The 72089-nt window shown below is 33.3% G+C and overlaps 5 protein-coding genes and 1 non-coding gene across 6 annotated transcripts; 3 read left to right on the plus strand and 3 right to left on the minus strand.

Annotated features, from left to right (window-relative positions):
• Positions 1-8751: 8751 nt before the first annotated feature.
• LOC110657795 (AAA-ATPase At2g46620-like) lies at positions 8752-10506 on the minus strand. The gene has a single exon (XM_021815164.2). It carries the CDS (start codon positions 10336-10338, stop codon positions 8887-8889), a length of 1452 nt encoding a protein of 483 aa, XP_021670856.2. The 5' UTR covers positions 10339-10506; the 3' UTR covers positions 8752-8886.
• A 3946-nt stretch (positions 10507-14452) lies between these two features.
• LOC110657796 (uncharacterized) lies at positions 14453-23290 on the minus strand. The gene is made up of 5 exons (XM_021815165.2): positions 22998-23290; positions 17787-18087; positions 17033-17191; positions 16581-16876; positions 14453-14849 (listed from the first exon to the last, which is right to left on the minus strand). The coding sequence occupies exons 1-5, from the start codon at positions 23184-23186 to the stop codon at positions 14634-14636; spliced, it is 1161 nt and encodes a 386-aa protein (XP_021670857.1). The 5' UTR covers positions 23187-23290; the 3' UTR covers positions 14453-14633.
• Positions 23291-24972: 1682 nt separating this feature from the next.
• Positions 24973-29493, plus strand: LOC110657794 (metal-nicotianamine transporter YSL3). The gene is made up of 8 exons (XM_058154069.1): positions 24973-25913; positions 26003-26394; positions 26502-26674; positions 26881-26978; positions 27072-27206; positions 27299-27488; positions 27607-27721; positions 27975-29493. Exons 2-8 carry the CDS (start codon positions 26016-26018, stop codon positions 28886-28888), a joined length of 2004 nt encoding a protein of 667 aa, XP_058010052.1. The 5' UTR covers positions 24973-25913; positions 26003-26015; the 3' UTR covers positions 28889-29493.
• Positions 29494-34755: 5262 nt separating this feature from the next.
• Positions 34756-36923, plus strand: LOC110657798 (cytochrome b5). The gene is made up of 4 exons (XM_058154070.1): positions 34756-34900; positions 35159-35261; positions 36268-36334; positions 36430-36923. Exons 2-4 carry the CDS (start codon positions 35175-35177, stop codon positions 36678-36680), a joined length of 405 nt encoding a protein of 134 aa, XP_058010053.1. The 5' UTR covers positions 34756-34900; positions 35159-35174; the 3' UTR covers positions 36681-36923.
• A 669-nt stretch (positions 36924-37592) lies between these two features.
• Positions 37593-41212, minus strand: LOC110657799 (rab GTPase-activating protein 22). The gene is made up of 5 exons (XM_021815168.2): positions 40732-41212; positions 39768-39900; positions 39636-39685; positions 39105-39158; positions 37593-38965 (listed from the first exon to the last, which is right to left on the minus strand). Exons 1-5 carry the CDS (start codon positions 40896-40898, stop codon positions 37912-37914), a joined length of 1458 nt encoding a protein of 485 aa, XP_021670860.1. The 5' UTR covers positions 40899-41212; the 3' UTR covers positions 37593-37911.
• A 25974-nt stretch (positions 41213-67186) lies between these two features.
• LOC131183689 (small nucleolar RNA R71) lies at positions 67187-67294 on the plus strand. The gene has a single exon (XR_009151727.1). It is a non-coding gene; the product is annotated as a small nucleolar RNA R71 (small nucleolar RNA).
• Positions 67295-72089: the final 4795 nt, after the last annotated feature.

Here is a 72089-nt window from a genome sequence, read left to right on the forward strand (position 1 = left end):
CTTTATCCCTTTTAGAAGACCAAAAATCCAATTTAATAAATAATTTAATTAATTTGTTTATGACATCATGCATGAGGTCATGCATGATGTCATCACCTTTTTACTTTTTCATTTTCCTCTTTTTTTTTTTTCTATTTTTCTATTAGTTCTTTAATTTAATTCTTGATTCCAAAATTTTCTTTTCTCCGATTTAATTTGACAGTTAGGTCAGGAGTCAGCTCTCGGGGTCAATTGACCAATTTGCCCCTCGCCGGTTCATCCCGGTTTGCAAATAATTCCATATTTCTTCCGGCTCCCTGACCTAATTATTTGGTAGCTTAACAGATTCTTTTCGTGATTTTCTCTTTTCCACTGTGTTATAAGGGTCCTAAGGACCGCAGCGTCACATTTTACGGTTCGAAATTTGAGTTTAAATCGACTTCACAGTCGTTCCCGAGGAGGTCACTCATCGCTGTGACTCTCGGCTCGTTTAACCTCTTATGTTCTGTTTTTCTTATTTATAGTTAACTAATTAAACATTACTAATTATTTGTGTTTATGGCTTCTCAAGTTGTCTTAAGTGTGGCTCTAATCTCCTTAATTTTCCGGACCGACACCGGTCACCGGAACAGTGAAATCTACCGGGCTATGCAAACGGGGGTGTTACAGGCTATATAATAAACGGGTAAGGGGCGTCACAGATCATGTCATACCTGCGGTGAGTATGGTCATAATAGTCGCAGCTGTAAAAAAAATAAAAATTCTGCAGTTTCTTCCCAAGATGACTAACCATAAAATCTGTCTTTATTATCATGTGTATTTATGATATCAAGTTTCTCTACTTTATGGTCTCTTGAAAATGACCATAGTATGTTTTGTTTTACAATGTACTGTCTAGTTGTTGCCTTTTGAATTAGCTTTATAATGTGGGAGGAAAATTTATGTTTATCATCTACATGTACTTTTTGTTGATTTGGACCTTTTGCTGTCATTGTTCTTGATACTACTTTAACAAAAGTTAACTTGCAATATGTACTACTGTCATCCTGCTATAATGACAATAATGGTTTTACACAAAGAAAAATTCTCAAATTACTAAGGAAAAATTTGCCACAATGAAACCTATTTAATTGGTAGAAGATGTATAAATTTGCCCTCTTATTTCTTATATTCATGTGTTCTACATGATTTCTCAAATATTGGTTCCTTTTAGGTAGATTCCTTGGGGTTTGATTTGGACCCACCAGGTATTGTATGTCCTAAAGGTAATGCAATTTAAGTGATTGAAAGTAGTTCTTCTGCATCATTATCTTTTTTTTTATTTTATTTTTTGTAGAGGGATTGAGTACAATATTATAATTTATGTTTCAACTTAGGCTGGTAAAATTTTCCAACATAAGAGTTGACCCATCTAATAGAGGAAATATCTAAATTTATTTATATAAATAAAAGTATAAAATAATGGAGAAATTAATGAATAAATCTAAAATAAATAGAGAAATTAACAAATAAATGGAGAAATTTACCTATCTAAATTTTAGATTTACGAATAAATCTAATAAAATTACAATAATTTTTTTAATTGAAATTTTAAACATTCAAAATTTGATAAAAAAAAGAGATAAAAGGAATTTTCCACTGTAAGTTTAATTTATTATAGCAAGTGTGCATGTGCTTAAATCTGTTGCCATCACAAGGGAGTATTAACATTTTTTGTAATTAGAGATAAGTGTAATTAATGATGTTGTAAATAGCAGAGAGAAAATATATGTAACACCCCTATTTGTATAACTTGGTATATTTCACTGTTTCGGTAATCGAAGTCGGTCCGGACAATTAAGGGGATTAGAACCACTCTTAAGACAACTATATAAGCTATAAACATAAATAATTAATAATTACAAATTAGTTAAGTATAAATAAGAAAAACAGAACATAAAAAGTTAAACGAGCCGAGAGTCACAGCGATGGGTGACCTTCTCGGGAAGGGTTACGAAGTCAATTTAAACTCAAATTTCGAACCGTAAAATGTGACGCCGCGGTCCTTAAGACCATTACAAACACAGTGGAAAAGAAAAAATCACGGAAAAAGGTTGTTAAGCCAGTCAAATAATTAGGTCAGGGAGCCGAAAGAAATATTGAATTATTTGCAAACCGGCTTGAACTGGCGAGGGACAATTTGGTCAATTGACCCCTGGAGCTGACTCCTGACCTGACTATCAAATAAAATTAGAGAAAAGAAAATTTCGTAATTGAGAATTAAATTAAAAGAACTAAAGAAAAAAAAAACGAAAATGAAAAAAGACAGTTAAAGCAATTGATGACATCATCATGATGATGCAACTATGACTTCATAATTAATTTTAATTTAATTAACTAATTGACTAAGTCAAATTAAAGAATAAAAACAAAATTGAAAAGCCAAATTTTATCTTCTTCTTCTTCTTTTTTTTCCGTAGCTTCTCATCTCTCTCCCTTTTCTCACTAAATCCTCCATAGCTACTTAATTTCAAGCTTTTAAAGCTTGAATCAACCCCATAATTTTCCTAAATAAAACTTGTTCTTGGATCTTGGCAAGTCTATTGAGAAGGAAATTTGAAAGAAAATTGAAGCATTGGGAAACTTCACAAGAGGTTAGTGACAAATTCTTCAAATTATCTATTGAATTCTTGATTAAGTAATTGATGTAAGTTAGAAATTAACTTTAAATGAAAAGAAAACAATTATTGAGGGACTATATATGAATTCAACCAGCTAGGGTTTATGTTTGAAATGGGTGATTTGATGCAAATTAGAAAGTAGTTAAGTGAGAATAAGTGAATGAGAACTAAATATGCATTTATAATTCAACAAATGAACTAAACATGGAAGTTAGGGTTTTGCACTTAGGGTTTAGGAGACAAAATTTGGAGAAATGGTGAAATGATGTGTTTGACCTAGTTTGAAGTGAGAAATGGTCATTTGTGACCAAATGAAGTGTGTTGGAAGTGTTTGAATTGAGGTTAAATTCGGATTCAATGTGGTCATGCTGCAGGCAGCAGGACCAAGGTCCCTTTGAGGGACCAAAAATGAAAATTTACAAGTCCAATTGGTATGAGACCAATTGGGAATGAAAATAGACACTAAATGACACAATTTTCATTTAGGAATCATGCCTAAAAAATGACCAAAACCTAGTGAACAAATTGACCAAATCCGAAAATTCTCAGTCTGCCCTGTACAAACTGACCAAATGAACAGTATTTGTTCATTTGGCCATAACTTGAGCTAGGCAGGTCTAAATGACCTGAAATTTTACCAGTGGACAGATGAGATATAGACCTAAAACTTTCATGAAGAACACAAACCCAAATTATGCCATTAACCAAGTCATTTGGCCACCCAAAATTGGTGACCTAAAACTGCCAGAACCAAAATTTGCCCAGAAATCTGGGTTAAGTCCAATCCGGCAGCCATGGTTCAAATGGCTATAACTTGAGCTACAAAACTCCAATTGGAGTGATTTAAAAAGGAGAATAAAGTTAAGACAATAGGAAACATTTTCTATGAAGAAAGTTTTGCCAAATTCTAACAGAAAAATGACCAATGGAACAGTGCAATTTAAGACACCAAAACTGAAAATTTGCAAATTTGCCTAAAAGACTTAGAATTTGAGTAAATAACCAAAACCAATAAATTTAGTGACCAAAATGTGGTATGTGGGTGAAGTTGGAATTCCCATACCTATTAAGCCTTAGAAAGTCAACAAATTGACTTGAATAGTATAGTGAATAGTAACCCCAAAATATAAAATTTAAAGAACGTCAAGTTTAGCACATTAGAGCTAGGTAAAAGTGAATTTAAATTTATTTTTGGATTTATGCTACGTTATGGTACTGAAACACTGTGAAACTGTGTATTTCAGTGGAAAAGAACACCGGAAAAAAACCCGAGGAATCGAGTAAAAGCCAAGAGGCGACTCGCTTAAGGTTTGTGCACAACGTATAATTTTTGTAAATTATCTTCTGCATATTGTTTTGAGTAATTTGAAATATCGAATTGTGACATTATTATGATGAAGTATTTATGATGCTTTTGATTTAAATTGTTGGAAGTTATTTGTGTATATTTGAAATGGCATAAATATTTAGTAAATTGTTAAGATAAGTTTTGAAACCACAGTATCATGACCATATATTTGAACACCTCACTAGCATGACTAGTGGGGGTAATCAGTTTCGAATTTTAATTCTTTTTCTGGCTGAAGTGTTGAGGTGTGTGCCAGTAGAAGAAGAAATTGAATGGATATCCATATATTTGAGCTAGCTAGCCTTGTGATGTGACTTCTCCTTAGCCTCTGGCTATTGAGATTATATTTATTTCGAATGGCATGATATAACTGTGGATTTTATAAAATGTGTTTTGATACTTCGAAATGAAATTGTTTGGATTAAAATCTCATAATTCACGTTTTGTATTTAATTCTCATGTTCAGTTTAATTTTTGAATAAATATGATTTACACTCTGCATAAAGATTATTTTAGTATGTTGTGCACCACTGAGTCCTAGTACTCAGCGATGGCTGTTATTGTTGTCGCATATATAGACACTAGAAGAGCAGCAGAGTGAGCTGCTGAGGACAGAGGAACTATCTGCTTTGAAGTTATCAGGTATAATTTATACTCTGACTATAAATATTTATTTTGATGTATCTATTGCACGTAAATGTATGGACATGTAAAATTGGTCTTGAGCAGCTTGTACAAAGTTGTATAAAGTTGTAATAAATTTTAGTTTGGATTTTCCTAATGTAAATTTTTAGTATGTTGTATATAAATTATTTTATCTTTAATGAAATATGAATGAAAATATTTTATTTTAATTTGAATGAAATTGATTGATAGTATTTTGATGATTACTGAATTTTTGGAAATTGAGAAATGATGATTGTTGAATTTTGAAACTTGAGAAATTGGTTGGGATTGTTGTGAAGTTGTTGAAATTGTTGAGATAAATTATTAGAAGTGCTTTTTACAGGTATTTGAAGAACTGTTTTCTCAAAATATATACGGTACTCTGCCGAAATTTTTATAAAATTTACGGAAAAATAAAATGGGCCAAAAATTTTAACTAGTTTTCAACTTTAATTAAATGATTTTAATACCTATTAGAAAATGCTCACCACTTATAAAAGTAAGAAAATTGTTTTAAAATCCCTTGTATAGTACTTAATGAGTTATCGGTAGGTGAATTTCGGTAGTTCATTAAATATTCTACGGGATCATGTTATGCCTTACAGAGGGGTAAGGTGTGACAATATATTAGTGTATATATTAATTCTTCATATAAACTATTAGATATGATTTAGATCAATGGCTGAATAAATGTGTAAAACTTTTAGTTTTACACATGTGTAATTGGATCCTATCTCTTAAAAATTTAAGTAAAAAAAATCAATAATAACAATAATCATCATTTTACTAAATAATAATAATAATAATAATTAACATATATATATATATATAGTCAGTGGGAGGAGAGAGAGGGGGGAGAGGACAGAGGTTAGAGAGGTAGATGTGGGGATATTTTTTAGAGAAAGAGGTAGGTGGAGAGGTTTATATATATTATTATATTATTAGATGAGAGAGAGAGAGAGAGAGAGAGAGAGAGAGAGAGAGAGTGGTGGGTATAGAAATATTTTTCAGAAAGAGGCATGGGTGAAGAAATATTTTTAATTTTAAATAAATAAAAATTTATTTATTTTCACAAATAAATTTTATAAATGCCGGCAAAAGAATATTAAGGGGAGGAAAGAAATTTCTTTTATTATACTATAAATATTCAATTTTTACAATTATATATGTAATAAAATATTGATTTTTTATTAAATTAAATCAAAATTAATTAATTAACTATAAATAAAATAAATTTATAAAATTATTTGTAATTGATAAAAATTAAAAAAATTTAACTTTTTAATTATTAAAGCTACGCTAAATCAGTGACAACAGGCAAAAAAAATTTTGCTACGTTAACACCAATAATATAATAAAAAAAAATTAAAATTAACATCACATCAACTGCCGCAACCACCATATCAGCATCTAAATAGTCAAAATTAATCAATGGTCCACAATTAACTCTAAAATTTTAAATTAATTTAAAATTGACAAAATTAAAAAAAAAAAAACTTAACTATAATTAACAAAAACACGTAAAGTTTTAACTTTTTTTACAATTTGGCCAAAATTATAATATTTATGACTATTTTTACTCTTCACGTTTCCTTCTTCATTATATTTAATTATATTGTATCTTATACATTTCTTTCCTCATTTTCTATTGATATTCCATTCTTATATTATATTTTATCAATCATATTTATTTTAATTTGTATTCAATTAATGTGTTAAAGAATATGTACATATTATATGATACTGAACATATTTTAATATTAATTTTTTGATAATTATATTCTAATATTAATGTTATATGTTTTCTTTAAAACATTTTAGTTATTATTTTATGATATAACATTGTATATTTCTATAAGTTATATAAGTATTATTTTAATTTTAATTAATTATATTACTATTATATAATATGTAACATTAAAATACCAAATTTGTGAAAATTATTTAGGCTTATCCTTTAAAATAAAAGTAATTTAAATTTGTAATTTGAGAAAAAAATATTAGAAAACATGAATATAATGTCAAAATTTAAAAATTCATTTTAATCTTAATAAATTTTATATTATTACATTAAGGAGTGAAATTAATAAATGATATAAAATTATCATATTATAAATTATATGCCAATAAAAAAAAACATTTATAGGGTTTTATTTTTAATCTTAAAAAGAATAACTATTGATGGAATTGAATTTAATTAAAATGATCAAACCCTAATAATTAAAATTAATATATAGATAATTAATTTGTGAATAATTGATTAGATGCAACCTGTACTAAATTGAACCTCAATTAGGATTCCTTAATAAAAAATATTAATTAAACTAATATCTTCTTTCAATCAACTTAATTATGATTAATGATTAAACACAATTCAAGTATTCAACCCATATAAAAAAAAAATTCAAGAAAATATGTGATTGAACTGTATGACTTTAATTGAATTATACAGTTATTTATTAATTGAATTATTTTAATTTTTAATTATATAATTCATTAAAAATTAGTGATTCAACTTTGGAAGTAATGATTAAACCCAACCATAATTTACTAGTGGTCTTTCATTTGGGTTTGAGTTTACCTGCATTTCAAGTATAAATTGTACAAGCATTGAATGAGAGAAATATCATGATAATTTTTGACTAATTATGATTAACCATATGGTTATCACTTAATAATTAATTAATACTAAGTCAATGTGGTACAATTTATATAGTTTTTTGAAACTTACAACTCAAATTGGGCTCTGATACTGTGTTAAATTTAGAGATAGTATTGGATAAATTATGTATTAACTCATTTTAACATAGGCTTATATAAGTGCTTAAGTTACTTTATATTTTAAAATGACTAATCAAGTCAATATTATAATCCAATCACTTATGGTCACATTTTCATTTATATTTATTTCCAATGCGAGATATATATTCCCAACAATTTTCAAGTTGACTTATTTTTTTTATTTTTATAGAGAGATTAAGAGAGTATTCGGACCTGACATATAATGGGTGTATGATACGACTTCATCCACTATATCAAATCAATCTAGATAAGTTTAATTTCTTATATTGATTTAATATATTTAAAATTTTTAGAAAATATAATGTATTTCACTATTACTAAGGAAATGTTTTAATTATGTTGATTAAATATCAAGATTTTGTAATCATAATTAATTAAGTGTGGTTATGAAAAACTCGATCTCATTATATTTGCATTACATTCTTATATTTATTATATATATTTTAATTAATTTTATATAAATATTTATTCAATAAAGTCAAGCTTATATTAAAATTACATTAAAAAATTAATTTAATAGCAAAATTAACAATTAATTGATTATGCAGAAAACTTCCAAGTCATAAACTGCCATCAAAATCAACGGTTGAGTTGAAAATTTTGCAATCAATGACGCAATTATGCAGTGGACCTCTCTGCTTCCAGCAGCTTAATAGCTGGCCAACTCTACCAACCAACAAATTTCCATATACCACTTTTCAATTCTTTTTTAATTGGGATCACAATGTCAAATTCTCACTAGCTCTGGCAACGGTTCGATTTACATTCAGAATCAAAATCAGCTGAAAATCATATACCATTTATCTTTCTTTTTAAATTGGATCATAATTAAACCGAATTGATTTATTTGATTTCAGATTAAACCCTTTTTTTTCTTTTAAAAGAAGAAAAATTAATCATAGGATTTAATTAAAATCAGACCAAATTGAAACTAAATCGGGATTGAAACTGGAAAACCCTATAATCCGACCACAAATATGTGATTCTAGGAACCGAAACCAAACCGGTGGGCACCATAATTCTCACAATGCTCAATTCCTAAGATATAACCGGTTCATCGTAAACTCAAAACACAAAATGTATGTTGGGACATGAATCTTATATATTTATATTTTGAGTTCATAATAAACAGAGTTTAAGTCAGAATTTTTATGTAATGTATCATTTTCTTTCTGGTATTGCAGCAGATGATGTCAGGAGCTGCTTTTTTTGGGCAAAATCGATCAATTAAGAGGAAAGAAATTTATTTTAAAAAAAATAAATATATCATTGGGTATTTTGATGTTACAACAAAAATAGGAGAAAAAGATCAAATTAAAAGCTTTTGCAGTGTGAGATATTTTTACAGAAATATTAAGCTTTTGCTGTGTTAAATTTGCAGACTAATTTCCGACATCTTCTGATAAAACTATGTATAATCTGAATTGAACTTCAAGCTCCATGTCTAGATCCTTCCTTATCTACTGAACCCAAATCTAATGAGTGCTCCTCTTTTCTTCTACTTCCCATCCTGAAAAGTCCATACAATTTTCTGAATTCTCTCACTGTATGAACACTTTCTCTGCAGAACACACCTCCTTCAGCTTCACCACTTTCATCTCTGGACCTTACAGATCTACTCTCACTCAATCTTTGAGCAACTATACTATTGTTTTGTAGAGCTGAAATGACTGATTTCAAAGCCCTGGTTGGTGAATTTCTGTTTGAGATCATGATCTCACCAATTTCAGCAGGACTTATACTTGCTCCTCCTGTTTGGAAAATTTCTTCAACCTGAGGAAAAAGCTTGTGTTCCTTGACTCCTAGGTAACTGTTAGCCAAGCTCTTGAATGCTGAGAAATCACATAAGGGAAAATTTATATGAAAATCAATCCTTCCAGGCCTCATTATTGCTTGCTCAACAACTTGATCTTTGCTGTTCATTGTGAAAACCATCAATCTTTCCTCTCCACAGCAGGAGACTATACCATCCATGAAATTTAACATTCCTGATAAGCTCACAACCTTTGATTTCTCAATCAAGAACCTGTCAAGATCCTCTATTACAATCATTGAACGACTTGTAGTTTGCAACAGAAGCATTTTCAGGTCAGAATCATCAGAAACCTTGGTGATATCAATATCATACACATCAAAATTGAGGAACTTAGCCATGGCTGCAATAAAACTTGATTTCCCAGTTCCTGAATCACCAAGCAGAAGGTAACTGCGTTTCCAAACACGCCCTAATCTGTGATAATACTGCTTAGACTTCAAGAACGATTCAAGATCAGCTTTTACTTTGTTCTTCAAGTCACCATCCATAACCACCGTATCCATGGTGGCCGGATGTGTGAAGGGAACCCATCTCCACCTTCCATTTTCATGAGGCTCACTCTCCACATTCATATATAGTTTGATCTCTTTTTTGCTCTGTTCGATCTCATCTGCTACTGAAAGAATGTGCTGCAAGTAAGGGCGAAGAATTCTGCGTTTATCTTTCTTCCTCAGCTTCAACAAGAACGTTCTTTTCCCATTAGTTTCAGATTTCTCGTTGCTCCACCAAACTCTGGCACTCAAGAAATTATCTTCAATAACTTGATTGGCATCGAGATGGAGGATGATATCATTGGACTTGGGACCTGAAAACAAGTTGGTGAAATCAGAATCTTCCATGGCAGGCAAGGAGCTGAGATAAGTGGAGATCTTTCGATAGAGCCGATTTTCTTGGAAATGTTCATTATACTGAGGAACTTTGTAGAATTGGTAGACATGAAAATGGTCTTCAAATGATCTCCAACAGCGTACAAGAATTTGCAGAACAGAGGTTCCTGATAAAAATCTAAGGAGACAAAACCCACTAAAGATAGCTAAAAAAGCAAGAATTACGGTGCTAGAGATCATGATCTATGCAGAAAAAGCTGAAGATTCTTGTTGGTTAATGGAAAGAGGAGGAAGAAGAAGGGTGTGTTCTTTAATGGTTAAGAGCTGCCAGAGCCGGTGAATTTAATAGGTCAAAGATCAAAGGCAGCAGAAGGAAGGAAATGGCGTAGGCTATTGGCCTTTGCTGAGAAAGTATGACCAATAGCATGTGGACAATTATTATGAAGGGCTGGGTTTGGTTTGATTATTGAATAATTCAACATGTTTACTTCTTTTATTCAATTCTCTTGACTAAAATGGTTGGCTTTGATTTAGAATTTTAGTATTTTTTTTATCATATGGGTTTTTTTTTATTATTATTCTTTATTTACCTTGTTTTTTCTATCTTAAATATGATTATGGTTCAATTCAAAATAAAAATTAGATCAAAATTAAATCAATCCAATTTAAAATCAAAATCAAAATCAAAATCAAAATCGGTTAAATTTTTACTAATTAAAATTTTAAATTGATTAGTCCTATTTCGGATCCAAACCGAAATCTTTTTCTTTTACAAAATTTTGAAAATAATATAACCTTAAACTTAAATAGAATCAAATTAGATTAGATCAAACTAAAAGTAAGAGATTTTCTGGTCTGATTTTGGTCCAATTGACCTTGGAACCAAAATCGGCCACCTCCAATCTATCCCATATGTAATAGTTCCTTTTTAGGGGAATGTCAAATTTGGAATTCACACGGTCAAGAGGGGGGAGGGGGGAATACAACTAGCCTAGCGCCCAATGTATACACGTTTGGTAGGCAGGATAATATTAGAAAATGACAAAATGGCTAATTTCCCTGCAATTTACAAAGTGAGTTCATAAATTTTCAAATGCAGAAAATGATTTAACAGTTTTTTAATTAAAAAAATTATTTTACCTGGTCTTATTTAATTTAATAATTACAATTAATTAACATTTTTACAGTAAAAACAAAATTTCTATAATCTTAAATTTATTAATAATAAACTTTAACTCAATAATATTAATTTTCTCGTGCCTAACTTAGTTTGATTCTTGAAGACATATCACTCGTATGACAATTCAGGTTTGAGTTTCAACTCTCTCCGATATTTACTAGAAAAATAATATTAATTTTCTCTAAATTTATGAAATTTTAAATTTAAATTTAAATTTTAATCCAAATTAAATAAATCAAGCAAACACCCTAAGCCAGCCATAAAGCTTTTGGTAGTTTTCCACCAAAAAGGAAGGACTTTGATTCCATTGTCTCAAATCCTGCCTAACTATAGTATCCCACCCCAAAAGCAGACAAATGCACGCCATTTGCCTACTAATTCGGTTTGATTTGAAATTGAAATTGATTAAATCAGATTAATCAAAATTAGTCTTGCTTTATTTATTTCATGAAAAATATTTTCTTACAAAATATTTTCAATATTTTCTAGTGTTCGAAACACTTAAGAAAATGGTTTAACGAAAAGTCAGATAGAAAATTTAATTATTTTTTATTTTGTAAACTTTGAAAATTTTATTAAAATGTTCGGAACATTCAAGAAAATGGTTAAATTGAAAATGTTTTCTTAATTAAATAGAAAATTAAATTATTTTTTATTTCTTAAACTTTGATAAATTTATTAAAATGTGAAAATACTTATATAGTCGACCAGTTCCCTTTTTGAACCTAAATCCTTTTTTACGTGTCAACATCTCACACACTCACCAAATCCTAATGTTATCAAAGACTATAATCCCTTTTAAACGTAGTTCATGCCCTTTTTCGATCTAGTTTTAATGGTTATTTTGGAAAATAGATCTGCTGGTCTGTTTTTCCTAATGAATAGGTTGAACTCACCATTTTATAAATTCACCTTAGTATATGTAATCTCCATCATCTCAGATATGTCAGTCATTATTACTCTAAAATAATATGATTAGACCCTGCATGTAAATTTTTACTAGTAAATATATATTATTAATTTAATATTATAATTAAATAATAAAAAATATTTATATAAAAAATGATTTTTTATATATAATTTATTTTTCACGAAACAAATGGAGATCAGATTACGATCGCTCGGTAAAAAAGCAGACCAAATAAAAGAGGAGAATAGAGCAAACAAGTCCAACATTGCGTACGTAATGTCGCGTTCAATGTTGAGTTTAGTTAGTTTGTAGTTTGAACATTAAAGCAGTTTGATTTGAATGATTAATTCAAATGCAGCCAACTTGGATGCGATGTGCTGGTCAAGTTTTACAATCTCCAAAACAAGAAATTTCATAGGCATTTCTTTAACAGCTCAGTTTGGTCAATGAATACATGTCTCTTTGTGTTCCATTTTTATGATAAGTTCCTGATTGATGGCTTTATTCCTATGTTTTTGGAGCTGCTGCGAAAAGGGTTTCTGCCACCTGGACGTCTTGTTTATTTATTTATTTTTTAATTATTAAAAACAGGGTGATATTTAAAAATTATTTCCTAGAAATTAATAATTGAATTCAAAATGACAAATTAGGAACCATTCAGGCCAACCCCCTGATTTTAATTTCTTTTATAGTCTTGTTTGAGAATTAGTTAATAACCATTGATTAAATATTTATATTTAAATTTTTATATTCTTTATAAATTTTAATTAATTCTATATACATTTCAATACAAATATTTAATCGTTATTAAGTTTATTCTTATATGAGTTCGAGTTTTTAATAGATACACAATATTTAAAAACTACTTTATTAATTTCATTTCACTTCGATATGTATATATATATATATCATACTAATTGCTAATTATATAATCAGTAACGAACACAACATTTAAACTTAAGATAGATTAGTAATGAATGTAAGATGTCTTACATTTAAATCTAAGAGACTTATTACACACATAACATTAAATTTATGTATTTTTTAACATGTCACTTATAATTTAAGCCGTTTTAAATTTATTTTTTTTGTTATTTAAAAATAAATTTAAAAAATATTAACCACTAATTTTTATTTTAATTGGAAAAAAATGAAACTATTAAAATTTTTTTTAATTAATCAATAAATAAATATCAATATTTTAAATTTTTACTAGAAAAATTTTTTAAGCAACATTGACCTGTTCATATTCAGTATACTCACAATTAAAAATTTAACGCCCCCATTTTATGTAATATTTGTTTCTTCTACTCTAGAATAAGTACTTCAACAAAAGTGTTTATTTTGTGATTAAAATATTAAAGATTACCCCTTTTTTTTCCCCATAAAATACTCACATATTGACAATCATGAGATGAACATCATTCAAGTGAGATATACTTCATGGCTCGATAGATACCATCCCATGGCTATGACTTGTGAGCACTCATGAATTGATGGAACCTCGCTAAAAGGCAACCTACAAGAACAAAAAGGCTTGCAACTTTCAAGGTATCAGATAAGCCTTTGCTTAAAGGCTTGTACCTGCCTGCTTTATCCAAGAGCACATTAGAATTGACACCAAACTCCAGCTCTTACCATGACCTACTTTTATCATTTGTGGTGGTTGTCAATCATATACAAAGTCCACGAATGTAACATCAAATCATGAGTGATGAATGTGCTTAAATTATTGCCACACCTGTAACAGGGCCCCAGCTTCTATCAAAAATCAAAATAGCTAAACGAAGAAACAAATTACATAATCCACATGGATCACCAATCTTGCTTATAAAACTTATACAAGATTGTTCAAGAGTGAAAGCAAAGAATTGGTTCAGACGTTTACTACTTGCCTACCAGATCCAAGTCAATCATTTTTAAACTATTTTTTATTACTCACATTAATAATGTGTGCATAGCAGAGCAGAAGAAGCACTTGCAAAAGTGTGCATACATGTGTCTTGAGCATATTCAGAAGATCTGACAATAAAGCTCTGTTTATTTTATGGAAAATAACAAACGGAGCCTAAATCAACATTTACTAGCAGTGTTCCCGTCTGCAATAACAAAATGTTCAAATTCTAGGGGACTCTAATAACAATCAGCAAAATCAGAATGAATCGTTACTGTTCTTGCAAGTGAACAAAAGGAAAGCTCTGTAGGTGTTGTAACCGTGTTGCAGCAAGCAAGCATTCTGCTAAGTCAAAATCTGGAATCCTAAAGACGTTCAAGAGCATGTCAAGCGCCCAAAAAATTAATAGCTTAACAAGTAAGTTGATTACAAAGATAGCATTTTCTGCAAGGGATCCATAATCAAAGCACTAAATAAATATAATAAAATTACTATGGGATGATCTTACAAAACAACAGATCATTTGGATAGAACTAGTGAAGACAAGAATTTCAAGGGTCCTGGGTATCTGATTGAAGATTCAATAATTGGGAAACTACAAGCTTAGAGAGCTCATTGATTGTGGCTTGAACATGGTAATCATCTGATTGCCTAGAACATCCAGGTAGTTGTGAGTTTGACCTAGTGTACTCATTTGCAGCTACCCTTGTCTTAGTTGATGTGGTAAGAACTTTCTCCAAATCTGACTGAAACAAAGGCCTTGATGACTGAGAAAAAATAACATTGAAAAATCAGTAAAGCTTCATGCACGAAAAAGGCTAGTCATAAAGCCCTTAATTTCACTTCATCTAATCATTTATGAGAAATAACATTACTTCAACCAAAATATGAAGATGAATTGCATGCTGATCTCAAGAGTATTAACACAATTCTAATATTTGGAATGCTTATGGAAATCAATCAATAGAAAATGAACTACACGAGGAATGGATACATTAGTAGCAAGAAGCATAGTTATTAAAGGCTCAAGGCGCACTAAAGCGCCAAGGGGTCCTGAAGCCTAGGCCCAAGGCGAAGGCGCACGCTTGAGTGAGATGAGGGGCAAAAAAAAAAAAATAATAATAATAATAATAAAATAAATGTGAATATTCCATCAAACTTCAAATAACATAAAACTAAAAATAATAATAACAAATAAGCATTCAAGTACTAAATTATTAAAAATTTAATAGTCTTTTAATCTTTCATAACTAAAGTTAAGAAATTATAAAGTAACTATATCTTCTTCATCTTTTTCTACACCTTCATCCTCTTAATATTCATCTTCAAAATCAATATCTTCATCATTTTCCTCACCTTTAAGAACTAAAGGAGTATTAACTTTTTTTTTTTTAAAAAGATAATGAGTGGAAGTATTGAAAATGAAAATATGAGAGGTTTGTAATCCTGAGTATGTTAGTTTGATGAGATTTTGGTGATTAGTTATCACCAACGATACTAATTTTAAAAACTTCTAGATCAACAAATTTCAAGTTGGGTGGTAGTGCTTTTTGTCAAGGGAAGTACTCACTGAATATAGAAATAAAAAAGGGGCGCCTTTCTAGCCCTGTGCCTGAAACAAGGCGCACGCCTAGGCGCATAAGGCGAGGCTCTGGTGAATGTTGCCCGCCTTTCTCCTGTAGAGGCACTAAGACTGGAGCCTGGAGCCTGAGGCGCGCCTTAATAACTATGGCAAGAAGTGGCATTTGTTAAGCAAAGATTGGAGAGAGAGAGAGAGAGAGAGAGAGAGAGAGGGGAGGGAGGGGGGTGATTAAGATGATTTGGACATGTGCATCATAGACCAGTAAATGCACTGGTACAGAATGTTGTGCACTTTAAAATTATAGAAGATATGAATTAAGAGGCAAACCTTGGTTGATGTAGGAAGTAATGTGCAGAGATTTAGTGGGCCTAAAATTTTCCAGAAGTGTAACCCTAAACCAGATGAGATGGAGTTACAGGATCCATATGACTAACTCCAATTAGTTTGGGATTAATACTTAGTTGAGTTCAGTCGAGCAAAGGGGTCCACACTGACATTAAATAATTTTATCCATGAACTTGTAACTCCAGAAAAAGAAATCACAAAGTATAAAATCAGAAAAGGAAAATCATTGCTGGAGACAAATCAGAAAACTAAGAATACGGAAATAGATACAAATGCGAGGCATAGAACCTAGTTGAGGTTCACTAGGACCACTACTACAAATGTGAAAAGTTTAACTAGTCCAGTACTTTTTACACACAAGCAAGCAAAAGTATGGCTGCAACATGTTCAAGTTCAAGCTTATGTCTGTCAAAATGAATCTTATAAATTCAGATGTGCACGTACAAAGCATATTCCACCATCAAAATAGATCTATTACCCTTTTTGCAATAAGTTTTGCATGTCCCATATTGTAAAAACAATTGAAATAGCAAACTAAATACTAGAATAAATAGAAGATCAATATACTTACACCACATTGTTTCCCCTTCTTCTCCTCATCCAGTAGGTCCCTAATAGGAAAGTAAGCCGCTTTCTTGCAAAGTTCAAGAAGATCAGAACCTGTGTAACCCTCGCACAAGCCCGCTATGTAGTCATAGTCAATGCTTTCATCCACTCTCTCCCCCTTCAAAATAACCTTCAATATTTCAGCCCTCTCCCTGCAATCAGGCATCCCAATCTCAAAGGCCTGAGGGAGACGCCGAAGTATTGCTTCATCAAGTTCTGATGGGCGATTTGTTGCAGCAAGAACCATCACTTGCGCATTCTCTATAAATATATGAAATCCATAAAACAGCTTAGGCTAGGTATAACTATATCCTGAGAATCTGAGTTTCATAAATTTTAGATACGTCATACATTAGACAGTTAATTTGACAACAGAAAACATAAAATATCACCACTGTTTCAAATACAAGAACTCACGGTCTGTCGTAAACCCATCCCACAAAGCCATGAACTCAGTCTTCATATTTGTTAATGCCTCGTGATCTGTAGTTCGGCGCTGCCCCAAGAAACTGTCAACCTCATCAATAAATATAATAGCAGGCTGAAGTTTATAAGCCAGGCTAAAAACTGCAGCCACTGCAACAGGATAGCAAAAAATCAACAGTGAATCAGATTAGTACACTCTCCTTGGCAGAAGGATTGCAAAAGAAACCTTTACTTGCTTCACCTATTTCTAGTTAACAGAACTAATAATTTTGTAGGGAACAAACCCAGTAAGAAATAACATGCATTCAAAGGAAAGAAAAGAAAGGTAGAACCAAATAAAAAACCTCTGACAACCTCAATCCCCATATTAAAATAATAAAGCAAATAAGTGAACCAACTTAATTTGAAATTAATGACATAGAGAGAAAGAGAGAGCTTAAAGTCTCAAGCCGCCTTTAGAAACATACTCCCTTAGAACTTTAACCTAAAGAAGTATACTGGTTCTACTGACATCATTCCGATTCTTTCCCTAGAGTTTTTAGCAAAATTAACCATACAACATAGCTGGGTCCAATATTAACTGTAAATAGAGGTTTCACAAAGATTATCTCTCACTGTGAGAGTGAGACTAAATTCACTCCATAAAATTAAGGGAATCATGACAAGAAACCATATAAAATTAAACTGCAACAGAAAGAAAAGACACCTGAAATCTAAGAAAATTAACACAACTAGAATTACTCACCAAGCTTCTGTGCATCACCAAACCACTTGCTCATCAGATTGGAGATCCTTACATTAATGAAAACAGCTCCAGACTCTTTTGCAATAGCTTTGGCAAGCATAGTCTTACCAGTACCTGGTGGTCCATATAACAGAACCCCTTTTTGGGGCCCAAGAAGCTTCCCATGAGAAAAGAGCTCAGGTCTCCGTAGTGGAAGAATCACCAGTTCATACAAAGCTTCCTTGATTGCTTCCAGTCCTCCAATTGAATCAAATTCCACATCAATGCGATCTGGATTTATGACATCACAGGCTATTACATCCTGTTAAAAATGAAACAGAAAATATCAAGGACATTTACAACAAGTTAATAGTCTTCAATTGTGAAGTTGATCATAAGCCTCAGAGATCCTTTATCACAATCAATCAGATTGCCGAACATGCAATATTTATAAACCTTTAGACCATCAGTCAGTTGCTGAAAAGTTGTTAAATCTTCCATATACCTATCACAGAAGAAAGTTTTCTCTATAGCAACATTTTCCCCCACTGATATTGAAATGTAAAATTCAACATGTATGGACCAAACCAAAAGGCGGATTTACCTGTTACAACTCACATAGTGATTCAAAACCAAGTCTTTGCCCAATTAGATAGCTTACCTAAGAACCTCTATCCTGTCAATAAAGGGCGCACTTTTGGTAACCCAAAGGAATTACCTCCTGTAATTTATTTACATTTTTCCTAAATTATTAATCAGTATTGAGGCCATTACTGATGATGTCAAACATCATCATTGAGGTATTAGTATTTTGAAATCTGATGGAACCACAAAATCCTGGGCCAATCAATACTATTTCAACTGATGGTGAAGACTCCAATCCCTCATTGTCTGAAATAATTGTGAAGTGAAATGCATGAAACACACTGCAGCCCTTCTATAACATTGGAAAGTAATAAACAAAACCCAATCCCTGTTCTACAGAAAATGATTTAGTATATTGTTGATTGCTCTCCCAAGAAACGTGCTTCAGAAACAAATCATAACATGCTTAGACTGTTTTTATTTCCACGTTGGGAAGACCAGTTTCAACTTCGCCTAAGTAGTTTGCGCTTAGCCGGTCCCAAGCCCGGATAAAGGAGGAGGGTTGCAGTAGGTGACAACCAGCGTAAAAATTTCGTCACACCTTATGATATGGATTCAAATGATATAAACGTTGGGGCGTCCTCTACTAACGACGCGCTACATCGGAGCCCGGGTGTAGTGAGAAATATGCAAGGGTGTAAGGCGTTCACCGAAAGCGATGCACCATGCCGGTGCCCGGGTGTGGTGTTAAGTGCGCAAGGGTTTCCACATCATGGACGAGTGTGGGTAAAAAAGTTAGTCCATAGGACAGATAGTAGAACAGATAGTGGAACAGAACACAAGATAGACATAGAAAACAATAGAAGATATCATAGAAGGAGATCAATTAGGAAGGAGCAGGATAGGAGGAGGATCAGGGTTGGTACTTGGAATGTTGGATCACTTACAGGAAAATTAATGAAGTTTGTGGATACCTTGGAAAGGAGAAGGGTCAATATTGCTTGCATTCAGGAGACTAAATGGATAGGAGAGAAAAGTAAGGAAGTAGATAATTCAGGATACAAACTGTGGTTTACCGGAAAGGAGAGAAACAAGAACGGAGTGAGCATAATCATAGACAGGACATTGAAATACGCAGTAATAGCTGTGAAAAGAGTAGAAGATAGAATTATACTAGTAAAACTAGTACTAGAAGGAGAAACAATAAATATAGTTAGTGTTTATGCCCCATAAATAGGACTAGACAGTGAGAGTAAACAAAGGTTTTGGGAAGATATGGATGATTTAATGCAAAGCATACCAAATGAAGAAAATGTTTTCATTGGTGGAGATTTGAATGGACATGTAGGAAGTGATAGACAAGGTTATGAGAATGTTCATGGAGGTTTTGGTTTTGACAATCGAAATGAGGAGGGAAAAAACATCCTGGATTTTGCTATGGCATACGACCTAATACTAGCAAATACCTACTTTACAAAAAGAGAGTCACATTTAGTGACTTTCAAAAGTGGGCAGCATAGAAGCCAAATCGACTTCCTCTTAACTAGGAAGACAAATAGAGCTCTATGCAAGGATTGCAAGGTCATTCCAAGAGAGGCTTTAACAAGTCAACATCGGTTGGTGGTCTTGGATGTCAAGTTTATGAACAATTCAAGTAAGGTCAGAAGAAATAGTGTAGCTCGAACAAAGTGGTGGGAGTTCAAAGGAATAAAGCAAGTGAAGTTCAAAAATGAGCTTCTCGAGTCCGAAGTATGGAAGCTGGATATGAAGGCAAATGATATGTGGATACAGATGGCATCAAAGATTAGAGAAGTAGCTAAAAAAGTACTTGGAGAGTCTAAAGGACATGGACCACCCTCAAAAGAGAGATGGTGGTAGAATGAGGAAGTACAAAAGGCAGTGAAGAGAAAAAGGGAATGGTATAAGAAATTACCTAAATGTGATAATAATGAGGAATATGAACAGTACAAGATAGCAAAGAAAGAGACAAAAAAGGCAGTTAGCCAAGCAAGAGCACAGGCCTTTGAAAAGTTATATGAGAAACTTGGAACTAAAGAAGGGGAGAAAGATATTTATAGATTAGCAAGGAGGAGAGAAAGGAAATGTCAAGATCTCAATCAAGTTATGTGCATTAAGGATAAAGAAGGAAAAGTGTTGGTGAAAGATGAGGACATTAAAGAAAGATGGAGAAATTATTTTAATGATCTCTTTAATAATAGTCAAACTGGTAATAGCGTGAATATAGATTATAGAATAATAGAAAAGAATGTGAATTATACTAGAAGGATTAGATCTTTAGCAGTAAAGGAAGCACTTTAGAAAATGAAAGTGGGTAAAGCCTGTGGACCCGATGAAATACCAATTGAAGTGTGGAAGTGTTTAGGAGATATGGGAGTGACATGGTTAACTAAATTATTTAATAAGATTCTAAACTCAAAGAAAATGCCTGATGAATGGAGAGGAGTATTTTAGTACCTATTTTTAAAAATAAAGGAGACATACAGAGTTGCTCAAACTATAGAGGAATTAAACTCATGAGTCATACTATGAAGTTGTGGGAGAGAGTTGTGGAGCATCAACTACATCATGATACTTCTATCTATCTCAATCAATTTGGTTTCATGCCCGGTCGTTCAACTGTGGAAGCGATCTTTCTCATTAGAAACTTGATGGAGAAATATAGAGATGTAAAGAAAGATCTACACATGGTTTTTATTGATTTGGAGAAAGCTTATGATAGTGTTCCAAGAGGTGTCTTATGGAATGTGTTAGAACAAAAGAAGGTATCTATTAGGTACATACAAGTGTTGAGAGATATGTATGAAGGAGCAACTACTATTATGCGCACAGTGGGAGGGGACGCAAGAGATTTTCCGATCTCAATTGGATTACACTAAGGATCAGCCATAACCCTTACCTTTTTACATTAGTTTTAGATGAATTGATGAAACATATACAAGAGAGTATTCCTTGGTGCATGATGTTTGCGGATGATATTGTTCTGATAGATGAGACACGAGAAGGAGTCAATAAAAAGCTAGAGCTTTGGAGAAGTACTCTAGAGTCAAAGGGTTTTAAGTTAAATAGAACGAAGACAGAATACATGCATTGCAAGTTCAGTGAAGGCCAAACTGGTGATAGGGAAGGAGTTAGTTTGAATAGAGTAGTATTGTCCCAAAATAATCACTTTAAATATCTAGACTCAGTCCTTCAAATAGATGGGGTATGTGAGGAAGATGTTAGTCATAGGATTAAAGCCGGATGGTTGAAGTGGAGACGTGCCACGGGAGTTTTATGTGATCGCAAGATTCCCAATAAGTTGAAAGAAAAATTTTACCGCGCAGCTATACGACCGACTATGTTATATGGTAGTGAGTGTTGGGCACTGAAAGAGTAGTATGCGTCTAAGATAAGAGTTACAGAGATGAGAATGTTAAGGTGGATGAGTGGCCATACTAGACTAGATAAAGTCCGTAATGAGAGTATTAGAGAAAAGGTAGGAGTGGTGCCAATTGAAGATAAGTTGAGAGAAGGGAGATTGAGGTGGTTTGGTCATGTGAAGTGTAGACATACGAAGATTCCAGTTAGACAAGTAGAGCACATTAGGTTAGAGGATAGAAAGAAAAAAGGGGTAGACCTAAATTGACTTGGAGGAGAGTAGTACAACATGACCTAGAAGCATTACACATATTTAAGGATTTAAACTAAAATCATTTAGAGTGGAGAAAGCGAATCCATGTAGCCGACCCCAAATTTTTTGGATAAAAGTTTAGTTGAGTTGAGTTAAGTTGTTGGGAAGACCAGTTTCATTTGTCCAGTTTACACAAGAAAGTCCTTGATACATAAGTTGGCGAATAGTTGTGTCTCTCCAACAAAGAATGGAGGACATGCCAAGGGCAGAAGCTTAAGCAACTGAGACATAATAATAGGACTTGTCCTGTTACATAAAATGAGGGCCTCTGCAATCTGGTGCCAACCAGAGGCCTGAACTCCAACTTCAAGATAGCTTATTATATAAGCACATTTGAAATCTGTGATAGCTTTGAATTTGATTTTAGTTCAAACAGTATCAGTTGAGATTTGGCTTGAGAAGGAAGACGAACAGAATTAGAGTGCATTAAAAATTAAACCTTTTTAGCAGGAATTTCAAATTCATCCTAAACACAATAACTTATCCACATCCAAGAATCTACCCCATCAAAGGAATCCCATATATTGTAAAGGTCATCAAAGCACTTTAAACTAACATCAAATTAAAATCCTGATTACCAGATAACAATTCACAAGACAGAACAATTACATGTTATCCCATAAACTGCAACAGCAATACTAAGTTTGCATAAACATTTTTCACTCTAAAAAACACTTGTCCCAAAATTAGTTAAGGAGCGATAGATGCTTTTCAAAAAAAATTCCCACAAGTACAAGCAAACCCATCATTTAGTTTCCTGCTGATAACCCAAACCACCCATAAAAATTCCTTATCCCGATATTAAACTCAAAACACAGTATTACACAACCAATACTACAATTCCACAAGAAAAAAAATAAAAAAGAAAAATTTACGAAATTGGGTGACAAAGAACAGAAAAATTTACAATACTTGCAAAATGGCAAATCAATGAAGAAATAGACGACTAGAAGTACCTCGTAGGGATTGGTCTCAATAAGAGGGCGACCCAAGCGCTTGGCGATTTCCTTCTTCTGTTCAAGGGCCTTCTTTGAGGCCTCCCGGTTCGGGTCAAGATGTCGGAGCCCCGCAAACAATACCAGACAACTTAGGGCTGCACTTGCGGCGTATAAAATCAGTTCCTGCAAGAACTTGGTCTGCCCCATTTATTTGCTGTTTTGTACTTTCTCTGTGAAATTTGAAGAATTTAAGCCATGTTCTGGGAGGAGAGTTCTTGGGGATTAAGGAAGGAAGTGAAGAAACAATTTTGTGGGTCCTTGGACGTTATTTCAGTCGGCGTCTAGGGGCTATGTGGTAAATTCATACAAATTTGGGATGGAATTTTGACCCACCCATTTAATCCTAATGGGTCGGATTAAACCCATCTCCACATAAACAAGGGGATGAATTATCGCAAGGAAAATTTTTATTTAATCGATACATTTTAATAAAATTAATTATTTAATATTTATATTTAAAAAAATAATATTTAATAATTTTATTTATAATTTTTAAATTATTTAATTTTTATAATTAATTATTTTTAAATTAATCAAATGAGATAAAATAATTATAAAAAAAGAATGAATAATTAATAAATTTAAAATTTAGAAGGCTAAATAATTATATTATTTAAATTATAAATACTGAATAGTTGAATTGAGAAAATAAATTTGCTTTAAATTAAAAAGATGGATTGAATAATTCACGAAAACACCCAGTGACAATAAAGAATGTAATAAGTAATGAAATATTTTGAAAATTTGAAAATAAGCGTAGATCTAAAGATTTTTGAACATATTAATCTTTTAAATTGTTATTGAATTAATGGGTAAATAATTAAAAAAATATAGAAATTAAATAATATATTTTTAAAAATAAAAATATTAAAAATTAAATTTATTAAAATATAATAATTAAATAGTAAATTTTCCACTATCGTATTTTTGCACTTAATGTAGCACAAAATGACACACTTTATATTTATAAACAGAATTATTCACTTTTCATTAAAGAATGTAAAAGATAAACTTTATGATAGGGAAAGAGACGTTATGCTAATTTTTATTATTTAAAAATTATTAAACTTCTTTATCTTTAATTTATTATAATATAAGATAAATATTATATTAGTAATATAAGATAAATACATGATGTTATGCACTAAGTATGGCATACAACACACTTTATATTGAATTTGGCAGTTATTTCATATTCAATTAGAAGGTGAATGCTTTAATAACTTGTAAATTTATCAAACCAGTTTAAAAGTTTTAAGAATAAGTTAATCTATTTGTATAATTTTTTAATTTATGAATTAAGGTTATAAGTTAAAAAATAAGTTGAGGGATTTAATTTTTTATTTTGATATTTATAAAATTTATATTTATAAACATATTTGATCAAATATTTTATTATATTATTCTTATTTAATTTTTAAAATTTTATTATAAATTTTATTTAATATTATTTTTAATCATCTTAATAATGAGTTATTTGAGTATGAATCTCTCAATCTATCATAGGATTATTCATCTGAAAATAGACAAATGATTACTTTTCATAAATTAAAAAAAATTAAAATCATTTAAAAAAATAATTAATCATTATTTGAATTTAGAAGATAAAATTAATAATAGTGAAATTTGAATTTAAATTAAAATTAAATAAAAACTATATGTTATCACAATTAGAAAATACAAGAAATTTTCCTTTTATGAGATATTGCTAAAAAATTAATAGTCTTTAAATATTAAATAAAATTTAATATGTAGTCATAAATTTAATTTAACTGAAATTAAGTCTAAATTGAAGCAAGAAAAGTATAATTAAATACTAAAGATTACAACTTTGATATAAATTTAAAATCTTATATGAGAGTATGAAGGAAAAATCTATCTGAATTATATAAATATGCAGAGATTCATTGCGTTGGACAAAAAACGCAACCCCTCTCTCCTGGGGGTCCACCCGCCAGCAATCTAAACAATCCTCTCACTAGCTCTCTCTGGACCTTGAAAATTGCTGTACTGCCACTCTCATAGTTGGTTTCAAATTGTCTAACGCCCCGATCAAAGAACAAATACTTTTGAAGTGAAGTGATCACTGATGATGAAGTGTTTGTCCTAATTCTCTCCCTCTCCTTTATAGCCACTCCCATTACCATCATACCCAACTTTTTGCTTTTTCTTTTTTGTGATATCAATTCCAAACTCGAAAGAAAGTGGTGAAAAGATTCTAAGTCAACGAGAAGGGATCAAAATTAATGGCCTCACAAGGGTTTGATATGTGTAGCACCACGGTTGGAAGAGTTTGAGTAGTCTGTACTCTGTACTGCAAATTACAGCCGTCTGTTTTGTACTACTTTGCAGTACATGCATTAATGGGTCCTTAGTTTTCCACTTTTGCTTGTTGGGTTGGTGAGATAATTGCTTGCTTCTATTGGTTTATATATTCAGGTCTGGAATTTTTAAGTTCAATAACAATCTAGTTTTTGGCTACTGAAACCAAAGTGATGTTCTCTTCTTATTTTCCAAATCTCGTTTGGGGTATTCTTTTGTTATGGCATTTAATGCTATCCTGATTACATTAAAAGTCTCAACTGTGCTATCCTGATTACATTAAAAGTCTCAACTGGTGCTTTTGCTTTTTCTTCTTCTATATAAGGTAGCTTGTTGGCTAACGCAGAGCTCATATTACCCCCATTTGCTGCTGATTTTGAAAGTTTCCACTTTTCAATCTGAGTGGATGTTTTTGGAAGATTTGCTCAAGGGGTAATGTTTATTTGAGATTTGTCGTTGACAATATATTCCAATTTTGGACCTTTGTGATCTGTTCAACGTTTTTATCCATTTCCTACCAAAGAGAAGAAGAAGAAAACCAGCAGCAAGAAAGTAAGATCATTTATTTTTCCTTTATATGTGTTTTAGCACCTTTAACCTCATAATTTGGAAAATTGTTTATTGTATATTGATTGTTTTAGGGAGAAGATTTTGATGAATAATCTAATGGAGAATGTGAACATGGAAGAAATGAAAGAGATTGAGAAGCTTGAGAATGAGAATTTGGAAGAGATGAGAGATAAGCCAGAGGACACAAGTAGAGTTGCTCCGTGGACTAGACAGATCACAGTTAGAGGAGTCGTAGCTAGCTTAGCAATTGGCATCATATACAGTGTGATAGTGATGAAGCTAAACCTCACCACAGGGCTAGTCCCTAATCTGAATGTTTCTGCTGCCCTATTGGCTTTTGTTTTTGTTAGAACATGGACTAAACTCCTCCAGAAGGCTGGAATTGTAACCAATCCGTTCACTCGACAAGAAAATACCATAATTCAAACTTGTGCTGTTGCTTGTTATAGCATTGCTCTTGGAGGTTGGAGATTTTGATCTCAAATGCTACTTGAAGTTAAATTATGATTTGTTTTCGGGAAAATGTTCTTCATTTTTGGGTCTCAATCTATTTAAATTATGGAATTGCAGGTGGTTTTGGGTCTTATCTTCTGGGTTTGAACAGGAAGACATATGAGCAAGCTGGGGTTGATACAGAAGGGAATAATCCTGGCAGCACAAAAGAACCTGGAATTGGTTGGATGACTGGTTTCCTCTTTGTAACCAGTTTTGTTGGGTTACTTGCCTTGGTTCCTCTTAGGAAGGTAAAAGTTTTCCCTTTTTATCCAATTCTCTTTTCTTGATTGAATGATTGTTAAGTACCTTTTTTTTTCCTTTAAGTTTCTGGAGGTCAATTGTTTATTGGTTAATTTCATAAAGTTCAATATGAGCTTTAACTGCAAATTAGCAAATAATTACTTGTGAAACTGAAAGTGTTCTCTCATCATGCCTTTTTTTTTTTTGGTACCAGATTATGATAATAGATTACAAATTATCTTATCCTAGTGGAACTGCTACTGCGGTTCTCATTAATGGGTTCCATACTTCTAGAGGAGACAAGATTGCTAGGTAAGCATTTGATATACGTAATTGTTGCCAATTGAATTTGAATTGGAAATTTGATCATGAAACATTCAAACAAGTTAAACATCCTTCTAACAGGAAGCAGGTTCATGGATTCCTTAAGTTCTTTTCAATAAGCTTCCTGTGGGCTTTCTTTCAGTGGTTTTACTCTGGTGGAAAGAATTGTGGTTTTGCTCAATTCCCAACATTTGGATTGAAAGCTTGGGAAAACTCGTGAGTGTTCCATGTATTTTTGTTCACGTATTTTTAGCTCTAAATGTCATTGATTCTCCATCACCATTAATTGAAGTGATTGGATTTTGCAGATTTTACTTTGATTTCAGTATGACTTACATTGGAGCAGGAATGATCTGTTCCCATCTTGTGAATTTGTCTTTACTTCTTGGTGCGGTACTTTCTTGGGGAATCATGTGGCCACTAATAGGAGGGCTTAAAGGATATTGGTTCCCTGCTACTGTACCAGAAAGCAGTATGAAGAGTGTAAATGGTTACAAGGTACAAGGTCCATATACTGAGACATTTTAGATTATTTTCTTTGGTAGAGCTCCTCTCAACTTTCAGAATTAGAAGTGATTGCCAAAGTCAATCTCCTAATATCTCATATCTGTTGCAGGTTTTTATTTCTATTGCCCTGATCCTAGGAGATGGGCTCTATAATTTTGTCAAGATACTTTATTTCACTGCCAGTAGCATCTGTGCCGGAGCAAAGACTGACAATTCCAAAACATGTAAGTCAATACTAGATGTTCGGTTGTAGCTCCTCTCCAACACTTTTCTCAAGATACTTCATTGCAATAATAGACCTATGAAACTTAATAGGCAATTTTCTGCTGCTTTCCAGTTGCTACCTTTACCACGATTTTACACACTGCAATTGGTTCACTTAATAGTGACACTAGAATAGAGATAAACCATTGATATGTGTTGAATTCATTGGTGTAGCATAAGATGTTAACTTCTTTTTTCTATATGCATTTTCAGATAAGCCAAATCAAGCTCCTGATGATCTTTGGAGAAATGAAGCTTTCGTGAGAGAGACTATTCCAATGCGGGTAGCATTGTTAGGATACACCGCCTTCTCCATCATTTCCATCATTGTGATCCCTCTCATGTTTCCTGAGCTAAAATGGTATTATGTAGTTGTTGCCTACATTCTTGCACCCTCTCTTAGCTTCTGCAATGCTTATGGTGCTGGTCTAACTGACATGAATATGGCATATAACTATGGAAAGGTGGCCCTCTTTGTACTTGCGGCCATGGCAGGAAGAAATAACGGTGTTGTTGCAGGACTTGTGGGCTGTGGCCTGATTAAATCCATAGTTTCCATCTCTTCTAATTTGATGCATGATTTCAAGACTGGTCATCTCACTCTCACTTCTCCTCGTTCGATGCTTCTTAGCCAGGTCATTGGTACTGCAATAGGCTGTATCATAGCTCCCCTTACATTCTTTCTCTTCTACAAGGCTTTTGATGTGGGGAACCCCGATGGAGAGTATAAAGCTCCCTATGCCATCATATATAGAAACATGGCGATTCTTGGTGTCGAAGGTTTCTCTGCCCTTCCCCAGCATTGCTTGCAGCTTTGTTATGGGTTTTTTGCCTTTGCTATTTTGGCCAATTTGGTCAGAGATCTATCCCCAAAAAATATTAGCAAATGGATCCCTCTTCCAATGGCTATGGCAGTGCCTTTCCTAGTGGGGGCGTACTTTGCAATTGATATGTGTGTGGGGAGTCTGATTGTGTTTGCATGGCACAAGCTAAACCGCAGTAAAGCAGGTTTGATGGTTCCTGCAGTGGCCTCTGGCTTGATCTGTGGAGATGGCTTGTGGATTCTTCCTTCATCCATCCTTGCATTGGCTAAAATTCATCCTCCAATATGCATGAGTTTCAAGTAGAAATTCTCTTGGACAGCAAAATCTGTACTTGTTGACAAATAAAACTTATTGCAGGCACAAATCAAGTGCATTATCCTGAGTAAAACAAATATAAGGATGATTAGAAAGTTTCTCATTTTAAGCAGTAAACAAAACTGCAGCAAAGCTGCCATAGATGTGCATCCTGTGTCAACCAGAGTTGCAGGACGTATGCATGTACAGACTAGTTGAGCTAAATATTTAGGCCAACTTTATCATATGATTAGTTGTCTCGGTTGAAGCCCACACTGTTTGCGTTGATTGGGTTCTGTGTTTCGAACTTGTAACCATATAGGCCTGGAGACGACTCTGGTGAAATCTACTTCTTTTTGACTTGGGTGGTAATTTAGCAACGGTTGTATACTGGGATTCTTGCCTGAGGGTATTGTTTGGCAGTAGAGATCGGTTCCTTTTTATCCTTCAGCTATTTGGTTAAACATTCACTTTGCCTAAACACAACCATCAACTGGTTCTTTGTTTCTGTGTTGCATTGTTCTACTGCTATGGTGTTGGAGTACACAACATTTATAACTATTGTTGAGAAAATCATGCTATGGGTATGTGATACTCTCCTTACCAATTTGAAACGTGGAATGTGAATTACCAATTTAAAATGTGACAAGTGAATTATATCAATTCGATTTTTGATAAGTGAGTTATACTAATTAGCATATTTTTAAGCCTAAAAATATTAAATAAAATAATATTTCTTTTATTTTTTATATTTTTATAATTTTTTTATAATATATATACATTTTAAAGATTAATATTAGTAAAAGAAATAAATATGTTGAGCTATTGTTTGTAGGCCTCACAATAATATTAAGATGGATTTTTAATTGTAAATTGGAGTTTACAAAAACATAAGCCCAAAATATTAAATATAATAATATGATGGGCTTTTAATTGTAGGCTTTATAACTTAAAGCTTATTTTTATAGAAAAATTGTAAAAAAAAAGGGGGAAAAAAAAAGTAATTTTCTTGTTTTGTTGAAAAAAAAAAAATTCTATTCCTCTGTTTTGTAAGCATGAAGAGAGGGAAAAAAATGGTGAAAATTTTGTGGAAAATGCTTAAATTTGACCCATTTTGTTTTCAGCTTAAATTAGATAGAAAATAATGTAAAACAATAATGTTAATTTGTTATTTTCTCTTTATTCTATTTTTTCCCTTCAATAATTATTTTTTAATATAATTTTATTCATTTAATATGAATATACTAGTAAAAATATAATAATTTTTTCTGCTCACTTTTTAAATTAAAAATATAAAAAAATAAATAAATTACTCCTTTTTTTTTTTCCTTTTTCCCTGTGAAAATGACTTGCAAGGATCATAGGGATTTTAAATTTAAGTAAATATATAAGATTAATTTTTAAAAAAAGAGTATTTCCAATGAAAAGATGGTTCAATACATAAATTTATGAGGGGTTAATTTAAAAACATATAAATATATGTGTAACTTTAAAAAGAAAAAAAGAGTGGCCAATTGACCACTCTTTTATTGTGAAACATCCACCGCTGAATTTCTTATTTTGTTGAAAGGAAAAAAAAAAGAAAAAATTAAAAGTTCAATTTTCCTATTTTGTAAGAAGAAAAGTGGGAAAAAAAATTATGAGGATTTACATTTTGAGCCATTTTATTTTCCACCCAAATTTGGTGGAAAAGAGTGAAAGCAATGTTAATTTTTTTATTTTCCCTCTATGCCCTTTTTTCATCTCTAAGGCTCTATTTGTTTCACATTTTAATAAAATAGTTTATATATGAAAAATTTTTTTCATAAAAAATATTCATTAAAATCTTTTTTGTTGATTGGTTATAATGTTAAACAAATATTATATGTTTATATTGTTATGTGTATAAGTATTTTCATATTTTAATAAAATTATTAAAGTTTAAAAAATAAAAAATAATTTTATTTAAAAAAAAGAGTCATTTTACTTAAAAATGACTTAATTTTCTCTTTAATCAAAAAATATTTTCTATTAATTAATTTTTCTAAATATCTCAAATACAAAAAAATATAAAAAATATTTACTGTGAAACAAATAAAATTTAATAATTACTTTTTAATATAATTTTATTTATTAAATATGGGCATAATAGTAAAAATATAATAATATTCTCTTCTTACTTTTCTTTCTATCAAAATATGAAAAATAAACAAATCATTTCATTTCTTTTCTTTTTTCGAAGAAATAATTTATAAGGAAAATAATAATTTTTTCTTTACTTTTCTTATAGTTTTATTCACTCTTCTTTCCCCAACTTTTCCTTCCATAAAACAAGCAGCGATGCAAAGAGTGTACCTCTCCTTCTTCCTCTGACTATGTATGTAGAGGCTTCTTCTTTTTCTTATGTCAATGGGATTGCTTGATTTACTATGCACGTAGAGACTTCTTCTTTTTCCTACGTGAATGGGATTGCTTGATTTGGCAACCTAGATTGCATCCCCAAGCAATTTAAGAAGCAAATGTTCTGTGAATTAGGACATGCAATTTGAATAGCAGAATTAAAAAAAAAAAAAAAGAAAAATTTAAAATGTGAATTTTGTGAAATTAATTTTTGGGCATATGCAAATTAAATTTTTAAAATTTATTTTCTATTTTTGAATTTTTTTACTAACATTTTGCCTAAAAACTACTGTAATAATAATAATGTTAAAGTTGAATTATGTTTGGGTCCTAAGTATTGTTATTATTTATTAGTTCGTTCTCATAATTTGATAAATTTCATTTTTCTATTAATCTATTATGAAAATACTAAAATATCCTCCTTTAAAATATTAAGCATTTTCTATATTTTATTGTCTCTGTCCCTGTCCCTCTTAGCAGACGTTCCAGCTGATTGATCACTAGGCTCACATTAGATGGTAGGTTTTGGCCTACTCCCTTCACCATTGATCTAGAACATTGTTGTCCTCCTGCGTTTGGCAGTGGAACTTATCAATGGATGCTATACTGCTTCACTGGAGAAGGAAAACTCAAAATCTTGAATAGATTATCCAACTTTTTTTGGAGAGGACAAACTTATTAATGGTTGGTTGGCACGGTGCTGCATTTGGCTTATGGAGCTCGTGATGGTTCGGCTTCGACAACGACGCTTATAGTGCTTTGGATATGCTTCTTCGGGTTTGAAGCTTTGCCTAGCTTAAGGTTTCAATTGGGTTTAGGCTTTGGGCCTGATTAGGGTTTAAGACTATATAATAAGGCTCGTGTTGAGTTAATATCACTAACACTTTCTCTCTAAACTTAATGCAAATGATAGATTTTTTTTTTAAAATATTATATATAATACACATCTAATCAATAAGATGAATAAATCATAATTTGAAAAAGGCTTAATCGTGATTTTACTTAACGTGACATATACTCTATCAACTCAATTTATATCTTTAAATTAAATAATTATTTATATATTTAATTTTTAAAATTTATTTTAAATTTATCTAATATTGTAAAAAATGTCACTCAAATGAGCCTGGTGTAGTGGTGAAACGTACACTATACCAAATGAATTAGTCAATTATTTGATCTGTGAAGTCGACAGCTTGGACAGGATCTCACATTACATGTGTTCACAGGAGACCGAAGATAAAAATTATAAATTTAAAATCTAATATTTTTTTTTTTATAAAATACTTATGTCTATTTTAAATTAAAAATTAAAATTTTTTTATTAATTAAATAAAATATTTTTATTTCTTGAAATTTTAAAATTTAATATTTAAAATCTAAATTTAAAACCCAAATTAATGACTCCCAACACAATGTTAGACAGTTTGTCAAAAGTTTGGACTTTATTTTGGTTGTCATTATCTCTCTGGCGGCCTGCCCAAATTAATGACTTCCCCTCCAACTTTCATTCCAAAACTCGGTGCCGCTTCTTGTTTCTTTTATGCGACTTTAGTATTCACTTTGTTTTTTTTTTTTTAATAAATGTTATATATATATATATATTATAATATTATTAGCGGACCGCGTTGTTTGTACTCTATTAATAGGATTTTTTTGTCCAGATTTCTGGAATGGTTCTAACCCATCTCAGCATGGCGATATAGTTTAAAGCGCATCATAGACACACAGATTCACCGGGACTCAACCCAATATTAGGATAATAAGTAATCTGAATTTTTAATCTCTTAATTTATGATTCTTTTTAATAATTATATTTTATATCTCAAATATTCAATATCAATAAACTGTTATGTCGTTCGAGTTAAGAGTGACTAAAAAGTCATAATATTTTTTTATTTTTATTATGAATATTACAATAAAAATTATATATAATAAGCACTCTCTTTTTTTAAAAAAAATTAATAAAAAAAATTGACTATTTAAAAGAAGATTTATAATTATGTTTACACTTTCATCCTTAATAATTTAAAATTAAAAATTTTAAATTATTGAATTATAAATTCTAATTTCTCAAAATTGTATACCTTTTTATTAATTAATAATATAGAAACTAAAATCGTAATTTTAGAACAATGTAATTAAAATAAATATCAAAGGGTATTTTATTAAATCCAAGAAGATTCTCTTTCTTAAATCCTTCAATTTCCATTATTCTTTTTCTTGTCGATATGCTTACTTACTAGCCAACAGCATTGAAATTTCATACCATCGAGTAGTCAATGATGCAATACTTTATCTTTGGTGTTCTCATGAACAACAATTAAATTTTAATTTTAAATTAATTAAAATTAATTATATAAATCATTTAATTTTATATTAATATTTAATAATTATAATATTTTTAAGAATTACAAATTTAATTTTTTTAAATAAAAGAATTATTTTGTTGAAAGAATAAAATTTAAAGGATATAATTATTTAAAGTAAAAGTAGAGGAATTAATTTGTGATTTTTGAAAAACATGGAGCTAATTTATAATTTACTCTACAATTTTTTTTTATTATTATTTTCTTAATTTGACTAATAGAAAATTTATTGACTTTTAATGATATGAATATATTATTAATAAAACTAAAATTGAGAAATTAAATGATTTAAAATTAAAAATAAAATAATTTAATTATATATATTTTTTTCAAATACTAAGTCAAATTGATACAACTATTTTAATTAGAATTAAAATATTTGGAAAGCCAATTCTGTGGGATGTAGTCTTCAGAGATTTTCCAAAACAATCACATGCACATGGAGCATGTGCCTGCCATATTTTACTTTAAAAAAAAAAATAGTGGTTGATATTTTTTAAAATAATTTTATATTTGAAAAAATATAAATATAATTTATATAAATTAAAATAAATTTAATTTATTAAAAAATTTATAAAATAATATTTCTAAATATATCACATTGAATATTATTAGTATAATATATAATAATGGTTTGCCATAATCTTTTTGCTTTTTTTATTTTCGTTATGATTTTTACCATTTTATTTGTGATTTTCACTGAACCAACTCGTGATCTGTGACCGAGTTGATTAGATTGAGTTGATCGAATTTCACGGATTTTAAGAATAATTTGAATTATTTATTTAGCTCGATTTTTGAATTAATTTGGTTGGATCCGTGTGAATTTTAAAGGTATGATAAGATGATAGGAAGGAGAGAGGGAGACAAAACAAAAAGAGAGGTATTTTGGTAATTTCATACCTTATTAACAGCCATTATTCCTTAATTTGGATAGGATATTATTGTTAATAAAATTAAAATTAGGGGTTTAAATTATTATATTTTCAAACTGCGTAGAGAAATCTATAATTTTTGGTTATCATGTCATTTACCCTAAATATAACTGACAAGGAGAGGAATTAATTTTATTGGTCAAAACTACCCTTGGTCAAACACTCTCTTTTCTCGAGCACATCAATGTAAAATTTTCAAAAATCAAGGGCATTTTCGTACCTCTGCCTCAAGATTTTGGCAAATAAATGCACGCAGTTCTGCCTTTCACTCTCAGTCTCGGTTTTGGGCTTTGACAAGCCACTGACAAAAACAAAGAGAGCCACAACCTCTGCAAGACGTAAGCTCCTTTTGGACTCTTGATTTTTATCCATTTTTGTACAGAATCTGCACTTTTTGATCTCTCTCTCTCTCTCTCTCTCTCTCTCTCTCTCTCTCATGTTGTAGGCTTGTAGCTTAGTCCTTTTTTTTTTTGGGTGATTGCTATTGCTTTTGATTTGGTTCATTGGGTTTTTTCTTTTGTGTATGGACCATTAAATTTGAGGTTTTGGTTTATGAATTTTTGTGGGTTGTGAATATTTGGTGCTGTTGTGATCAGTTTTGGGGAGAAAACGATGGCTTCAGATTCCAAAATTCACAAATTCGATGAGGTTGCAAAGCACAACAAAGCTAAGGATTGTTGGCTTATCATCTCTGGCAAGGTATGGTCTTTTGTATTTTATTAGAGTTATGATTTTTGGGTTTATTTTTCGTTGTTGATCATAAGATTTGAAGATCATAAATCAACTATTGTGATTGAATTTCTTGCACTATTTTTGTTCATCTGCATAATGGAGAATGAAATTATGGTATGTTTGGATGATTGGTTGGTCTTCGTTTTGACTGTTTTTGTGATTCCAATGTCGAGAGCTTAGCTTACCAAGGAAAACCCAAAAACTGATGATTGGAGTACATATTAAGACCTTTTAAGATTATCTATAGGAGAAAATAAGAAATTTGACAGTAGCATCTAACGCATGCTTGTGCCCTTCGTGCTTGGTTCTTGTTTGATTGAGGCTCCAATTATTTTGTTATGGATGTTCTGAACTGGGAATGTCATCTTATCAAGTATCATACATACACTCATACAAAGAAGTTTGGTAGGTGAATTTATGTATGTATGTACAACTACAATATATGGACAAATCAGATCATAAAATAAAGGAATGCTGGTACATCAGTTACAGTCAGTTGCTATTTAGTATGCATGAGTAATAAATCTTTACCTTCAGTTTCAAATGAAGTTCTTTATTTTGGATGGCAATATCTGAGATTGTAATATCCCCCTTGAAGTTCAATTTGCATAAATGATGGAAAAGGGTATTTAAAGTACAAAAACTGGAAGTTTCTTGCACTTGCAAAAGAATGATGACGATGATGATGGTAAATCGGTTTTTTAAATTAAGAAGCTGGACAATCCATTTGTTATTTGAAATTTTATCTATATGCCTTATAATTTTAATTTCATATTATAGAGAATAATTTCATGCCGCATGCAGTACAAGATTTGTTCCTACCACACGCATGCACCCATTACTCTTCAAGATCAAAACATAGACCATATCTGTTCTGAGTACTTTATTTTATGGATATGAGAATAATGGCACCATATTTGCGGCATGAGATGGTTTCTTCGTGACTTTGAAAGTTTTTTTGCTTCAAATTCAGGTCTATGATGTCACCCCATTCATGGATGACCATCCTGGAGGAGATGAAGTTTTGCTGTCCTCAACAGGTAATGCTACATTAAGAGTCGTATAATTTTCAATTTAGCATAACAAGACCTAAATTCCAGTAGCTTATTTGAGAATGCACATGATTTTTTTTCAGGGAAAGATGCAACAAATGATTTTGAAGATGTGGGTCACAGTGATTCAGCTAGAGAGATGATGGAAAAGTACTACATTGGTGAGATTGATGCATCAACTATTCTGGCAAAACGTAACCACATTCCTCCAAAACAAGCTGCCTACAATCGTGATAAGAGCTCAGACTTTTTTATCAAGATCTTGCAGTTTCTCGTGCCTCTCTTGATCTTAGGCTTAGCCTATGCAGTCCGACACTTCACCAAGAAAGACTAGGCTAAGTACACTACAAATGGTTCCCCATGTTAAGGGTAACTGTGGACTGCATGACTTAAATTACGAAAGGTTTTTTATTCCCCCCATTAGTTTTCCCTGCAATGTCTGCCTAAAATTAAAGAATGGTTTATAGTTGGTCCCCTTCGGGCCTGTCTGGAAGTCTATTTGGACATCTGTTTCATTCGTGATAGGACAATGTTTGCCTTTTCTGGATTATAAGCAGGTTATATTTTCTTTTCTTGATTCTCTTGCTATCTGATCTACTATGATCAACTGGTCTGTCGCTCGCAAATTTACTTGAAGAATTTCTCAGTTTTCATCATTCTAAACATTTGAACGTATGATCGTACAGCTGCTTTACTTTTTTTTTTTAAAAGTCAATTCTACGTACCATTTTGCTCAATCTTGGAGGTAGACTGGAAGAAAATATTCAGAATAAATGTCTACGCATGAAATGTGCCATTTCCTGGTCAAATTGTCTTAAAATTTTGGTATAATTTAAAAAAGAAAAAACAAGAGATGATATAATTATGACATCATAAATTACATGATATCTATTTAATGAAAAATTAATTTTTATCCTCTAAATAAGAAACAGAACTGTACAAAATACATATTTTAAATTAATTAACATTTTTATTTTTATTTTTTTTTCTTGGGTTGCACAAAAAAAAATGTTTGTAACTGAGCAAACAATCGAGTGGACTCGGGTGATGTTAAATGTGTAAATTAAAAAAAAACCCTAGATTGGTAAATCATGATGTGATTTAAGAAAATAAAGAATTGCTATACTATGATTAAGCATTAAAACCATTGAAGGCAATTCTTTAGTATTAAATTTTTCAAGGCAATTATAGAATTGCTTCAAATAAATATCTCCCACCATCAGAATCCAGAATTAAAAACTTCTAGTTGAAGAAAAATAATTTGAGAATCATGTTATTGAAATTGAACCTCGTCCACCTTGGTACATAGGTCCATTATACAACAGGCCTTACCTGTTTGATATGCTATGGCAGTGAATTCAGAAGCTGCTGGCATTTCAGTACGTGCTAGAATCAAATGCAGATATCTAAATAAATCCCCTCAAGTCATTTGACCAGTAGCAGCCTAACAGAGAATTCAATTCACAGTAGACGATTGCTTGTTTAAAGCAAAGCACCAGACTAAACTAGCCCACGGAACAAGAGTTTAAGTACATAAATTAGTTAGCAAACTCGAAAAGCAGCCATCAGAAAGCGGTCTCTATTTTGTCGTGCAGGGTCATCACCAATTCATGTGCATCATCCAAGAGTTTCCATATATCTAGTTGCCCAGCCATGCTGTTGCACTCCCTTAAGATCTCCTCCATGCTGTTGTAACTCTGTATAATCAATTTCCTCCTCTGCAATACAGAAGCAGCAATAGCATAAAGCAACAAATCCTCTGTTGGTGGCACTCGCTGGCTTATCATGCTCCATGCTGACGTGCTAATGCCAGCCCTTAAGGCTGCCTGATCTGCCCACATCACCTCCCAGAGACACATTGTCTGTTCAAAAGTCAACTCCCTCCTGAACATCACCACCACCATCCTATAAACGAAAAAACAATCCTCAGCCTGTAGCTTCTCCAAGTGCTTGAAAAGGTGCAAGTCTTTAAATTTTATAATCTTGGAAACAATATTCAATTGCCTTCGAATTCCCACTTCGTCAAGCCTAAAATTATGGCGAGCCTTCTTCATGAATCCCACAAAACACCAGAATGCTTCAGCATCCGCTGTAATAACAGTAATAATCGGAGAAAGGAGATCACTCATGCCCTGACAGTAGCCAATTTCAGAGTCATAGATTGCATAGGCTTCGAGAATTTTAACTAATCGGGCAGCATGGAAAATCCTGCTGGGTTCCAGATGATCGTAGTCCTTTAATCCAACAGCCTTTGCAGCACGGAGTGCTCTATCCTCTGTCACTAAAGCCTGAGATCGGGAGAAAGGTATCCATTCTGCATTTGCACGCACTGCATCAACACGAATGATCCGCTGCCATGTGGCAAAATTCTCAGTGGCAGGTTCGTTTGATTGGGGCTCAGTCCCTTTCTCCTTGGAAGGCTGATTTTCTTCTTGGCCTTCTGAAGAAGGGGAACCCTGTATGACAGCTTGAGGGTCTACAGAGGAGTCTGAATCAGGTGATTCAGAGCCTCTATCATCCCCATTACTGAATGTTTCACCACTCTCCTTCAACTTCAAGCTCTCATCGCTGCATTTGAGAAGCTGCAGGCACTGTCTACGGAGCTCCTCATATTTCTTCCTGTAGCACACATTGTCAAGAAGGAAGCCAAGAATAAAAGCCAAAGAAAAAGGATACAGCATCTAGGACTGAAAAACTACCAGTCAACTTATCTTAGATTCACAGCATCTTAAAGGAAGAAGCGGATTGTTAAATGTACCTGTTCCGGTTTCTAATATCGTCTCTTTCTTTTTTTGAACTGTTCAAGTCATAGCTGTTTACAGAAAGTGAAGAAATCAGTCATTATATTGACATTCCCTAAGAAAAATGCAACAGTATAGGCAAAAAATAAAAAGCATCTCCAACGCAATTTTTCCGGATATGGCAATTCTTAATGTACAAAAATAAAAGTTTGGCTACAGAAAGTAGAATCTCACTATCAAAAATAACATTGTGCAGAACTGAAATAGATAAGGAGAAATTAACCGATAAGATGCTGCTTCCAAATGCCAGAACATATGCATAATTGAACCCTAATTCATAGTATCTGGATGTGGAGAGGAAATTGATTAAAACCCTCCCCAATGTAGTATCAAGGAGAACACCTCCTCCCACCACCAAAAGAAGGAAAAAAATGGCAATATTTGATATAACATGTTCAAGGGTTGATCACTGGAATACGAGACAACGGCAGCAATGAAAACAATTATAACAATATTTATAGGAATGAAACAGAGTTAAGCATGCTTACACTCCAAGGAGGAATGGCCAAACCTCTGCTCTAATACTTGGATCTACACCCTATATGAGATATATAAATGATAAATGTTCCCACTATAACAGCATAGCAAAACATAAACGTAAAACAACAATGATTACTCACTCCACTCCTGACTCTTTTTAAAAACTCAGTTCCACCATCACGGAATATCCCATCTGCTGTAAACAATCTTCTCCATTGTTGAAGAGTTAGGGGTTTTGGCCTTCTTACAGACCATGGTGACTTAAGACGGCGTCTGAAATGAAAGAACAATCATAATCAGCAATCCTAAGAACCAAGGAGCCAGTACTTATAAGACACATCATTAATAAACAAGGATAAGCAGATTTGCAAAGAATTAAACACAAAAATAACAAGAACAAAAGATAATTTATGGAAACGCACAAACAAGCAGCTCATTTTGAACACAATCCATCAAGTACCCTTGACCATAAGAAAAGGATTTGTATGGTTAATCATGTCCAATGCAAGCAAATTGGACTTTCATGTTATTTGCAGGTGTAACAACGAGAGTGTGAACTGCCACAAGAAATGCTTACACCACGAGTCCCAAAATATTCCGAAACTATTAGCTGAAATTCAAAGCAAGAAGAAAGAAAGGATATTCAACTCATTAAAGCCACTCCATTGTAACTACAAAAGAGGGATAAATCAAAAGAATAAACCAAGAAAATCCCTTCTTATTCACAACATATAACATTGAACCCATTAGTAAAGGGTGGAGAAGAAGAGAGCAAGAGGAAAATTGAACTGAAATAGATGCTGAAAAAGCGAAATATCCGATCTAGGGAAGAAAAAATAATCGAAGAACAACAGAGGACTCACCGATGAGAAGAATAATTACTAACAGTTAAAGGAACTGAACGCAAATAAATCCACGAAGACGATGGTGAAGATAACGAAGTGTGAATTCGTCTTAGAGCTTTCATTTACTTCAATTTTCTCTAATTTTCACCCTTCCTCACTACTTTGAAAACAAGAATCGGGTTTTCTTTATACTTGTTAGAAATTGCAAATTTTCTTCACAAAATCAAAGAAACTGAATTCTTCTTTTCTCATTTATTACCTAAAAGCCTTGTAGAATATGGCGAACACCGCAAATCCGGCCAAGGCAGTCACGGCTACAGCCGTTCTATTCTGAGGAGCTGCGACCACCGCCCACAAGAATTCTCCAGCAGCGCCTCCGCCGGAGCTAGGGATTCCATTGGGACTGTTATTGCCGGAGTTGAACATTGAGTAGATCGGAGAAATTGGTGGAATTGAATGCGGTTCTTCTTCTTGTTGTTGTTCTTATATAGAAGAAATTGACGTGAACGTATTCAGGTTTAGATTCTGAAGGGTTCGTTTCTTTCAACTTATAGTTTCCCACTCCTCAAGGAAGGAAGGGAAGAAAGATGAAAGCAGTGTAAACGAATCTGCCGGACGACGACGTCGGAGAGTACAAATTATTCGCCGCCGGTCATTAGCTGCAGAGGTCATTAGCTAAAGTGTTGATTAATTAACAAATTTTAGGAATTGAAAATGGTAAATTTGAAATAATATTTGATCGAAATTTTGTTTTAAAGCAAATCTCAGAAAATTTACATAATTAACCTAACATCAATTATTCATATCTTAAAAAATTAAAAATTATTTTTATTATTTGAAATTAATATTTTTTTTTGAAAGAGTAATTTTAATTTTTTATTTTTTTTATTTTTTATAATATGTTTTAAAAGAATCAAAATTTTATTTATAAGAAAATAATTTATATTTTTATTAATTAAAATAATTCAATTTTAATATATTTATTGTATTATAGATTTTAATTTTAATAATAATATAATATATTTAATAAATATTTTTATATCTTTAAAATAATTTTATTTTTAATTAGTCAACTCATTCTAACAGTAAAGTCTTAAATAGTGACAGGTTTGATTCGGTTTAAAAAAATAAAAATTTGAGTAAATTAAAATTTTGATAGATTATATTAAATTATGAAAAATTAAATTAATTTAATTAGTTAGATTTATTAATTTAAATTTTATTTCGCACTTATTTTAATTTTCATTTTAAATTTAATTTTATTATATTCTTTATTTTTTATTATAATTTAAGACTTAATAATTAATTAATTAAAAAATTATGTGATTTGATTTAATAAATTTTATTTTTTAAAAATAAATTAAATTAAATGGACTGATTTTTTTTTTCAAAATTTAAAACTAAACTAAATAAAATTATTGAAAAAATTAAATTAAATTTATAAATTAAATCAACTCCACAAATTTTTTAAATTTAAATTAAAATTTACTCACTTGCAAAGAGCAGCGAAAATATGACAATGTACCAGTTTGATGGCTTAATTACATCCTAATTTCTCAAATTATTTCAATAACTTCTTTTTAATTTTTATTTTATTTTGAAATAAATAATTATTTAATCATTAAAATTTGACATTATTAATTAATTAGTAAGTACTCCTATTTTTAAAAATAATAATTAATATTTATTCTGTTAACCATTTAGTCTTTCTATTTAATTAAATACTAAGACACTATTTATTTTAAAAAAATAATTTATATATGATAAATATTATTTAAAAAATAATTTTTATTATCTGGTTAAAATGTTAATATATATATATATATTAATAATATTATCAAAGCTTAAAAAATAAAAAATAAAATTTTTCTTTCAAAAGAAAAAGCATTTTTCTTAAAAAAAACATAGATGTTTGTCTTAACTTATAAGTTGATCAAATCAACTTATTAGCTCTCAATATAGGTTTGAGCTATTTATTTATAATAATTTTTAAACTTATAAGCTAAAAAAATAAGCTGAATAACATAATTTTTCATTTTAGCGCTTATAAACTAATTTAATTAAGTATTTTACTATATTATTTTTATTTAATTTTTAAAATTTCATAATAAATCTCATTTACAGCCTGTTTGACATTGATTTTTAAATACTGAAATTACTTTTCTGAATAAAAGCACAATTTAAGAGTTGAAAAAATTATTTTATTATTTTAATATTTTTATGACTAAAAATTATCAAATTTAATTTTTAATTCTTTTTTAATCCTTTCTAACTAGCATATTTAAAAAGATAATTTTGTTAATAACAATACCAAACAGTCCTTCAATATTGTTTTTAATCATTTTAATTATAAATATACTTATAACTTATTTTTACCATTGCTTCTCAGTTACTTATAATCATTTTAACTAAACATGCAACTAATTAACTTCACATCCTCCAGGAAGAAACATCTGACCATTTCATATCTGATTATTTCACTTAGTCCAAGAAGAAACAAGCAGGTTGTAACATCCCAAATTTTAAAATTTTTTATTTTGTGAGTAATATTAATATTTTATTTTATTTAAAATTTAGGAAATTATTTGAAAATTTTCGGTTTTGAGAAATCGGGTTTGATTTCCTGAAAATATAAAACTTTGATGATTTTTAAAAATTAATTTAAAGACCACGTGGCAAAACTAAAAATATATTTGGACCCTACGAATTTTTCTGAATTTTCTAGAACTTTTTCGAAATTTTTGGGCCTCGTTTTCGGTCCAAGACAGAGTAAAAATTTAAAATTTTGTATTCTGAATCGAACAGGACCTGATCGGACCGGTTGAATCGGACCGGCCTCCTCCTTCTTTTCTTCTCTTCCCTGCATGTCCCAACCCTTCTTCCTCTCTCTCCTATTTTCTCTCTCCTCCCTTCTCCCCACGCTGGCCAGCCACCGCCCCAGCCCCCCTAGCTCGCCGGCGCGCCGCCTCGCCCTTCCCTCTTCGCCGGCCGCCGCCTAGAACGCTGGGAAAGCGCGCGCGAAGACACCCGACACGCAGCGCACCGCTTCAGCTTCCTGGCCAGAATCCAGCCGATCCGACCACCGATTGGGCTAATTCTTGTATCAAACACCATCTACATCTCGAGAACTTTCCATAACACCAAGAACACCAAAATCCATCGAGCAATTTGTCCAATTTTGTCCGGGAAGTTTTAGCCAATTTCGACTTTTGGGCTAGATTTCTCGCAAATCGTGAACCCCACGAGAAAACTGAGAGTACCAGAGCGCTCCACTCGTCGAGAGCTTCGCGACAATATAAATTTTAAAATTTTTCGACATCGTTTTTCGATGGGTCCCACAAAATTTGTAGTATTTTTTCGAGTATTAAATGAACTTACAAAATTTCATAAAAATTATATACTAACCCCCGTGTTGTGGGCTTCGTGTATGTACATTTAATTCACGAAAATTTGACGGTTGTCCGGGTCTGTGAATTTGCGGCCAAACAGACCGGCTACGGAAAAAGTCTTGAAATTGGATCGAGATTTTGGCTACCCCACCATTGTCAGACGTTTTGAGGGCGTTTTCAAGATTGGAATCAGCATAGGTAAACCCGAACCTCACTTTTTCTTAATTTTCTAGTGCTTGAATGTGATTAAAAATTCATAAAATATTTGTGGTAGCTCAGAAAATTATAATTCTTTTTGCAATAGCTTAGTAATATTGCTAAGGACCACGAGGCAAAGTTTTAGAATTTTTTGAGCTTATTTGGGTAGTTTTTGCAAAAAGGGTCAATTATAAGGATTAAACTGTAATTTTACATATTGTGATTGATGACTGTTTGGATGGGCCTAGGAGGGGCTGTGTGATGTGATTGAGTTGTGGGTGTATGGTTTGTGAATATAGAAGTGTGTTTTAAGCCCTTTTGCAGGTTGGGTAGGTCCTAGGTATAGGGGAGACTCTGCCGGATTTCTGGCACGACTTAGGACATCTTTGGTCTTTTTCTTAGTTGTATTGAGTCAAATTTATTAAATGATTATAATAAAATTGTCAGGTAAGCTGGGACAACCTTCCTCTTCCGCCTAGCTGTCACAGTGACTGCGGTTAAGTCTGTGAGTAAAATATTAATTTTAATTGTAATTTCGATATTATTATATGTTCAAGCATGCCCATGTATCACTTATAAATATGTATCTATGTAGTTAAACTCTAGGCATAAAATTGTTAAAGTGCCATAGATGTTGTTGTGGTAATTTAGAGCAGTGTACGTGAGTTGGCGTGCGTGTGGTATGGTGTTGGCTATGGACAGGACGGGTAGACACGACTTGAGATCTTCACTGGGACCCGGTCCTTCGGGGTAGACACGGCTTGAGTTCTTCGCTGGGACCCCGATTTGGTTTATTAAGTGAAAGTCCAGCTTGAGTTCTTCACTGGCACAGGTTGGATTAAGAGGGTTGTATAGGGGATCAACTCCCATATATGTATTGTTTGACAATATCGGGTGTGTGAGTGCTCCAAATTGCCTTTTTGATGTGATTTGTATGAAAATTATGATGATGTTGCATTTCAGTTCACTGGGTGCATTGGCTTTAGATAGCTATAGAGATTATGGTTAAAATTGATATTTTACTCTCTGAGTCGAACGCTCACTCCTGTTCATTATTTTTCCAGGCTATAGGAGGATTATTATTGCGGTTAACCTGCTTTTCTTCTTCGCAGGTCGTTTATTTATGTTTGTATAATTCTGTTAACTCCTAGAATTTCTGCATGTGCTAGAAATATTTATTTGATTTGGGTCTGTAATATAATTTGCCATGTTGGACCTGTAAACTTATTATATGTATGTATGTTGGATTGGATGAGGGAGCTGAGCTCCTATTTGACTTTATGTTATTATGAGCATGTGGAGGGTGAGCTGAGCTCCCCAATTGATTATATATTGTGTTTACAGGTCGGGTGAGTCAAAAACTCCCCGTTGAAATATCCATTTTATGGCTGGACTCTGTCCGGTTGAATTCTTGAAATTGGGCCCAAATGGGCCTTAGAGTTGGGTCGAGGAATAGTTAGGCTTACTACGGGCCTCGGGGGCTTTAGGCTGGCCCAGGTCCTAGTGTCGGTCCAGCCCATAGGTTGGGTCATGACAAATGTGCTTCATTTCACTTCTATTCAAGTTAATTTCCCCCTTTTCTTTATTCATTGGATTTCGCTTCACCGGCGTTGAACTGTCAACGTTATTCTATTAATCTAGTTACTATGAGGAAATGACCTTGTAATTTTTTTTTTCCCTTTATGGAATTATCAGCTGCTATTCTTCTCGTGGTTCAAAAGACTTTGCTTCTATGTAATGCTGCTACCATGGAGGTAATTTCATGAACTTGCGTTGATTGTGGTGATTATGATAGTCATATAAATGGCAAGTTTTGAACATTTTTCAGTATTATGATGAATTTAATATTTTTTTAGAAAACAAATTTAGGGTTGGACTATGAAAGGCTAACAATTAATGAATGAAGCAAAAGTTAGAAGAACCTGCCATTATTGTGTTTCATTCATTGCCACCACTGCTGTTGCCATATATGGTAGGTTGTTTGTCATTCCTGCCTGGTAGTATGGTTTGCGTTGATGTAGTAATGCTAGCCCATATAAATTGGGTGTCAAAGAAGCTGAACTTTGTTTTGGTTTTATATGAAATTTCATATAAACTTATTTGGTGATAGGTTTCATCGCCAAGAAATTTAAGTTTTGAACAAAAAAATTTTAATCCATGAGGATAGATGAATATGAATTTTTCATAATTTGTTATTTGTTTACTTATTTAACGTGCAGACTATTATGGAGAAATAGTTATACACACCTTGCTACCCTAGTAAAGATTATATTTTGTTTGAAAATTTGCATGTGCAGGGCTTATGTAGAGTGTCACTCCACAAAAGTAGTCTCTCGAAGAAGTCCAATTTTTTTCGTGAGGTTGCCTATTGAGGGAGGTTCAGTAGGTGTAATTCCTTGCGGGGTGAAGGGAATGTGCATTATTGGGAGGTAATGTGTCTGGGAGTCAATTTTTGAGGCAAACGGGCCAACTGGGTGAGCTGGAGAGTTACTGAGAGGTGTAGGCCAAAATGAGACTAAGTCTGCCTACTGCACGCTAAAATGACGTTCAGATGGGCTGGAGGCAGGTTAGGCTGATGGACGGCCCAAAATGAGGTTCACGGGCCAAGTCTAGTGCACAATGGGCTTGTTGGGTGTGCGGTCCACGTGGGAGCAGCAGGCAGGCGAGAAGGGGCGAAACAAGGTTCATCGCGCGGGAGCAGGAGAGCGGAAGAGGCCTTCGCAAGCGAGGTTCAAATTGGTAGGTAGAAGCGCTGAGCGAGCGAGGGAAGCCAAGGCGCGTGAGGTTCAAACGGGCCCTGGAGGAGGCGCGTGGAATGCCAAGTGAGGGTGATGTTCAAACTGAGCCCAGGAGCTATGAGGAGTGCGCGAGTTGGGAGCTAGCCGCCCAAATGAGGTTCTTTCTGTGCAAGAGCCCACTAGAAATGAGGTTCACCCTCCATAATTGCCATTTCCACCCAGTTTTGAATTTTGGCCGCCAAACCCACTCTAAGTCTATAAGAAGGCCATAAATAGGGGTGTTTGGCCTTCATTTGGGCAAGTGAGACTTAGTTGATCACTCCAAAGGTTCTTTATACACTTAAGCCCTCTTTATTGCCCTCTTGCAAGCCTTAGGCTTGTAAAGCTATTTTTCTTGAGTTATAAAGATACTTTCCCTTTGCCAAACTCTTTCCAAGCGTGTTACTTACTTTCCTACTCACTTTCTCACCATTATTACCTTTTATCACCCTTATTAGTCTATTTATATAGACTTGTTGTGTGGGAAGGTTGATTTAGTCTTGGGGGAAGACTAAGGCCGCGCGGTTTGAAGTAAGTTTGAAGGTGAGCAAGCCTATTACTCTGTGACAAGTGATCAGAGCTTCGGTTGCTCTTGGAGGTGACAATGGTGGATCAAAGTGAGGTCACCCTTGGTGTGGATGTTACTTCTATGGGTGTGAAGCAAGAAGGCGATAAGAGAAAAGGTAGATGCAAGTCAAGGGAGCCTAGCCAAGTAAGTGAAGACTTGGGAGACTTTGAAACACATCTTGCCAAGGTTAAATTGCACCTCATTAATGGGGAGGAGAGGTTTGAAGAGATGGACGAGTCTTGGTGGAGCTCGATGAAGGATGGAGGAGCTTTAAAGGGATATGCAGGGTGCCTTGGACGTTGCAATCGATAAGCTAGCTAGCGAAGGTGAGTCCCTATGCCTTTCTCATATGGATGAGTATGCTTCCTTAAGGGATGAGAATAGGTCCCTAAAGGAACAAGTAGATAAGGTAGAGGAAGAGAATGCCTACCTTAGGAGAGAGTTGGATCGGGTCATGGGGAAGTTGAAAGAAGTAGAGCAGCAAGTGTCTCTTGTTGCTATGGCCATGGCATGAGGAGGAGGTGCCACCACTTCTGGGGCTAGCTTGGTTATCCCTTCGCGTGTGGAGGTTCCAAAGCCAAGTGTGTATAGTGGCGCTAGGAATGCGAAGGAGATTGATAATTTCCTTTGGAGCTTGGAGCAATATTTTAGGGCGATTGGCATTACAAATGATGCCAAGAAGGTGGTTCATATGCCCTTGTATTTGGTGGATACTGCCATGGTTTGGTGGAGATGGAGGCAAGGCGATATAGCAAAAGGGCTATGCACTATTGCCTCGTGGGAGGAGTTCAAGAAGGATCTCAAGAGGCAATTTTACTTGGAGTATGTGGCACATGAAACAAGGGCCAGATTGAGGCATCTATCACACAAGGGGAGTATTTGGGAGTATGTGAATGAGTTTATGGAGACTCTACTGGAGATCCTAGACTACCCAGATGTGAAAAGCTCTCTTTGCCTTCACTGATGGCCTGCAGAATTGGGCTTGAATGGAGATAGAGAGGTGCGGAGCACGTGATCTAGCTACCGCTATCTCCATAGCTGAATCCCTCATGAAGTTCTAGAGGAGCGAGAGGAGCAGATCCAGTCCACAGAAGGATAGGAGTGAGGGAGATGCCAACTGAGGCAAGGATAGAAGCTCCAGGAAGGAGGGGCACCTTAAGAGTCAAAGGGAAGATCGAGGTATGGAACGCCCTTTTCTTAAATGTTTTCTTTGTGATGGATCCCACCGAGCATGAGAGTGTCCAAAGAAGATCAAGCTCTCGACGTTGGTCGAGGAGAGGGAGGAAGCCCCTTTCTAATCGAAGGAGGCAACCATGGGCTCTTTGCATTTAAGCGCCCTTAAGGTCTAGGAGGAAAGGACCATGGAGGCTAAGAAGGGGCAATCTTTTGTCCAAATTAAGCTTGGTGGACAAGAGTTGCGGGCATTGTTGGACACCAGGGCATCCCACAACTTCTTGATGGTCGAGGAAGCTAAGAGGTTAGGCATCCCTTATGAGAAGGAGATGGGATGGTTGAAGGCAGTCAACTCAAGTCGCAACTCGATTCATGGGGTAGCTCGAGATGTTAAGGTACGCATTGGAGACTGGCATGGTACCTTAGATTTCTTTGTTGTCCCTATGGATAATTATCAGTGCGTACTTGGGGTTGAGCTTGTGGACCGAGTTAAGGCGATCCCAATGATATTCGCCAATAGCATGTGTATCACAAAGGGAGGTGGTACATGTGTGGTGCTGTTGTTGTGAGGGAAATCATTGCCATCCAATACCCTTGCAACCATGCATGTTGAGATGCATGAGCCTTCGTCAGCTGCTCATGAACGGGTAAAGGAGTAGCCTGCTAAGGGAGGAGGTACACCGAAGAGGGATCCAAAGGAGTGTAAGAGGGGAAACACTCCAAAGTTGCAAAAGGGGTGACCACCAAGAAGGAAGGTGGACTGTGCAATAGGGACCAAAGTAGCCAGAAGTCCAAGGGATGTGGCATCGCCGAGGCAGGAGGGTCCGAGGCAACGTAGCTCACGGAGGAGCAGGAGGAGGTGCAAAGCCTAGGGTAGAGCTAATGCACCTAGCCATAGGGACGAGGGAGGTATTGTTAGAGCACAGTTGGAGCAAGCTCAAAGCAACCATGTGGTGCATACAGGGAGACATTGGAGGAGGTCCAAATGACGAGGACGTCGTGCGGATTGAGTGGAGGAGAGTGTCACTCCACAAAAGTAGTCTCCCTAAGAAATCTAATTTTTTCCGTGAGGTTGCCTATTGAGGGAGGTTCAGTAGGTGTAATTCCTTGTGGGGTGAAGGGAAGGTGCATTGTTAGGAGGCAATTTGTGCGGGAATTGATTTTTGAGGCAAATGCGCCAATCGGGCGAGCTGAAGAGTTGTCAGGAGGCACAGGCCAAAATGAGGTTAAGTCTGCCTACTGTACATCAAAATGAGGTTCAGATGGGCTGGAGGCATAATGGGCTGATGGGCAGCCCAAAATGAGGTTCACGGGCCAAGTCTAGCGCACAACGAGCATGCTGGACATGCAGGCTGCATGGGAGTAGCGGGCGAGCAAAGAAGGGGCAAAATTAGGTTCATCACATGGGAGCAAGAGTGCAGGAGAGGCACGCGGGCAAGCGAGGTTCAAATTGGCAGGCGAGAGCACCGAGCGCGTGAGGGAAGCCAAGGCGTGCGAGGTTTAAACGGGCCAAGAAGGAGGCCCACGCAAGATGCCTGGTGCGGGCGAGGTTTAAACTGCACGCAGGAGCTGCGAGGCGCGTGGGGAAGCAACGAGCTGGCGTGGGTTGGGTGCCAGCCCACCCAAACGTAGTTCTTTCTGCGTAGGAGCCCGCTAGAAATGAGGTTCACTCGCCAGAATTGCCATTCCTGCCCAGTTTTGAATTTTGGCCACCAAACCCACTCCAAGTCGGCAAGAATGCTATAAATAGGGGTGTTTGGCCTTCATTTGGACAAGTGGGACTTAGTTGGTCACTCCAAAGGTTCTTTGTACACTTAAGCCCTCTTTATTACTCTCTTGTAAGCTTTAGGCTTGTAAAGCTATTTTTCTTGAGTTATAAAGATACTTTCCCTTTGCCAAACTCTTTCCAAGTGTGTTCCTTATTTTCCTACTCACTTTCTCACCATTATTACCCTTTGTCATCCTTATTAGTCTATTTATATAGATTTGTTGTGTGGGAAGGCTTATTTAGTCTTGGGGAAAGACTAAGGCCGTGCGGTTTGAAGTAAGTTTGAAGGTGAGCAAGCCTCTTACTCCATGAGAAGAGTCAATGGAGCGAAAGAAGCTGCAAATAGAAATAGGAACTAGACAGATGAGAGGTAAGGTGCTCTTTCCATTCCAATTTCAGGAGCTTAGGATTAAGTAAGGACTTTCCCCACTAGGGAGCAGAGTGAAAGAAGGTGAATTTCATTGCGGTCACTTTTTTTTTTCATTTTAATTTAGTATTACATAATATAAATTTTAAATATAATTATAATAAAAATATATTTTTTATTAAAATTATAATATTTAAATATATAAAATAAATTATTTTTAATAAAAAATAATAATATATTATCATATAGATCGAGTTATAAAAATTCGACGCAGGAATAGTGGGACTGGTGGGCTCATGTTTTAATGCAATTGTCCAGCTGCACGAATGCTAAGCAAGAAGATAAAGCAGTACAACTCAGGGCCATAACATTCCATAATAGCTGATTCTCGTTCTTCCAAGCTAATGGTTCCATAAATCCTCCAATGTGCTACGCTACCCGTCGCCACTGCAAGTATTCCTCCAAAATATCAAGGAGTTTTTTATTACATCTATTGATAAATGATTATTTTACAAGATTGACCAGAAAATTATTATATAATATTATTAGAGATGAAAACATATAAAAGACCAATGTAATTTTTTTTAAAAAATTTTCATTAATATAACCATTTCCACCATTTCCACCATGCAGAATTAGCAGGCTTCTCATCATCTCCACCATTATTACTAGATCTTGCTTCATTGGTCTGCTGGTGTGCACACCTAGAAACAAAGCCGATGGGTATTTAGAATCAGCAAAAAGTTGGGATAACAGCTCGGAGAAACTTCTGATTAATCCATGGTTTGACTTTAGCTTATATTGAATTTTTAATTAAAAAAAAGAAATATCACTTGCCAACTTAGGTGACAAATTTAACATTTAGTGAAAATTAATTTAAGGACTTCAATAAAATTGTCCTTAATTTGAAAAAACTAATTAGTCAAGAACATAAGATGATTCATGGAAAGGCACAAGCAAGTAGCTCATTTTGAACAATATCCATCTGTGTCCCCTTGTCCATAAGAAAAGGATTTGTCTGGTTAATCATGTCCAATGCAAGCAAATTAGACTCTTATCTATTTGCAGTTAAAACTTTGAGAGTACCACCCCAACTCCCAAAACATTCCAAAACTATGAGCTGAAATTCAGAGCAAGGAGAAAGAAGGATATTCAACTCATTAAAGCTACTCCATTGTTACTACAAAAGGCGGATAAGTCAAAGGAACAAACCAAGAAAATCCTCCCTTACACTATGTTTGGAGGAAAATTTTGAAGGTAATGGAAGGATTTTTAAAGTAATTAGATTATTTGGGGAAAAAGTTTTTAAAGAAAGTAAGTCAAAACCTTCAAAAAATCTGGTGGGTTTGAGAGATTTTTATACTTTATCTTAAATTATCTTCCCTTACCAGTAAAGTACGAAGAAGAAGAGAGGAAGAAGAAAATTGAACTGGCATAGATGCTGAAAAAGCGAAATATCCGATGTAGGGAAGAAAAAATAATCGAAGAACAACAAAGCACTCACCGATGAGAAGAAGAATTAGTAATAGTTAAAGGAACTGAACGCAAATGAATCTACGAGGACGATGATGAAGATAACGAAGTGTGAATTCGTCTTATAGCTTTCATTTAATTCAATTTTCTCTAATTTTCACACTTCCTCGCTACTTTAAAAAGAATAATCAGGTTTTCGTTATACTTGTTAGAAATTGCAAATTTTCTCTCACAAAATCAAAGAAAATGAATTTTTCTTTTCTCAGTTATTAACTATAAGCCTTGTAGAATATGGCGAACACCACAAATCCGGCCAAGGTAGTCAAGGCTACAATTGTTATCTTCTGAGAAGCTGCGACCACCGCCCAGAAGAATTCTCCAGCAGCGCCTTTGCTTGATACGTGTCTAATGTTGATTGGTGTGGTTGTAAACTGTTGAACAGTTAGGAAGAGAGCAGGGCTGATTGTAGGCTCTATAAAAGAGATTGAACCTTGTGTAATATGTGTGTTGTGATTGAATAATAACTGTTCTCCTTCTTAAATCTCTCTTATTCTTTTATCTTCTGTCTCTTCTTCCTCCTTTTCTATATTTCGTGCTAAAATCTTCTTAGGTTGCATCATTGGTATTAGAGCAAGTTGATTCTCGGCCATAGCGGATTTACATGTTTCTTTTCTTTTCTCTCTTTTCTTCCTTCTTTCCCTGAAATTCCTTCCATTTCTTTCTTCTAATTCTTTTTTCTTCTTTCTGATATTCTTCTGCTATCTAACTTCGTTTCTCCTTTCTTTCTAATTTTCAAGAACAATTTCTCTTTTTCTTTGTTTTCAATTTTACTTTTTTTCTTCAATTGTAAATCTGATTTTAGGGTTCATATTTCTCTTTCTTGCTACTCATTCCCTTCTAATTCTTCCTTCAATTTCTTTAGTTTCTGTAAAGTATGAACAACAAGCCATGGAATTAGAAAAAGATTATTCAAGGTATGCTTGAGATTATAGAAAGATGGGAAAAGAAAATAGAAATTTCTGAGAAGTCAGTTCAAGAAGAAACAAAATTTTAGGGTTTTGAGAATGGGAGAAATAGAGGTGAATTGGGATTACTAATTCAAGAAAGAAGAAGAATTTGAGAAGAATTAGGGAGAAATTGAGAAGAAATTGGGTAGAATCAGAAGAGAAAGGAAAAAAAAAGAAGATTAGAACCTGTAATTCCACCATGGCCGAGATTGAACCTTGTGTAATATGTGTGTTGTGATTGAATAATAACTGCTCTCCTTCTTAAATCTCTCTTATTCTTTTATCTTCTTTCTCTTCTTCCTCCTTTTCTATATTTCTTCTTGCTAAAATCTTATTGGGTTGCATCAATGGTATCAGAGCTGGTTGATTCTCGGCTATGGTGGAATTACAAGTTCTAATCTTCTTTTTTTTCCTTTCTCTTCTATTCTCATTCTCCCTGTTCTTCCTTTGTCTTCTGATTCTACTCAATTTCTTCTCAATTTCTCCCTAATTCTTCTCAAATTCTTCTTCCTTTCTTGAAATCTTAAATCAAATTATTCCTTCTCATGTTGTTTTTTTGTTCCTTCTACTATGTTCTTTAATTTCTCCTCTCTAGTATTTTAAGAAACTTATTTCTTGAAAGGGTTTCAATTTCTTGAAATTCTTCTCTATTCTTGATCCTTCTTCAATATTTTCTTTTTCTCTTTTCTATTTTCTTTCTTCAATTTCTTTGGTTTCTGTAAAGTACCAACAGCAAACCATGGAACTAGAAAAGATTATTCAAGATATGCTTGAAATTATAGAAAGATGGGAAAAGAAAATAGAAATTTTCGAGAAGTCAGCTCAATAAGAAACAAAATTTCAGGGTTCCGAGAATGGGAGCAATGGAGGTGAATTGGGATTACCAATTCAAAGAGGAAAGGTTAATGAAGGCCAAGCTGGAAAAACAGATCTCTGGCAATCAAAAACCAATGTTCATCTGTCAATCACAAAGACTCTCTTAGAATTAAATGAAAGAAGGGAGCAATGTCTTTATCTTTGGTGTGAAGAAAGGTATACAATGGATCATAGTTGTGATAGAGAATCAATGTGGGTTACAATTATAAATGATGTTGAAAATGATGTTGAAGATGAGGAAGTCACTGGGAAGAATGATGATGTTATTGAAGATTTCTTGTGGCCCTGTGAAGAGAAACAACAAATTCAAGTAAGCCTTGATGATGTAAAAGAAAGTGATGAGGAAGAAATTATGGATGTTGGTGCTGATGCGGTTGTTCAGGTTAAGGATATAGAAATAGTTGAAGATGGTTCATTTGAATCAAAACAAGGATGTGACATTGAGAAATATTTCATAGTACTAAAATCTGAAGCTGAACTTGTGAAGCCTATAATTGATAGTCTAGGTAGCAACCAGAGTAGGGAATCCAATCGTGCTATGTTACATGCAGCCGCAATACAGCAACAATGCAAGGTTATTAATCTTGGAATTGCTAGAGATGATAAAGATTAATGGACAAAGGTCTTTCTGCTGGAATTATAAATGAGAGTGCATTTGAGTTTGTAAAACATTTATGTGAGAGGATGGTGTCCTTGGATTCTTTCAATCAGGTATTTGATTTGGATAAAATTGTTCTTAATGAACTTGCAATCAAGGAAGTTGAAAAAGAAAGTGCAAATGTGATGTACCGTAATCTCAAGCCAGAGAATTTTTTGCTAGTTGGCAAGGATTAGGGAGCCATGTTGAAGGCTATTGATGTTGGATTAGAAATTAGTCGATGATGAGAAGATTAAGTGCAAGATGAAACCAATGTTCAGTGGAGATTCCATTGGGTATTTGAGTAGGGTCAAATGCAAGATGAAGTAAAATTTTACCTTGCAAGAATTTAGTTCAACCAGTAGGGATTCCTTGGAGAGCTTATTTCAAATTTTTTTCCTTAAGGACAAGGAAACTTGAGGGGGAGGTATTGATACGTGTCTAATGTTGATTGGTGTGGTTGAAAACTCTTGAACAGTTAGGGAGAGAGCAGAGCTGATTGTAGGCTCTATAAAAGAGATTGAATCTTGTGTAGTACGTGTGTTGTGATTGAATAATAACTGCTCTCCTTAAATTTCTCATATTCTTTTATCTTCTTTCTCTTCTTCCTCCTTTTCGATATTTCGTCTTGCTACAATCTTCTTAGGTTGCATCACCGCTGGAGCTAGGGATTCCATTGGGACTGTTATCCCCGGAGTTGAACATTGAGCAGATTGGAGAAATTGGTGGAATTGAATGCGGTTCTTCTTCTCCTTGTTGTTCATATATAGAAGAAATTGACGTGAGCGTATTCAGATTTAGATTCTGAAGGGCTCCTTGTTGCTACAATTTTTGGACCTCGTTTTCGGTCCCGAGGCAGAGTAAAAATTCAAATTTTGTATTCTGAATCGAACCGACCGAATCGAACCGGACCGGATCGGACCGATCGAATCGGACCGGCCTTTTTCCTTCTTCCCTTTTTCTTCCTCGCGCGCGTCGTCCCTCTCCCTTTTCTCTCTCTTTTCTCTCTCCTCCCCACCCCGGTGGCGATACCCACCCCCAGTCGGCCGCGCCGCCAGCTCTCCGTGGCCGCCAACGGCCGGAAAAAGCAGCGCGCCCCTGCGCCCGACTTCCCCGGCCAAATCCGGCCGATCCGGCCACCAATTGGACCGGGTCTTGTGTCCAAAATTATCTACTCGGTGAGAGCTTTCCATAGACACCAAGAACGCCGAAATCCATCGAGCGGATTGTCCGATTTTTGCTCGGGAAGATTTTAGCCCATTTCGACTTTTGGGCTAGATTTCTCGAAAATCGTGAATCCCACGAGAAAACCGAGGCCACCAGCACGCTCCATTCGTCGAGAGCTTCGCAACGACATAAATTTCAAATTTTTCCGACACCGTTTTTCGGTGGGTCCCACGGAACTTCGCAGTATTTTTCCGAGCATTTAATGAGCTTAGAAAATTCTGAAAAATTTATATACTAACCCCCGTGTTATGGGCTTCGTGTAGGTATCCTCGATTCGCGGAAATTCGACCATTGACCGGGTCTGCAAATTTCGGGCCAGACAGACCCGTTACCGGAAAAGTCTCCGAATTGGATCGAGGTTTTGGCTAGCCCCCCATTGTCAGACGTCCCGAGCGCATTCCCGAAGTCGGAATCGGCAAAGGTAAACCCGAACCTTGCTTTTTCGTAATTTTCTAGTGCTTAAATAGGATTAAAAATCCATAAAATATTCGTGGTAGCTTGGAAAATTACGATTCTTTTTGCAATAGCTTAGTAATATTGCTAAGGACCGCGGGGCAAAGTTTTATAATTTTTAGAGCTTGTTTGGGTAGTTTTTGCAAAAATGATCAATAATAAGGACTAAATTGAAATTTTGCGTATTGTGATGGATGACTGATTTGATGGGCCCAGGAGGGGCTGTGTGATATGATTGAACTGTGGATATATGGATTGTGAGTATAGAAGTATGTTTTGAACCCTTTTGCAGGTTGGGTAGGTCCTAGGTATAGGGGAGACTCTGCCGGATTTTCGGCACGACTTAGGACGTAATTGGTCTTTTTCTTTGTTTGTATTGAGTCAGATTGTATTAAATAATTGTAATATAATTGTCAGGTGAGTCGTGACCTTCTTCCTCCGCCGCCTCGGTGACCACCATCAAGTCGTGAGGAGTAAAATATTAATTTTAATTGTAATTTCGATATTATTATATGTTCAGCATGCCCATGCATCACTTATATGCATATATTTATGTAGTTAAACTCTAGGCACGATTTATGATGCATTGATAAATGTTAAAGTGCCATGTATGTTGTTGTGGTAATTTGGAGCAGTGTGCGTGCGTTGGCGTGCGTGTGATGTGGTGTGGACTATGGATAGGACGGGTAGACACGGCTTGAGTTCTTCATTGGGACCGGTCCTTCGGGTAGACACGGCTTGAGTTCTTATTTGGGACCCGATTTGGTATTTAAGTGGAAGTCCGAAATGAGTTCTTCCGGGCACTGTGTTGGATTTAAGAGAGTCGTATAGGGATCGGCTCCATATATTATGATTGATGTTACGAGTGCGTGAGTGCTCCAAATTACCTTTTGATGTTATGGTGTGAAAATGATGTGGATGTTGCATTTCACTCTACGAGTGCATTAGATTTAGATAGTTATAGAGATTATTGTTAAAATTGATATTTTACTCTCTGAGTCGAACGCTCACTCCTGTTCAATATTTTTTTTCAGGCTACAGGAGGATTTTATTTTGGTTAACCTGCTTTTCTCCCTCGCAGGTCAATTATTACTGTTTGTATAAACTTGTTAAATCTTAGAATTTCCGCATGTGTTAGAAATGTTATTTGATTTGGGTCTGTAAACTAAATTATTATTTTGGGACCTGTAAACTTAATAATGATATGCATGTTTGATGGATTGGATGAGGGAGCTGAGCTCCCATTTATTATTATGTTGATGAGTATGTGGATGGTGAGCTGAGCTCCCCAATTGACTATATATTGTGTTTACAGGTCGGGTGAGTCGAAAACTCCCCGTTGGTAAGTCCATTTTATGGCCGGACTCTGTCCGTTTGTTTTCTTGATATTGGGCCCAAATGGGCCTTAGAGTTGGGTTAATGAACAGTTAGGCTTACTACGGGCCTCGGGGGCTTTAGGCTGGCCCAGGTCCTAGTGCCGGTCCGGCCCATAGGTTGGGTCGTGACAAAAATTTTTTAGGAGTATGAATATAATAGTAGTTTTTCAAAATTAATATTTTTTTTTATTATTGTCCATCAAATTTTGATGGGCATTAGTCTTAATATTTTAAAATTTATAGAGATTTATTAGTAATTTTATAAAAAGAAAATCTAAATTTTTTATTAACCTTTATAAAGAATGAAATAACAATGAAGTTTAAAACTTTTTGCCAAAAGAAATCTAAAACATCAATGTATTTTAGGGTCTTTTTTTATTTTTTATTTTTATCAATTCTCTTTTAACATAATCAACAATTTCTTTTCTTTAAAATTTAAATTACTAAATAAAATTATCAAACAGAAATTTAACAACACATTCATCTTATCATTTTTTATCAAATTGACATTTTAATAATTTTTTTCTCATAATCTCATTGCTTTTATTGAGATCTCTCTCTACTCAAATTATAAAATAATCTCATTGCTTTTATTGAGATCTCTCTCTACTCAAATTATAAAATAATCTCATTGCTTTTATTGAGATCTCTCTCTACTCAAATTATAAAAAATCTTTCATAAATTAAAATCATGTAATTTATTTTATTTAATTTATAATTTTAATTAAATTTATTTTTTCATGATTACTTTGAAAAAAAATTAAATTTGAGATAAATTGGACAGATTTTTAATTTTAAGTTATCAATTTATTATAAATTCAATAACTCATATAGTTAAGCATTTATTATATATATATTTTAATTAACAACAACTTCTTTTAATTTTTATCTAGTCCGTTTTATATTTTGAAAAAAACACCCGTGTATATATATATTACAAATTATATATTTTAATTGATCTTCCTTTAATAAAATCACGGCTATAATAATTAACCTAATATGAATTATTCATATCAATTTAACCTAATTGATCTTCCTAATATGAATTATTCATATGAATTATTTTATTTGATCTTCCTTTAGGAATTGAAAATGGTAAATTTGAAATGATGTTTGATTGAAATTTGTTTTGAAGCAAATCTCAGAAAATTTAAATAATTAACCTAATATGAGTTATTCATATCTAAAAAAAAATAAAAAATCATCTTTATTAGTTTGAAATTAATAATTTTAATAATTTATATTTTAATTTTTTAATAAATAATTTAAGAGAATTATTTTTTTTGAGGGAGGGCAGAACGATCTCCACCTCAAAAGAATTAAATCTTAATCGAAAAGAAGAATATCTTTTATTTTTGTTTATTGAAATAAATTTATTCTATTTAATATATATCATTTGCAGGGCTCTTAAATTAAATTAAAAAATTATTTCAAACCTACAAAGAATCGTATTGAATTGAAATTGAATTAAAAATTAAATTTATACATATATTTATTTTTAATATAATTATATATAATTATATTTGTATATATAATTATAAATTAAATATAATTTATTATTAATATTATATTTTTTTATATATTTTTAATAATTTTAATTATAAGTATATTAAATTATTTTATAATTTTTAATTATAAATATATTATTATACTATATATATATATATTAATTTATAATTATATTTATATCATATAATTAAATATTACTTAATTAATAAATAGTTAAAATGTATATTATATATTATATTTAATCTTAAATTATATAGACATTTTATAATTAAATATTATGTAATTTAAAAATAATTAAAAAAATATTATATGATATATTATATATTAATAACTTAATTCAAAACTTAAATGTTAATTTGAGTATGACTTAAAAAAAATAATTATATAAAATTATTTTAAGAATGAATAACTGAATCATATTGAATCAAAAAATTAAGAATCGTACTGAATCAAAATTAAAATAATGAAAAATTGAACTAAAACCTTGATGTGTCCCAACCGCAAGTGCACGGGTCGTTCAAGTAGTATAGAAAAAGATATCGTTTCCACGAGGAGTTGTGTTAATGATTGAATTTTTAATGTAAAATAAAATATGTTAAAATTGTATTTTAATCAAATTAATAAAAGAAATTTAGGAATTTGAAGCAGAAGGTATGAAAATGCAAAACTAAATTCAAACAATGACTAATTTAATAATTCGCAAAATAAAGAAATTGATAATAATGAAAATTAATAAAATGAGATTAAACTAAACACTCAAAAGTAAAATTTCAAGCAATAATTGATGAAAGACGATTCTGGAGTTAAGGGTTCATATTTAAGTCATTTTGGGATTTTCCCTAGCTAGCCCAATCCATGAAATTTATGGGTTTAAAGGAGATTAATTCTAAAATCCTTTGAAAACTCTTTCGAGTGAGACAAAGGGTGCCTTAATTAACTTAATCCTACTTTCGTGGAGTTAAAATTAACCAAGACCCATTAGGTTCTTTAATCAATCTATTAAAACCCTCTTAACCCTTAGTCTATTTCTAGATCTAAGTTAATTAAGTCCAATTTCTTGATTAACTATCACTTGGTTTTCTCCTTTCGGTGCTTTAACCAAGGATTAAGAACATAACTTAATGGGGCCCTTCATTAAGCATGTGAATAAGCACAGAAGAAATGGATTAAACCTCATAAATTCATTAAATTGGGACTAACCCAGTTCAAATCCACAAAAATAACTAAATATTACATCCCTTACTCCAGAATCAAAGTAAACTACTCACTATCCATAATATTTACAAGATATTGTGAATTTAAATAGAAATAAAGCTTTAATCTAAGCTAAGAAACAAAAAGCTCAACACTAGAGATGTAGGAAATATGTAAGAAAAGAAAGAAATCTCCAAATCTGGTTGGAAATGGTGTGGAAAATGATTGTGTCTCTTCAGCTGCTCCTCTTTCTCCTCTTCCTTTCCTTTTCTTCTTGTCCCCCCTCTAAAATGGGAAATAAGGCTATTTATAGCATTTTTATGACATGGAGCCCTAAAATGGTGTGTTTTAGAAAGGATTTTCTGAGGGAATCTTCTGCCAGCTCATTAATGAAATCTTTGTGGGACTGCATAAGTGGACTGCATAAGTCATGCAGTCCCTTATGCAGTTTTCAGCTGGTTTCTGGCTCACTTATGCGAAACTGCATGACCAGGTGCATAGGTTATGCACAATTTCGTGAGATTGCATAAGGGGGCGTGAATCTGCATAAGCCATGCACTCTCCTTATGCACAATTCGGCAGGTATTGGAACAGTGATTTTTCTCCTTATGCAGATCTGCATGGCTTATGCGGCAAGTTATGCGCAATTTGGCTAATGCATATTTCAACTTTGAAACTTGTTTTTGGCATCTTTGGCTGGAGAGATTACTCCTCAATGGCAAAATTTCTTTTTAGTCCATCAAAAATACCATTTTTCCTACAAAACAAAGTAAAAATTATAAATTAATCCAAAATTGATAATTATGAAAAATTAATTAAATAACTAATGAAATTAGCTAAAAGTGACTAATAATCAAATAAAATGGCTATGAAATTAAACCTAAATGATTCTACAAAATGTATGCATCAAATACCCCCAAACTCAAGCTTTTGCTTGTCCTCAAGCAAACTTTAAAATGTGATGCAAAATTTTTAGGGGTGCCTTATCCAAAGAGCTATGAAAATCACCTATTAAAGTAACTTAACACACCTTTAGCCATACCAACAATCCATATACCCATCCTTTAAAATGCAAAGAATCTAATGTTTATCCAAGCTTTCACCGCTTAGCCATCAAGTCAATTATCATTCAAAATTCCCAAACCAACCAATTAAAAGAGAGAGTCATGCTCAGAAGGAATTCTTGGACAATCAATAGTCAAAGTGTCTCTATATAGAATGATGGAATTGAATGAATGGATAATTTTTCAATCCCATAGGCAAATTCCCTACTCCTATCTCCACTAATGTAGCAAGTACTATAAAGAGATCAAAGGTCTTTTTAGGGATGTAATGGGGCTATGGGGTTCAAAATGAGGCTAAGAAGAAAAATGGGTAAACAGGGTTCAAAGCATGAGAATATTTTCAATTTTGACAACATAAGGTACATTTCTTATTTTATTATATTTTTTTTCTTTTTTTTTATATTTATATGGGAGAGAGAAATATACAATGAGGATTGTCAAGTGCTAGCATAATTTACAAAACACATAAAAATGGAGGGACATTTTGATACTTTAAACTTGTATCTTGCATTTTCTTTTGATGATTGTCCCTAAAAATGCCACCCCCAAACTCATTCCTTTTAATACTTTGGGTGGATTTCTTTCAATTTGAATGACAATAATGAAAAACACATATTCTAGCACTTTTACAAGATGACAAGCATTTCTTCTCCCTTTTATTGTATATATTTTTTTCTTTTTTCTTTTCTTTTTCTCTCTTTTTTTTTTTATGTACCTAATATTCAATTATCCTCATGAAAAGGGTTGAAGTGTTTGGTTCATTGGCTAGGTAGCAATAAGGATTTCAAGAAAAATTAGGAATAAAAAGGCTCAAAGGGGTTTGCAAGGGTAAATTTTAATTAGGAAAAGGGCCAAAGGTTTAAAATGAGAAGGTTTAAATCAAAGAATGCCTAATCATCTATCTTTTCAAGTACAAGTTGGTATTTCTCCTCGAAAGGTTTAGAAAATTTGTTCTAGGATTGGTGAGACATCATTTGACTACCTTATATCTAATAACTCCCTCTAAACACTTCCATCTCTAAATGACTAGTTGGGTGGCTTTTTGGCTAAGAAGATATAGGCAAGGGATAGACACTTCAAAACCTTGCACCTCTTAGGAAACTTTCAATCCACAAACCCAACTAAAGGTAAGTCAAATCACTCTCATAGGCACATTTTCAATACTCAAGGGATTTGGCAAAAGATTTTAATGCATGATGCATGATTCCTAAAAATGAGCAATGCATTAACTAAATGGAGGAAATCTATTTGTGTGCAATGTGTACAATTTCTAAGTGATGTATAATGTGTGTGTAAATGTGTTATGTATATGTATGTATGGATATATATGTAAAATATTTACAATATATGTAAATGGAATGGGATGAGATGCTCCTATACTCAAAATGTGAAAAATGAAGCAAAAATCAAAATGTGCACCCCCAAACTCAAAATTAGACATTGTCCTCAATGTCTCAAGCAATGCATTGTGAATCAAAGCAAATAGTAATTACCAGGAATTGTGAAATTTAAGAGCAAAAAGAAAGAGTTACCTGGTATAGAGCAGATGAGAATTCAAGAGATAATAGGGATGCATAAGAAGCTGCACAGGTTATGCAGAATAAAGTGTTGTCCAGAACAGGTGCATAAGGAAGGTGCATAAGCTGTGCGGTTCTGCATGAGTAGCAATAAGGACTGCACAGGCTATGCAGAACATTTGCATAAGGGTATTCATAGCCTATGCAGTATATTCAAAAGCTGCTGCATGATGATGAGCAAGGGAAAATGTGCAACTACCAGTAGAAGCATGCAAATATATACAGAGTATGGACAAATATGCACAAAGTGAAAGATGCAGAGAAAAGTTAGGGCAAATGTGGCGAAAATAGGAGTGGAGAAGAAGAGGAGAGATAATGCCGGAATAAATGGACGTGGGGGGAAAAAGGAGTGAACAGGAATATCGGGAGGTGGAGGTGGGAAAATGGGTGCCGAAAACAAATTTTGATTTGAACAGGACATGTGTTAAGGCTGCATAAGGGAAAAATGGGTGTGCATAACTTATGCACTCTCTTATGCAGGTTTCGGTGGGTGATAAAAAGTGTGAAAAACTGATTATGCAAGAGTGCATAGCTTATGCGCTAACTTATGCAAGTTTCGGCCTATTTTGGATTTCAGAAAAATAGGTCATGCAGAAGTGCATAAGTCGTGCACTCTCCTTATGCAGGTCTCGGCAAGTTCTGGAATTCAGGGAGAGTGGTCATGCGGAAGTGCATAAGTCATGCACTATGCTTATGCACCTCTCGGCAGGTTTTGATTTTTGGGAGTTGTGGTCATGCAGTTGTGCATAAGCTATGCACTCTGCTTATGCACCTCTCAGCAGGTTTTGGTTTTCAGAATTTGTGGTCATGCAGTTGTGCATAAGCTATGCACTCTGCTTATGCACCTCTCGGCAGGTTTTGATATTCAGAGTTGGTGGTTATGCAAAAGTGCATAAGTCATGCACTCTGCTTATGCATCTCTCGGCAAGTTTTGAATTTTGAAGGGTTCGGTCATGCAGAAGTGCATAAGTTATGCACTCTGCTTATGCACCTCTCGGCAAGTTTTGGAATTCAGAGTTTTTGGTCATGCGAAAGTGCATAAGCTATGCGCTCTCCTTATGCAGATTTCGGCAGAGAGAGAAAATGCAGGATTTGAAGTCATGCAGCAGTGCATAAGGTATGCACCCTGTTTATGCAAGTTTCGGCAGATATGAAATTTGACAAAAATGTGGCTATGCAGAATTGCATAAGCTATGCACTCTCCTTATGCAGTTTGCAATAGAGATGAAAATGGCAAGAATTGTGGTTATGCAGGATTGCAAAAGCTATGCAGTTACTTATGCACAATTCAACAAGATTGAGAGAATAATTGAAAATGATTTGCAAGTGTGAGAAATACCCTAGAATGCAGAAATATAATTCTATGAAGCATAAATCATGAGAAATTGTCATAAAAAACACATCAATATATACAAAGTCCATCAAAATTGTATCACATAAACTTATAGAAGTGAATCCTGCATAAAAGCCTTTGTGAACCATGCCATTTTGACTCAAATTCCGCAAATCAACATTTAACACATAAAACTCAAGAAAATCTGCATAAAGTTGCATTTTTTCACAAATGAGAAATTAACTCTCCAAGTTATGCCAAGAAAATGCAATATGTCCACCTTGAATCTCACAACCCAAATAGGCTCAAAACTACAAAGATGACCCACTTACCACCATATTAACATTAAAAGCACAAATACTTAAAAGTTACACACCCAACCTCACCAAGAAACATAAGTCATCTGCTGCAGACCCCTCCTTTGCTGCAAAATTTCATTTTTTTTTTTCTGCATAAACCAGATAGCAACCCTGCACAGATTATGCAGTAAAAATCAATCAATTTTGGGAGAGTTGAAGGACAAAATTTCAGGTTAAGAATCACTCCCCAGCAGTTCACCAACCTTCCTCCATTGAAATACATCTACAAGGGACAAGATTCAACAATGTCAAAAATTGAATTTGGGGAGATTTAAGATAAAAACAAAAGCAATGTAAATAAAAGTAAATCAACAAAAAGGAAAATAAAAGAACTTGGAGTGCCTCACAAGAGCGCTAATTTATAGTCCTTAGCTGGACTCTTTTCATGTTTCATGGTGGCTGAAATTGGAATTTATTGCCTCTGTTTCCAATAGGTGCTTCAATGAATCTATACTTCATTTTCTTTCCATCACATGAGAAGATCCTTGTTGCTTTGTCTAAAAATCCGACCATTTATTTCTTGACAACCTTTGGTGCATCTTTTTCTTTGAGAGATGGTTGTTTTACTTTACTTTTCTCCACTTGCTCAACTTGAAAGATTGGTGCCATAGGACAAGGTGGATTACTATTCAAATGTTGTGCAAATGCAGCCTCTTTTGGATTTTCATCATTGATACTCCCTTCATGGATAAGACAACTTTTAAGAGAAGCCTTTAGATAGCTCTTTCTAAAGTGCTCTTTTGCTAACTCATCAACTATATCAATTCTCAAACAAGAGTCTACATCTTTATGTTGCTTCTTCTTATCATTGCCAATGTTGAAGACTAAATGATCCTCTCCGACTCTAAGAGTAAGCTTTTCACCTTTCACGTCAATCAAAGCACCAGCTGTAGCTAGGAAAGGCCTCCCCAAAATGATTGGCATATGAGAATCCTCTTCCATGTCCAAAATGACAAAGTCAACTGGGATGTAAAATTTTCCAACCTTCAGTGGTATATTTTCTAAGATCCCTTCTGGATATTTAATTGATCTGTCTGCCAATTGAAGAGAAATGTGGGTTGGCTTAAGATCTCCCACGTTAAGCTTCTCATAGATGGAGAGGGGCATAAGGCTTACACTAGCCCCTAAATCACATAAAGCTTTTACAGAACATGATTCCCCAATGTGGCATGGAATTGAAAAACTCCCTAGATCCTTGAGCTTTGGAGGAAGTTTCCTTTGGAGGATAGCACTGCATTCCTCGATTAAGGCTCTGATCTCATAATCTTCAAGTCTTCTTTTGTTTGAGAGAATTTCTTTCAAAAACTTAGCATAAGAAGGCATTTGGGAAAGAGCATCGATAAAAGGCACATTTATATATAGCTTCTTCAAAACCTCTAAGAACTTCTCAAATTGCTTATCAAGCTTGGCTTTTTGAAATCTCTGTGGAAAGGGAAGCTGTGGCTTGTAAGGCTCTGGAGGTATATATTTCTCTTCTTTCTCTCCAACCTCCTCTTTACCTTTTCTTGCACTCCCTTTTTCACTCTTTTGTTTTTCATCTCCCTCAAAATCTTCCTCATTTTCTCTCTTTTCAACTTTTTCACTCTTCTCATTATACACTATTTTACCACTCCTCAGTGTGATGGCATGACATTGCTCTCTTGGATTTTCTGTTTGACTAGGAAGTTTCCCCATAGAATTGGTACTTGATGAGCATGCTTGTTGTGCAATCTGATTTTCCAGCATCCTATTGTGTGTTTGCATTTGTTCCAGCCTTGCTTTCATCTCTCTCAATTCTTCATCACGCTTAATTTGATTAGCAAGAATTTGTTGTAATAAAGCCTCTGTGGTGGAACTTTGTTCTTGCTGTCTTGGTAAAGGTGCAGGATTTGCATTCTTTTGCTGAAAACTAGGTGGTGGTTGCCTAGGTTGTTGATATTGATGCTCTTGTTGTTGTGGTGGAAAGTTCTGAGTTGAAGCTTGATTTTGCTGATTCTCCCATGAAAAATTGGGATGATTCCTCCAAGCATATGAAGGATGATCTACTCCACAGCTCATTGTTCCTTCTGCATAAGTAACTTGTTGAGAGCTTCCAGAACATGATGATGAACTGACTAGCATACTTAAATCCTCCATTTTCTTAGCAAGGACATTAGCGAGTGCATCAAATTTGGCATTGATCATGTTGAATGGATCAAGCTCATACATTCCAGCAACTTGCCTTTTTTGAGTTGGAGTTGACCCTCTTGGACTACTCCATAGATGACTGTTCTTTGCTATTTTCTCTAATAACTCATAAGCTTCATCTTCATGCTTAATGATGAATTCCCCTCCAGTTTGAGCATCAATGATTCCTCTGATAGCAGGAGTGACATTTGTGTAAAAATTCTGGTTTATCATCCATTTAGGAATGGCATGATGTGGACATTGTCTCTCCAATTCCTTCCATCTCATCCATGACTCATAAAGAGTCTCATATTCTCTTGGTCTAAAAGCAATCATTTGATTCCTCAACTCTTGAGTTTTTCCAGGTGGTAAGTATTGGGCAAGAAATGCATCAGTGAGCTGCTCCCAATTTGTAATTGAGTTGTGAGGTAAAGAATCAAGCCAATCCAATGCTCTATCTTTCAAAGAGAATGGAAACAATTTTAGCCTTGCTGCATCATCAGATACTCCTGGTTGCTTTTGCATGTCACAGATCATAACAAACTTCTTAAGATGAGTATGAGGATTTTCTGAAGGATGACCTACGAATTGAGAATTCTGAATCATTTGTAGTACTCCAAAATCCATCTTATAACTATTTGCATCAATTATTGGTCTTGCTATACTCTCTCTTAAATCATCAAAATGAGGAAATGCATGATCCATCATACTTCCCTTAGGCACATTAGCATTTACAACTTCTTCACCATGAGTTGCATTTTCATTATTTCGATCATTTCCAACATTACCTCCACCAATTCTGATTCTTTCATCAGCCATGTCTACTTCTAATTCAGTTTCTCTCAATGCTTCTTTTCTTTTTCTGGTTTCTTTCTTGTTGGCTTTACAAAATTTCTCAATTTCAGGATTGAGCAATAAGGATGTGTCACTTGTGCTTCTAGCCCTTCTCATAAAAGATTAAGAGTACCTGAAAAAGAACAAACAAACACAAAATGAAAAGATAACAAAGATAAAACTAAAAACAACTAAATTAATCAAGAATTCAATCTTAAATAAACAACTCCCCGGCAACGGCGCTAAAAACTTGATGTGTCCCAACCGCAAGTGCACGGGTCATTCAAGTAGTATAGAAAAAGATATCGTTTCCACGAGGAGTTGTGTTAATGATTGAATTTTTGATGTAAAATAAAATATGTTAAAATTGTATTTTAATCAAATTAATAAAAGAAATTTAGGAATTTGAAGCAGAAGGTATGAAAATGCAAAACTAAATTCAAACAATGACTAATTTGATAATTCGCAAAATAAAGAAATTGATAATAATGAAAATTAATAAAATGAGATTAAACTAAACACTCAAAAGTAAAATTCCAAGCAATAATTGATGAAAGACGATTCTGGAGTTAAGGGTTCATATTTAAGTCATTTTGGGATTTTCCCTAGCTAGCCCAATCCATGAAATTTATGGGTTTAAAGGAGATTAATTCTAAAATCTTTTGAAAACTCTTTCGAGTGAGATAAAGGGTGCCTTAATTAACTTAATCTTACTTTCGTGGAGTTAAAATTAACCAAGACCCATTAGGTTCTTTAATCAATCTATTAAAACCCTCTTAACCCTTAGTCTATTTCTAGATCTAAGTTAATTAAGTCCAATTTCTTGATTAACTATCACTTGGTTTTCTTCTTTCGGTGCTTCAACCAAGGATTAAGAACATAACTTAATGGGGCCCTTCATTAAGCATGTGAATAAGCATACAAGAAATGGATTAAACCTCATAAATTCATTAAATTGGGACTAACCCAGTTCAAATCCACAAAAATAACTAAATATTACATCCCTTACTCCAGAATCAAAGTAAACTACTCACTATCCATAATATTTACAAGATATTGTGAATTTAAATGGAAATAAAGCTTTAATCTAAGCTAAGAAACAAAAAGCTCAACACTAGAAATGTAGGAAATATGTAAGAAAAGAAAGAAATCTCCAAATCTGGTTGGAAATGGTGTGAAAAATAATTGTGTCTCTTCAGCTGCTCCTCTTTCTCCTCTTCCTTTCCTTTTCTTCTTGTCCCCCCTCTAAAATGGGAAATAAGGCTATTTATAGCATTTTTCTGACATGGAGCCCTAAAATGGTGTGTTTTAGGAGGGATTTTACGAGGAATCTTACGCGACTCATTAATGAAATCTTTGTGGGACTGCATAAGTGGACTGCATAAGTCATGCAGTCCCTTATGCAGTTTTCAGCTGGTTTCTGGCTCACTTATGCGAAACTGCATGACCAGGTGCATAGGTTATGCACAATTCCGTGAGATTGCATAAGGGGGCGTGAATCTGCATAAGCTATGCACTCTCCTTATGCACAATTCGGCAGGTATTGGAACAGTGATTTTTCTCCTTATGCAGATCTGCATGGCTTATGCGGCAAGTTATGCGCAATTTGGCTAATGCATATTTCAACTTTGAAACTTGTTTTTGGCATCTTTGGCTGTAGAGATCACTCCTCAATGGCAAAATTTCTTTTTAGTCCATCAAAAATACCATTTTTCTTACAAAACAAAGTAAAAATTATAAATTAATCCAAAATTGACAACTATGAAAAACTAACTAAATAACTAATGAAATTAGCTAAAAGTGACTAATAATCAAATAAAATGGCTATGAAATTAAACCTAAATGATTATGCAAAATGTATGCATCAAACCTTATTAAAATTTTGATTCAGTTTTAATTTTTAAGTAGAGCCGAGCCGAACCAAAGTTACACACATATATGTATATATATATATATAATTTTAATTTCTTTGCTCCTTGTTTGATCTTAATTGTGTAAGAAAATGAAGAGAAATTAAAAAAAAAAAGAACAAAAAGAAAAGAAAAGAAAATTTATGTTTTATTATTTGGATATCTTACTAAAATAGAGGAGAAATAATTTTTTTTTCTAAGTAAAATTATTTAATTGTCATAAATAAAAGAGCCCTTCTTGGAAGTTTAGACTATCAAAGAGGCATCATTGAAGGTGCCTTTCGTGCTTTTGATTTGATATAACTCTCCAAAATATATATATATTGACTCAATAACTTGATTTTTCAGATAGCTTATAAGCCTAAATATATTTAATGGTTCAACTATGGATTCGTTTAGTTAGTTCAAATACTGTAAGACCCACTCAATAAAAGAAAAAAAATATTAATCAAAGATAAGCAATTTTAGTAGGATTGCTAAATATAGTAATGCCTATAATTATGCACTATAAATAGAAATATAATCATATAATTATACTAGTTAATAATATCCATATAATTACATAATTGACTTACCATAACTAATCATTATCTATATTATATATAAAGATATCAGATCATCTATGGAGGTATATTTTTTTTTTCCTAATCAATCTAATACACTATTCTCTCATACTAGAGTGTCAAAGGGTCCTCATTGGGTCCATACCCGATAAACCATTGATCCATTTATTTTTTATTTTACAGGTTTATACCTACAAGAAATTTCTATGGACTGCAACAATGACATCGTTTGTGAGAACCGACACAAGAATATGTGTCTCTTCCTTATATTTTGAAGTCAAAATGGCATAATGAACCAAGTAAAAGGATGGCTTATGTTTTGCAACAAACCAACCAAAAATTTTTTATCATGCTTAAAAAATTTCTAAATTTATTTAGATATAATCTAAAAAATTTATTTATAGTCACATAAGTTTTGTTTTAAATTTATTAGAAGACTTTATATCCTATTGGATGATCCACCAATGACATTCTTCTTGTAGTAAATATAAATACTTTATCATTACGTCATTCTTTTTTCTTTGCTATTATACGCCTATGTATAACCTGTGCTTTAGGTTATATTTTTATATTTTATTTTACAAAGATTTGACAGTAAATAAATAAACATAAGAACCAAATTATTACAGGGGGAATTAAATAAATAATGGAGCTGTAGTTTTGTCTTATGGGAAAGATTTATCAATATTTAGACGTATTAAATTTATAAAAGTTAAATTAATTAAAATTATAGTGCATTTTATTTAAAATTATAATAAATTATGCATAAAATTATAATATAATAACTTCTTACTAATAAAAAGTATAAAACAGATGACACTTCATATAGGTAAAATTTTCCTTTGTCTTATTCATAAATTGGCAGTAGAGTTAAGAAGCCAATTAACAAATGCTTAGCTCTTTTTATTATAATCATTACTCAAAAATTCAGATAATTTTTATACTTGCTTGAACTTTATTTCATAGTTTATTTTTGTCCTTTAATTTTAATTTATTATTAAAAAATCTTTATTCTTTAATTTTATTTTACAAAAAATCTCTCTAACCTACAATAGTAGGTTTTCAAGTTAAAAAATATTTTTAAACTACAATATGTCTTCTATAATATAGTTTTAGCACTTTTTGATAAGGGTAAATCCTCTTGTTTTTCAAAAAGCAGATCATTGTGATGACATTGGTATTTTTGTGATAAGTTCAAATGGTAATTGAAACAACTAGTATTTTTTTAGTGTGAGAGGAAATGAGTTAAATTCATTATTTTTTAGTAATGTTTTTTAACAAACAGGCACCCTATGTTTATTGTTATTTGTGAATCTCAGAATTTTATGGCTAACACCGTTAACTAATGCTGAAGTGGTATTTTTTAATAATTCACAAAAAATTAAACATTTTAAATATAATAGAAAATGAGACTCACAATTGAAAATATATTCCCTTACTCTCCTTTACCTTTTTTCCTTTCTATGAAACCCTAGTTGATTTATGCTCGGCCACCTGAGAACTTATTACTCTACAAACTCCGCCAAATTAAGGCCAATCATGACTGCTGCTACTTTTAGGCTCGACAATCTCATTTTTGTAACCTCTTTTGTAGCTAAAGGTGGTGATAAATAGCCATACTCTAGCTAATTCCAACCTAAATCGAGCACATGATATCCTATACTGGCAGGAGTTTTTCTGTGCATGCGATCATGCAAAACTCTTCTACTTCACTGGCATTAAACATGGCACTATCAAGAACGATTTTAGAGGTCTATTGCTAAGCCATTGTTAGAATGAGTCAAACTCATGTTGAGTCATAAATAGTGCTGGGACTCAGTGTTCCAACGAAAGCTTTGGG

Source organism: Hevea brasiliensis, chromosome 9 (assembly GCF_030052815.1).
Source record: "Hevea brasiliensis isolate MT/VB/25A 57/8 chromosome 9, ASM3005281v1, whole genome shotgun sequence".
In the NCBI taxonomy this organism is placed as follows: Eukaryota; Viridiplantae; Streptophyta; class Magnoliopsida; order Malpighiales; family Euphorbiaceae; genus Hevea; species Hevea brasiliensis.

Coding starts and splice junctions, on each gene's coding strand:
- LOC110657796 (XM_021815165.2), bottom strand. CDS start 23,186: ATGGGGCAGACCAAGTTCTTGCAGGAACTGATTTTATACGCCGCAAGT. Junction 17,192..17,786: donor TGGTGATGCACAGAAGCTTG/GTGAGTAATTCT, acceptor ATCCTGTTGCAG/TGGCTGCAGTTTTTAGCCTG. Junction 16,877..17,032: donor GGATGGGTTTACGACAGACC/GTGAGTTCTTGT, acceptor ATATATTTATAG/AGAATGCGCAAGTGATGGTT.
- LOC110657799 (XM_021815168.2), bottom strand. CDS start 40,898: ATGTTCAACTCCGGCAATAACAGTCCCAATGGAATCCCTAGCTCCGGC. Junction 39,901..40,731: donor ATATTCTACAAGGCTTTTAG/GTAATAAATGAG, acceptor CTTTCATTTCAG/ACGCCGTCTTAAGTCACCAT. Junction 38,966..39,104: donor GATATTAGAAACCGGAACAG/GTACATTTAACA, acceptor TGTGTGCTACAG/GAAGAAATATGAGGAGCTCC.
- LOC110657798 (XM_058154070.1), top strand. CDS start 35,175: ATGGCTTCAGATTCCAAAATTCACAAATTCGATGAGGTTGCAAAGCAC. Junction 35,262..36,267: donor GGCTTATCATCTCTGGCAAG/GTATGGTCTTTT, acceptor CTTCAAATTCAG/GTCTATGATGTCACCCCATT. Junction 36,335..36,429: donor AGTTTTGCTGTCCTCAACAG/GTAATGCTACAT, acceptor ATTTTTTTTCAG/GGAAAGATGCAACAAATGAT.
- LOC110657794 (XM_058154069.1), top strand. CDS start 26,016: ATGAATAATCTAATGGAGAATGTGAACATGGAAGAAATGAAAGAGATT. Junction 26,395..26,501: donor TTATAGCATTGCTCTTGGAG/GTTGGAGATTTT, acceptor ATGGAATTGCAG/GTGGTTTTGGGTCTTATCTT. Junction 26,675..26,880: donor CCTTGGTTCCTCTTAGGAAG/GTAAAAGTTTTC, acceptor TTTTGGTACCAG/ATTATGATAATAGATTACAA.
- LOC110657795 (XM_021815164.2), bottom strand. CDS start 10,338: ATGATCTCTAGCACCGTAATTCTTGCTTTTTTAGCTATCTTTAGTGGG.